At 39.9% G+C, this 72,089-nt stretch overlaps 1 protein-coding gene across 1 annotated transcript; it reads right to left on the bottom strand.

Annotated features, from left to right (window-relative positions):
• Positions 1-15,181: 15,181 nt before the first annotated feature.
• brinp3a.1 (bone morphogenetic protein/retinoic acid inducible neural-specific 3a, tandem duplicate 1) lies at positions 15,182-69,472 on the bottom strand (the record flags this gene model as incomplete). Its single annotated transcript, XM_083888537.1, has 8 exons — positions 69,288-69,472; positions 68,661-68,967; positions 51,541-51,731; positions 48,894-49,078; positions 32,173-32,278; positions 31,473-31,709; positions 24,266-24,488; positions 15,182-16,298 (listed from the first exon to the last, which is right to left on the bottom strand). Exons 2-8 carry the CDS (start codon positions 68,912-68,914, stop codon positions 15,182-15,184), a joined length of 2,313 nt encoding a protein of 770 aa, XP_083744663.1. The 5' UTR covers positions 68,915-68,967; positions 69,288-69,472.
• Positions 69,473-72,089: the final 2,617 nt, after the last annotated feature.

Genomic DNA, 72,089 nt, shown 5'->3' with positions numbered 1-72,089 from the left:
AAACGAATATACTGGTGGTTGCAGGATGCCAGCCAGTAAGTGTATGTATGTAGGTATATGAAAATACCAATTATTCTAAAAAAAAATTGGACTTGTGTTGCTTTTCTTGTCTCTGGGAATTTCTAGATTACAGAGTAAGATAATAAAAATGATAAAGAAATGTTAAACGTGTATTTGCTACTGTCCACATTATTATAATTAACATAAAAAAGTAAAGAGTTAATGTACAGAAATGAAAAAAAAGGAGGGGGAAGTACAGACAGAAGTACAGTTGGTGCAAAGGAAGTGGACCTGACAGCATGTTGACATTCCTGCTATTAGGAGAACATTCTCAGGTGCAGTGGCTGGCAGTCTCTAGTGTTTACAGAGGAGCATCATTAGCCTGGCGTCTCACAGCCTTAAAATGTCATATATCCACAGTAATGAACTGTGAGAGCGTTCACTATTCCCAAACTTCCCCACAGCAGCGCCCACATTAATCCAAATGCTCAAACTCTGCCACTCGAGTCCCTCCACTCATTAACAGTGGCAGATATCAAGATAGGAATAATGAGCAAGTGCCCGCAAGTCAGGACATATATTAAAGAAACAGAAAGAGCAGGAGAGAGAGGTAGATTCGGAGAGCGGGAGAGAGAGAAAGAGGAAGAGAGAAAATAAATCCTGTCATAAATGGGGGGAAATACCCCTGAGAAATGGCCTTGGCTTGGATGACAAACAGAATGCATTCATATTGTTTGGTGATAGTGACAGCATCTTCTTCTCATACACCAGACACAATCATGTACAGTTGCACCAATTGCACCATACATATAGCTTTTATAAGTGTTATTATTATAATAAAGAATGCTCATAACTATCAGCTGTAGACACTCTTTATGTACTGTGTACCTAAGTAATGTCAAAGAAACGCCCGATCAATAAAAGTTAAGTAGCATTGTCTTTAAAGGGGTTGAACTGAATGTTGAAATATATATATTTAGGTATCATAGTCCATTCTAAAGGTTTTTGTGAGCTTAATAAATAAATCACAAATGGCCTTAAACTGCCTGTGGAAAAGGGGACGTTCTACAAAAACAGGGGGGCTAATTTGACGATAAAATCCCAAACATCTACATGACACAAAGTTTCCTGTAGTGCAGTAAATTGACTTGCATTAACTATCTGGAAGCTAAGAAATGTTTGAAATGTTTTATCTCCACCAATGAGTTCATATTTTTGGTGCCATTTGTTTATTTCTCTATTAACAAGATTTTGAAAAAAGAAATTAAAAAAAAAACAATCAAACTGATAGTCTTGGAACTTGGTGAAGGACTGGGGGATGAGCCAATGAACAGTTTATTTAATTATGAGAATTTGATTTAGGTCTAAATCACTCCAGCATTTCCAAGTTCTTTCACAAGTATAATAGTCAATTCAGTTTCTGATTGTGCATGCATCCATTGGATGTACAGCAGAATTTGTGTTCATGTAACACGTGCCGTACAATAAACAATACACAAAAGGGTGATGTATTCTGTTTTGTGAGCTCAGTCCTGAGTTGGTTGGGTAATAGGTTCATACACTGAATACAAAAAAATGGATTGAGTCTGTTTGAAGGGAAGTCTGTGGGAAAAAGGGCCTGACCTTCACCTGAATTATCGTGTCATACATTTTCCTGAGGAGTCAGAGGTCTCAGTCAGTGATTTCATGTCTTCTTCAATAGCACATTTTGTGAATTACTTTCCCACTGAGACAGAAATGGACAACAAAGTAAGGCACATACAGTATGTGTGGACACCAGTGTGAGTGACAGCTGGTATGTGTCACCTCTGAACTTTAGGTTTGCACAAATGTCAACATGCCTCCAGCATAATTGCATGCAATTCTAGAGGTTTCAGAACGGGAGTTCAGATACTTACGGTTGACATCACATTTGTTTATTAAGCCAGAAGTAACCATATTTGGAACAGTGGGGTTGGGCAATGACTGTGCAGTGGACAGCTTGTCCAATTTTTTTTCCAGCTGACAATTAAACTGGGTCCATGCATCAATACATGGGGACTCTAAATTGGGCTAATTTACTTAGTGGACATCATTTTATATTGAAACAGACATAAAACTAGAGACTGAGTTTCCACCCGATGCTCATACCTGACAAGTTCCAGTGCCTCTGCACTAGCTTTGTATTATGTTAAGTCATGTTTGTAGGTTCTGTTTGCAGCAGACTGCACTCATATGTCATACTAATAATAATAACAATTCAACTTACACTAATGTTTGTGGAATATTTTGATTAAAAACCAGAGGTAGGTCAAAAAATGATGTTCTCCCCTCACTGACTATTCTTCTTTGTTGGAGATTCATTCAGATTCACTGGACAGCCAGTTCAACAATAATTTTATGTGAAAGCATTTCATTACTTTACACGAACGACTAATCAGCTCAGAATCTGTTGGAGTCATCGGCTGCTCAGACCGATTCTTATTACACACGCATCCATCAACGGACGACGTTATATCAATATGAAATCTTGCCAAAGCATTACTGTGCTGCGATTGTTTTCCATTTCAGAGCTTCAAAGTTTATTGCAAGTCATTACACTTCGACACCACTGCCCAGATAATATGTCATGCGGCTCCTCGTTTGATAAATATGGAAATCAAATGACTGCGATCCATCTTAATACAAGTCCACCTTGAGCAACAACAGACTGACACCTTTCAGATGATTTTTTTTTTTTAATCACGCGAGAAGCATAACTGTCTATGAGCCTCTGTTTAGCAGCGACTTTATGTTCTTTCTCATGGAGCAAGCAGTAAAACTCAGATGCAATACTGTGCTTCATATTCAAGATAACATAGTGTCGTAAAATTAACAGTATTGCTAGTGAATCGGGTGAATAACACAACATCAGGAATTTAACTGTATATTGAAAAGCAAGGAAGGACAAGCTTTTGGGAATAGGTTATGAGCGCCTTTTGAAGTTTCTTTTTTTCTCAATGTATCTTCCAACCAAGTGCAGCTGATCCAGGTGCCTCCCAGCTTAAAGACAGATATTTCTTTTTTAGCCAGTAACTGTGCAAATAGACAAACGTTTTGGCACCAAAGTGTCTTTACGAGAGTCAGAGCAAACGAAGACCTCAACCAATGGATGAACTGACTGTACAGGCATTAGCTATAAGCTGCACACAGACTGTCTGTGTTAACCTCTGAAGCACACTGATCTCAGGATTCACAGGTAACTTCAGTTTTTTTTTTTTTTTCTCTGAGTGTTTTTTTTTCCCCCTCTGAAGTCCTCACACTCTCCTTTATCCTCTTGACTTTTACATTTTATGGAGAGGATTTATAAAAAACCTTGGATACGTGCAGATTTTTCTTGCTTAACTGAAACTTTTCCAGCCGGAGCAGTTGTATCTTCTGTGCCTTCCTCTACAAGTCCTCTGTTGACATTGTCAGATATACGATTGTATCGATGTGGCTGTGATACCATATAGTACTTTCCACAAAAAAAAAAGCAAAATAAAGCACATTTTAAACAAATACTGATGGACGATGCTCTGCATTGTTTCCACGTTGGAAGTGCTTGAGCAGTTGAGCTATGTGTCTGCCGAGTTCTGACCAAAAGTTCTTCACTGCTTTTCACTTTGCATAAGAGCTTTTTACAGAAGAGGACAATGTGTGTGTTTGTGTCAGTGTTGCAGTGTCTGTGCAAGTAACAGGGAAAGGAAAGAAACATAGTTATGAGGGGCCGTGTAGACCATAATTCCTTTTTTCACCTCTCACATACCTCTTACATGTTTTTACCTCTAACATTACATGTGAGAGGTCAAACAATTGTATGTGAAAGGTAAAAGAGATTATGTGAGAGGTAAAACAATTGTATGTGAGAGGCAAAATTGTGAATGTGTGAGGTAAAAGTGTATGTGAGAGGTAAAATTGTGTATGTGAGAGGTAAAAGTGTATGTGAGAGGCAAACAAAGCAATTATGGCCTACACGGCCCCTCATACATAGTACTGAGTACACTCTCAACATGCTGCTGCTCAAACAAGATTTTAACCAGTAGCTGCAAATAAATTAAAGAGGTGGTATCGTATGTAATGCAACACCACATCCACTCGGAGCAGGTGCTCCCTTCCTCCCTCACACACGACACTCAAAGCAAATGATAATGATAAAATGAATGCGGGTTCACAAGGCAGCCTACATTAAAGTACCTTTTAAAGGCACTCAAACTGATTGTGAATGACAGCACATATTTATGCAGACAATTTTCACATCCAATCTAGACACCAATTAGTTTATCTCACAGCCATTCCTCACGCTGACATCTTGTTCCGCTCATCTCAATCTCCTGTGTCTCGTGTGGTTGTAGGAATTGCAAAGAATTGCAGCAATTTATAGCCAGGACAGCATGCATCACCGAGCTTGTTTTGATCACTGTACTGGATAATTGTGATTTGCAGTAGAATTGCATTGCAGAAAAATAGTCCCGTGTTAAAGTGCAATGTAGAGCTGGCACCGTTATTGGGCTTTAGATTTGCTGATTTATACTAACTGAAGCCGCGCTATGTTGCCTTGACACTGTGCAAGTCTCAATTTTTATAACGTCCTTTGAGGGCCATACTCAATTATTGAACAAACATATCATACTAACCTCTGTAATGCCATAGCTGGAGCTGGGTTTCTTTGATGTGGCAATTGATGTGAAATGGTAGTGATGCGGATGCTATATCCACAGCCGATTATTCAGATGGGTCTTTGCAAAGGCCAGTCGAGAAAGAAAAAAATCAAATACAAAAAAACACTTTACAGGAGGAGTTTGCCACAAATAGACACAATCTTTGAAGGGGGACCCTGGAATTATTGTCAATACTGCATGCTCTGGATTATGACAGAAACGTTGCACAGTTTACAATTTTCAACAGTTATACTCCCGACAACAAATGTCCTTGCACAAGGTAAGTTATATGTTACAAAGTCAAGGTGACAGTACACCATCAGCTTGCATGTGGAGCCTTCCTACTGGACATAGTGTATAGTCGCAGCCAATCCAACCTTGATCGCCACATCATCTGCTTTTGTTAAGTGTTCAATATGCAATTGCACAATTTAAGAAACCTGCCAATAATGTGTCGCAGACCCTGATCTCAATTCCAGTCAGTGAGAATGAACAATTTGGGCGGCAAGATCACAGGCAGCACTGCTGCAAGTTCACCCAAGCTCAATTTACTCACAATTATTCAGGATTAATTGGAATTCCTTTGTTGTTTTTTTGAACTCATAAGTGTTTTCATGATGGCTTCACATAGTTGGGGCACATCCTGGTTAAAGGACTGTGTGACCATCTGTCGGCAGTCGCTCAGAGGTTGAACTCGACTTGTTGAACGACTTTTAATACCCCAGATCAGACGGTTGCACATTATGTAGATTGCGATGCAAACCAATCCTATTTTGAATGTAATTTACTGGACACTTTGCTGGACATATTTAAAAACAACACTGCTAACCTGGATAAAAGAGGCCTACAATGCATTCTAGTGAAAGAGAATGAAACTAAGTTGTCACGATTGATCTAATCCACAAAAATCACAATCTTGAGTGCATGGCCCCGATGGAGAAACATCCAGAACATTTGGATCAGTTGATGGAAATCAAGCAGAGCAACCCTGTGGCTTTGAGCTCATGAGTTTTTGTTGTGGCTCCATAATGTTGTTGTGGTTTATCAAGCACATCAGATGGTTCCACATTAAAATAGATCTGATATGTCCGGTTACTTTTTTTACTTACTTCATGTCCTGAAACCTCACAAAATCCTAGAAGCAGCATTACAGACGCACACATCATGTAGCAGTCTTTTGTTGTTGTAGAGAGGGAACGTTTCCTCTGTGACAGTGTAAACTATGACACATTTATACTTTCTCCATTTCGAGCAGCTAAACATCAGCAACAAAATAAAGTTATTCTGTTTCAGTTTTTTTCTGACTCACTGATACTGCTTAGTATTAACTAATAACCTTGCGGGTCAGTAAAACTCTCAGAGGAGAATAGAAAATAGCAGACATTAGTTTGGCTGTATCCGACGAGCAGCATCTGCCATATTACTCACTCCATCTGACACGGATGGACTAAATAGATATATAGAATTTCCAAAATGTGATCAAAAAAAATAGCACTTATTACGGAACAGAAAATAATGGAGATATGGAGGGAGAGGTAGCGCGGGACCAGGAAATAAGAGTTTCAGTTGAAAATGAGTGACTGATTGCGTCCAACTGAGAGCAGAAATTGCTTCTACCATACGTACATGTTCTGGTTTGAGCAAGATAAAATGCCAAAAATACAAGAATTCAAAATACAAGCTCACTGCCATATTGAAATCCCCTCTCATGATTGTATGCCACCGCAGCTCTGTCAGCAAGTCAAAGTTGACCTGTAGTGTTGCGCCAATTGCTCCAGCAGTGGGCATTGCAGGAAAGGACCCATATTATTACTATCTGGCTATAGTGGCCAGGCCGCTGGTGGAGCTGCAAGTTGACTCCATGGAAGACACTTAAAATGAGCAACTGTATCAAAAATTGAGTTTGGCAAGCTCCATGCACGTCTGGGCAATTTTTCAAATAAGCATTTCTTAGTCCCAGAGGTAACCAAGGTGCTGCTGCTATCATAAGCAATTGGAATAGAAATGGCCACTTTCCCCCCCCCCCTCACATTCAAAAAAAAGGCTGGACAAGAGGGCATGCTGTGATGTTCAGGAACAAAAAGAGACATGTTTTATTTTCTGAGAAATGAGGCGAGCATATTTTTCACAGGTGGCTGCCTTTTTAAAGTCTTGCACGCACTTGTGTGTTGTCTAAAAATTGAAAAGAGATCAAAGATGAGAATAATAACAAGAGGTGCTGCAAGATGCGTCCAGCTGCCATTGACAGGGCTTTGAAAATCCATAGCCGAGGTATTTCAGGAAAAAAAAAAAAAATACTTATTTAATTTTCTGTTAATCCAAACCAGCTCTAATAACACAAGTATCAGTGCTGAGAGCTGACAGCGCCCATCACTGCGTGGCTTCACCATTGGCGTCAGCACAACTTTAAAAGGCAACAAACTGTAACTGCATTGATGTTTGTAGCCGTTTCCCAGGCTGAATTTAAAGTGGGGAGTTCTAATCTTTCTACTCCATTATCTTGAATATTTAATTCACTTCAGGCCTTTATTCAAATCTGATGATTTTTTTTGGGGAAAAAAAAGCTTTGAAAAGCCTGAGAACCAGTTTGTATGTCACGCCTGAGCAGAACTTGGCGGAGTTGATTGAGGGACACATTTGCATTTGGCCGACCAAATCACAATTTTTATAGACCCTTTTTGCAATTACATATTCTCTGTGTTAATGTTACTTTCAGATGGAATTAGCTCTTTATGTGCTCCGATGGTTGTAGTCCATTAATTTAGTTTTATTGCTGCTAAATTAGATTCACTTACCCCCTCTGGCAAGGAGGCATAATGTGCATAAAAATAACTTATAACCCTAAACATTTGTTCGCAAAATATCCAGCTCAAGTACACTGTAGGTAGGCAACAAGGAAGCCAATAACCTTCAAAGGTCCTTTATTTTTCAGACATTCATTTGGATATGAAGTGAATTACCTTCTTCCACCTTTTTGTTCAAGCTCATCTAGGAGTCACGGGCTTCTCAGACAAAATGTTTTCTCCAAGGATTTGGCATCGCGTTGGCGAGGATGATGATAATATTGTCACCTTCGCGACACACACCACATTCTTTACAGACGGTGGCTCTTTCACTTTTATGTTTTAGTGCCACTATTAAGCCATTACGAGTTTGCATGTGCTGTTCCTCCCTGCAGGAAAAGGAGGGCTCTGACTGTCTGGGTCACTTTGGGAATTGTGTCTTATTGCCGCTCGTGTTGTGAACTATGAAGTGCATTATCAAAGAGCCGCACAGATTGCTCCATAGGGGACCAAGGCTGGGCTGAGGAGAAACAAGCCAATGTTGAGCAATAAAAGGCAAAACCAGCACATGCTGAAAGGGGGGGGGGAGAAACATTTTGACTCACAAATCACAGAGTATCAGTCTCTTGGGAGGGGAGAAATGTTGCCAAAGGAGAGTTGAAATATGGAACTTAAATTGAGCTCCTGATTTAGTGGTATAAGATGCAGAAAATAGGAAAAAAGAGGAGATGATATAAATATCCTGTTATTAAAAATGGGGAGGGACACTTTTTACCCTTCAGATTTAGCCCCTGAATCGATAGTCTTTATCGACTATTGACTATTATCGATAGCGTATACAGATCACCTGATTTACACTATGTGACACAAGTTAAAATGGAATTATAGTATTTGACCTTCAAGTTCTCAAGGGGTTTTGTTTGATTACATTGGTATAAGGCTGATTGAATTGACTATTCATGAATGCATTTCTGTTTATCTTAGAATAAATTGTACACATAGTTGCCACAGTGCAGTTGTGGTTAAGCGTGTCACCCCACAGCATGTGTTTTTTTTTTATTATTATTATTTCAGTCCTAGTGCAGCTGGTGGATTTCTTCTTTGTGGAGTCTGAGTGGGTTTTATCAGAACACGCCAGCTTCCTCCCACAGTTGAAGCACATGCAGATTGGGGTTAGGTTAATTGGAGACTCGAAATTACTTATAGGTGTGAACGTGTGTGAATGATTGTTTGTTTCCATATCTTGGCTGCTTAATACAGGCAATCTCTCATTCAGTGTCATCCACTGGGATTGGCTCCAGCTCCCCAAGTGACCTTAAAAGGAAAAGTGGTAAACATAGAGATTTGTTGGCCTCGTGTTATTTGCTTCCGTTTCTGTGTGAGTTGTGGTTTCCCTCATTTCCAGGAGTTGTTTTCTCCAGATAATATAACATACCATGAATTTAAATATTAATCACATTTATCCAACATGTAACAAGTTGTGGGATCTGTTTGATCCCACAAGTTGAAAACAATAATATAAATGTACCTTTCTCTTTGTGTGCATCAGTGTGTTTAAATGGGCTGTTAATATCAATGTTCTTGTGTGGCAATATCTCGAAGCTTAGCTGCCATGAGCAGATAAGAAAACCTTGCTGTTGGATTAAATAAGTACAGATAATATTGTCACCTTTACACTTCCCATTATCATTACTCTGTTGTAACCTAAAGATTGGTTGATAGTAATGGAATGATAATCAATATAAGCTTGATACGCTAAGGCCCAGTCCACAGTGTAGGTGGGTACTTTGGAGGAGGTTTTCCTCTCCTTTGGTTTTAAAAACAATCCTGTCCACATGAAAACACAAAACCCTCCATTGTTCAGTTCTGTCAAAACTGTAACTGATAAGAGTTGTTGGCCAATCAGCACGGTGCAGACAAATGGCATTAGCTGTTCTGAGCAAACAAAAAAATAAAACATTAGCAAAAAAAAGGCTGGCGCCGTTGCATCACCCATCAAATTTAACCGGGATAACGTTTTACACAATTACGACAAACAGAGGAGGTGCTGGTTCACAGTGCGACTTTACAAGCCAAATAACCCATATTTCCTCTGTCTACACGTTTACACTGTGAACAGAGATTGTGAAAACTATCATCATTACAAGCGTTTATGAAAATATTGGTTTTCAGAGTTTACCTGCGTATAAAAGACGAAAAATACACAGAAAAAGGCTATGTTTGAATTGGTTTTCCTCTGGATTTGTTCATTTCTATCCTTCACGCTCTATCCTCTTTGTGTTCATTGGTCGAACCGTGATTCTAAGTGGTAACCTTCTTCGCTGTGAGGCAACAGTTCTATTGTATTGGTAGCATTGCCATTGCATTCATTAGCATTTGACGGATTTGTTCTCAAGCCTTTTTAATAACTCTATATGTCAATAGACATGGAAGGGAATCTCAGACTTTTCAATCTAACATGAGCAATTAAACGAAAATGTTAACATTGACCTTCTGTAGTTGTTTGAGTAGTGAGCTCTGAGGCATTCAATGAAGAAAAAAAGGATTGTGGGGGACAAAAAGTGGAGCACTGCTGCATCCCTCTGAACATTTCTGTAACTTGTCTCTAAATACTCTTTGTAAGTACTGCGGACGCTGACTATTGAATACCTCTGCATCTGCATCGTTGGCTGACAGCTTAAGTGGAACTGTCTCATTGAAAACCAGGAAGAAACACACAACAATATAATCAGCAGCAGATCCTGCCTTCCTTCCAGGCCACCTGGTTTGCTCCACCCTTTCCTCAGCTGCGACTCATTTACTCATCAACCCCTCTGTATATATACTGGTCAACAATCACTTTACCTCTCTTAGTTTGTCTTGTGGGTCTTAGCAGAGCTCTTGGGTGCCTTCTCTTTATTTACTTTGTAGTGTTCGCTGATATGTGCTTGTTAGCTGTTTCTTAAAATTGGGACTCTGCCTGCCCCACATATATGACCTGTTTATCTGAGAGCTGAATGTTGTAGTTTTGACCCTGTATGGGTTTGTTTTCATTAAATCTGTTTGGGTTCCTTTCTGCAAATGACAACAGGCTTGCAATATGAATGTTTTCAAAAAAAGATGCGGCATGAGCAAGCAATTTTTTTAAATGTTTGTGTTCAATATGTATGCAGGAGTCGTACCTCAATTGCAGGCACCGCTTTGTTTCGTGATTGTTTTGGTGGAGACCCTGAGGCAGCAACACACTCGAAATGTTCCGACAACACAATGTGTTGGTTGTAAACAGTTTGTCTCTGTGAATTGCCTCCTTTATGTGAACGACAGGAGCCAGCTGCTGCCAAGTAGATGACTATATAGTTTTTTTTGTTTTCCTTTTGTATTGGTTAATTAACATACATTAAAACATTATGCACAAATACCAGCTGCACTCTTTTATGTTTATACAAAAATGTTAATTAACATAGTTCAATATAATTAAGCATTCCATATTTTTTCTTTTTCACCAAACATATAAAACGGTACATTGGAGCTGAGTATATAAATAGACTGAATAATATGTATACGTATATCAACCATATCTTAAAATGGCTAAAATAATTAAAAAAAAGCCATGTTTCTAAAATGAAGAGCCAGTGTTCACACCACCCAAACATTTAAAGAAGAAAAAAATGTTTTGCAGATGTTTTTTGTGATGGAAATAAACATGTTTTGCACAATTCAGACCACAGGGATGCACTTTTCAGAGCAAATTTACCAAAAACATACCTAATTTTTGCATTTAATTAAAAAAAAATATTATCAACTTATCTTATGAACAGATTTGGACATTATGTTACCACCCTCTGCATTTGTTTTGTGCATTTTTAAATACAGTGGTCTGTAATCTCTAAAGTGTTTTACAGTACCCACTGATACTTAGGCCATACTTGATACGCATGATTGATGCTTTTACTAGTGGCAAAAAAATAATATTTGTTCTCAGTAAGTGTCTCCACAGATCTGAAGACCTGAGTGTAGTGAGGCATTAGCGTTGATCGCTGTGTAATGTGGAAATCCTTCATTTGAGAATTTCACAAGATGTTAGGATCGGGTTTAGTACGAGGTTTGAAATGGAATCATTGAATGCCGCTATATTTAACTGATTTGTGAAAGTCAAAGTCTGAGTATTTCTTTTTGTGCAAAGAGGGTGATATTTCTTGCAGGGACTTGATTCAACAAAACAATAATAAGCACTCGGAAGCACATATTTGTTCATTTAAATTAAAAGAGGTAACTATTTAAAGCCAGAAAGAAGTCTGATCTGTAAATTTCAAAGTCAAGATTGGAATCCTCGGTTTCAACAGTGTATCAACAACACCACGAGTCACAAATATTAGCCATCGATGAGCTCCTGTCTGAATGTCTGGTTACAGGTCAGCGACATGACTTTATCACCAAAGGAGCTAAAAGTCAGATTCATTTGTGTCCTCTCAATTTCATGGCACAAAAAAAAGATTTCCTTTATAATCAACAACTCAGCCGCAGAGCGAGCTGCTCTACTGTCCCGTGTTAATTCCGTCAGGCTTTCATGTCACCCCTTTATTTTCTCACCTTTTGTTTTAATGGATGGTTTATGATGGCTAACAGAGCATGAGGCATATTTTGGTGGAAATCCAAGCAGAAAGTGTTGTTTTAGCACCGACATAAAATGGAGTCACAGAGTTTAACATTCCACGCAGATGTTACTTTTGATTGTTGTGATGCATGAACCAAAATCACTATGCAGAGAAATAATGACAAAAGCAAAACACCAAACACTCCAGGGCATGACGGGGTGTATGCGCTGTTCCATTAAATGTTAGAGGGGGTAAATTTTCCCTGCTGGTGGTGTGTAATTACACTGTTGGTATGATACAGAGATCCAGCTCAGATATTAGAAAATAAAATGGAGATAAATTTAAGGCTTGTGAGATTTGGTTTAAGTTATTCTTTTCGACACTAACACTGCATGTGCTGTATGACAATGTGATATTAATATTACTGTGTTTGCCTTTCCAGACATGCACTGGTGCACATTATTAACATGACAACTGTGTGTTCAGTATTTAATCATGCAGATTTATGTATCGTTTGATGAAAAATAACACAAGTCAAACTACATTTTTTTTTTTTTTTTAGGACGGCATAGGTTAGAGAAAATTCTGTGCTACTTCAGCTGCTTTTAATTGTTCCTTTTCTATCTTGGAAAGAGCGTGAGCAATCTTTGAAATCCAACGTTTTTATTTCAGCTTGATCTGCCCTTTCATACCACCATTCTAAGGAGCAATTTGCATTTTTTCATCCTTGGCAGAGAGCATTATTGGTGTTGGAATATGTGATGGGGAATACTCTGGTCGACTTGAGCATCCATATCTGCATTTCCACATGATCTGCTTTCATCATGCACAATGGTTAAACATCAGAGAGGAGGAAGGAGAGAATGGGCTGTGTGTCGTGCAGGGCTGCATACTGCCAGTATGGCACAAATCACTCAGGGGAACTGGAAGTGTGATGCTTTTATTTCACGGCTTGGAGTAAGACATAAAGCCCTGCAAATTACAACAGCGGGAGAACCACCTGAGATAACAGGCTTTGATGCTGCGTCTTGCACCGCCTCCAGCAGCCATCCATTAGCAGTAATCCAAAAGGGATCCAAAGCCCTACTCTTGCTGTTGCTCCATGGCCCTATGTGTTGCTACGTATCTGAAGAATCAGTCAAACCTGATCACACACACACATACAGACGCTGAACATATATCAATAAGATTATTAACATGACATTTAAAAAATACTTGTGTTTGTCCAACTAAAACCACAGTTTTAAAATGCATGTCTGACTAGAAACTGGACTGAACGGAATTTCTCAAAGTCGGACAAACACACCCAGTTAATGCAGTTGAATTCATTCTGCATACAACTGCGTTTGGACCAGAGTCAGACTCCAGCTGGAATGGGCACTCAGACAGCGACAAAAACATGGCAAAATCCAGCTAGCTAAATTGGAACCCACCAAATCCTAACTTGCTGACAGGTGACATATCGCCATCTAGAATAGTGGAGAAGGAAAAGGAGATTCAGCAAAAGAATTCCGCTTAATCACTCTGATTCACCTCGCTTTCTGCTTTTTAAAATATGCTTTGGAATTATTCCCTTTTTATAAAAGGAAATAAACTATTTTATGTAAAAAAAAGATTAAAAAAACACCAACAACACACAGCTCTTGTGTGCGGATATAAAACTTTCTAGTTTGTTAAACAGACATTTTGTGTGTCCTTCACCTTCAGCAGTCTGCTCTCGGAGGAATAGTGCACCTATTTTACCAAATATTAACATAATTGCTACATAAATGATGTTCATTCGCAAAAGTGCTGCACAAAATTAGTAACGAGGAGGCTGCAGCTAAGTGCAGGGATTTAGTTTAAAGATATCTAACATCAAATTAACAAAGAGTCAATTTAAAATTTAAATTTGATCATTTAAAATGATGTATTTGAATACACTATGCAAACTGTCTGATTATGTGACCCTTTATAAATAAGACAGACATCGCTGACCTTGTGCTTTTTCCTATAGAAAGCTGTTATGTGGATTGGTTGTGTGGACATGTCGTAGATCATGAGGACTGAGCCATGAAAGTCGGCCAGCGTGCTCATTGTGACACTGAAGCTGATGCAGTGAAAGAGAAATCACTGAACATGACTTAAATTATTTAAACCTACACGTTGCCGACTGTGACGATGTCACACCACGATTCTTGCTGTAGAAGTGGATGGGAGTGTCTTGTTTTATTCTGTGTGGATATTTAATTGGAAAGGATTCCTCAGATCAGATGAGGTGGAACCAAAGAAGTTATGTCACGTACGTGCATGGAAATACACCATCTATAGACCACACATAAAAATTCATTTTATTTAGTGTATTAACAAACTGTATTATACATTTTATAGACAGTGTTCTTATAACTTTTGTTTCACAAACAACAGCATTATAAAAATAAAAGCACATGTAACATTGTTATGATAATGGTGTTTTTCTTTTTTTATTATTATTCTCAGTAAATCTGTAATATTACAGCATCTATTTACTCACTTTGTTTTATTCATTTCTTACAAAAATTGTACTTGAGTTTAAAAAGTAGTGAGATTTGTTGTGTGTTGTTGATGGAATAAGCTAAAAACACAAAAAAAGTGTCCATGTTCCCGGTTAAAAGGGGAGGGCCATGATATTAAACACAAGTATTTATTTTGCAACCAGAAAATAAATGTGACTATAAAAAAGAAGAAAGAAAAAATCATAATGATAGAAAAAAAGAACACATGCTGGTTTTGAAATGCTTGAGATGATCACATTGCTTGAGTAATACTTCATCTGCAAAAGCTTTTGTTTGCGTATGTGAGTGATTCATATTTGTGCAATATACAAACATCAGCACATCAGCAACATATCAGTGACAGTGGAGCTTAAAATGTATATTGGCAACTGTCAAAGTTATCATTTTCAACAGGAAGGGAGAAGGGGTGACCTACGAGGCAAGTTTGGTGAAATCCTCCTCAATTCTACGACGTTGTACAAATTTATACGAAAAGCTGACATGAGAATCTCCAATGCACACTTGAGAATCATGACAACAGCAAAAATGTCCCCCAGATGTCCCCTTGTACTGCTCCAAAATTGCTCTTTGCCGTCATCAGGCCCGTGTGATAACCGATCTGCCATCTGTGCACCTGGACGACTGCCCACTTATTAGCTACATAATTTGGTTGTTTCGTATTCCATTGAGTTGGGCTGCTTGGCAGTAAAAGTCTGCAGCGCTGCCTGGATCCTGGCAACGTCCGTGGTGGACAGTTTAAGTCGGTGCCGCAGCAGACAGGAGAAAAGGTCCAGAGGTTGAGCTCCGGGTGGGGAGAGCCTGTTGACCCGATCCCTGATCTCCAACAGCTGCAGCAGGGCAGAGTCCTGCGATCCCTGAGTATATGGGTAGTCCAGCTGTAAAATCAAGTCCTGGATCGCATCTGGGTCAAAGTGCATACTGTAGCCATACACCTGTATGCTGTTGATCTTCATGTAGCCTAGATTTCGCCCTGGCTCCAGGTACTCCAAGGGTTCGTAATATACAGTTCCGTTTCCCGTGGTGGACGGTCCCTTGATCCGGCTCCGCAGATAAAAGTGGACCGTCTCAAAAAAGGTTTTCCACTTGTTGCCCAAAGTCAAAGTCCAATTATAACAGTCATAGGGGATGTCTAATTTAGTCCTCTCCCAGTCTGGGTAGTTGTTCTGGTCAATTGGCATGATCCAACTCTCTGAGTGACTTCCCCCAAATGGATTGATGTAGACAGACAACATGGGGTCGAGAGTGGTGTTCTTAGTAAGGCAGATCTGTAGAGACATCCCCAGGAGCATGTGGACATGGTTTGACTTGTATTTATTACTTTTCAGCGTCAGCAGCATCCTCTTCCTCCATGAAGGGTCGAACCAGTTATTCAATCTGACATCATTGCTGACAAAGATCCCGTGGATGCTGATGCGGTTGTCGCGCTTCTGCAGAAGGTAGCGAAGCTCCAGGTCCTGCAGGTCTGTTTCAAAGCCGATGTAGTGGTCGGTGGAGTCGGGGACTTCGTTGCGGCACATGCCCTGACTCAGCATGTAGCCCTGGTTGCAGGTGGCACAGCGAGAGCGGTTCTCGTAGGAGCAGGACGCGCAGGAGGTACCCTCGCCCACCGAGCAGGGAATCACGCCCTGGCAGGGCGGGTGCTCATATGGGCAGGAGCAACTGCGGGTCTCCTCCAGGTAGGAGCCGATTTGGTTGTTCTCACTGCAGTACATGATGGAAAGGATGTAGTTCAGCCAGTAGCTGAAGGGTCTGCAACAGAGACAGAGCAGTAAGTTAAATATAAAAGGTATGTTGGGACTCATTAGGGATGCACTGAAAATTACGCAACAATCAAATCCCTTATATACTTGTACATGAAAATGTAAATGAAGTTTGTTACCAATGGACATAACTGGAGAAAGCAGTGAACCAGAAATAAAATGAATTGAATGAATGAATGTTTGTGTTTCCTTATACAGTATAAATTACAACATTACATTATGTCTGCTTTGTATTTAGCATCTTAGACACTCTTTTATGGTACAGTAATGGCATTGTACTGTCAAGTGCCAAAATGTAAGTACACATATTTTTTCCCCTTAAAAAAAAAAAGTGGTGACGGCATATTCCTTGGACTAATGACAACATATTTATGTACTTGAGAAAGAAAATAGCTAATGTTTCAGGAAGTAAGCAACACAAAAGTTAAACCCTCTCCTGAAAGAAGCCTTCACATTTGATTAATTGCCCACAGGTTGTATTAGTTTGCAAAGGGATAGGTTGGGGGCAAATGGCTGCCCTTATCCATATTCTGATCCAACAACATGGGCGAGGGATGTATAGGTTTTTTGTCCTCCACCGTTACTCATGCATACTAAGCAAGGCCAATGTTTGAGCAATCCATTCATATTCCTGCATATTTGAATTTAAATCCTTGTAGAACAGAGACAATGTCCACATGTTGGATTTCAGTCCACGGACCGCGTTTGCTCATTTTCTCCATTAAAAATGGAAATATCTCTCCTGTAAATGGCAAACTACACAAGGATGACTTTGTAGATATGATTCTCGGATGCTCATGACATGGAGCTTCGGCAAAAGTAAATATAAGTGACAAGCACAGTTCGGGCCGCCGCTAACCTCCAATAGCTCATTCTCGTTTTTATCCACTTGCCTCGAACCAATCATTTTAAAACCCTCTCTCATTTCATGCAATCAGCTGTAATTTCAGCATTGTGATCATTGTGCGACCAACCCTCCACCGCCTCAACCCTTCCCGATCATCTTAAGCCACATGCGTACCACGACATTTAACCACAAGCTGCGTCCAGATTACTCTTCCCAGAAGATAAGAAACAACAGTGTTGAAAAAAAAACTTAAGGCTGTCTTTCATCAGATCGACCAATATTGAACATGAAAGTAAGAGTGTGTTTCCTTTACAGTTGATAATGGAGTTGTGGCCAATAAGAAGCATACAGAAAATTAATGGAGGTGAAGGTTTCTAAAGGTCTCAGGTCTTTGGAGCATTTTTTTTTTAAATTGAAAATGGATCAGTGTGGATGTAGCCTTCATTAAATTAGGCTTTAATTGAATTAAAGCAGCGCATGAAAGCCATATAGACCATCTGCAGTCACGCTCCAATCACAGATATACTCTCGCACCAAGGCAGTCCATTTAAAGACTCCTCCTTTGCTCATTTCTTGACACACCAGTGTTGCCTCTCACCGTTGCTGCTGGCAAAGCTTTGATGCCACCACCCCAGCCTCCACCTTTTTTTTTTAAATTCAGGCTCTAAAGAAAATATGATTCAATGTTTTGCTTGGGCTCATTGTTGTACAGGGGTTTTCTGCATTGTGCACAATTGTCCAGAGAGCACTCTCGGGTTTAATTATGACAAATGTTCCTGACTGAATTGTCCAACCACAACATTGAGACATCCCTGCCTCACTACCAAAAGATATGCTGCATTTTAACCTTATATAGGGATTGCATACTTCCTGCCAAGGTCAAAGATTATATTGTGATTTAATTATTTAAATCCACTTTGATTAATGCTAGTAGCACTTTTTTTCCCCAATTAATAGTAGTTTTTTTTGTCTCGAAATCTCGAGCACGTACAAAAACACACGCAATCCCAAAACGTCTTCCTTGTCAAACACACATTGCACCAGCTTGCTGAAAGGCATACATAATTAAATGGAAAATCTCCAATACTTTTTTCAGTATGAAGCTGATAAAGAAAACATATATTCATGGCCTTTAAACATGGTGTAACATCATAAATATTTGCCACAGAGAAAATCCGATTTTGAAAACATTGGAGTCTGTGTTTCCAAATCACGATTCAACCCAGAACAATCGTTTGCAGTCGATGACGAGGACTCCACAATCAGCAATTGTGAAACATTTTTTTTCTTTATTCCAAGACACAAACTCTAATCATAAATCAATATTCCCCAACATTCCTCTTTGTTTAGACAGGAGCAGATGGACCTGATGACAAGAATATAATGTCATAAATCAGCCTTTCGCTTTCTTTGTTGCACATCTGTCACATTTCTGAATCCATTTTTTGTTTTTCTGGCAGAGCTAGAAATTGCGTTATTACGGCTGTGTGCTACTGCTAAATTAATTTAGGAGAAACAATGGAGCATGTGAAACTAATTTACATTCAAAAACACATTTTCAAAGTCCAATCAGTTGTTTGACTAAATAATAACTGGGCTGCATAACACGTGTGGCATTGGGAATTTCTTTAATCGTGAATATTAGATCAACGTCATTGAAAAGTCAAAGACAAGTTTCACTCCAAAAGCTTCACAAAGCGGCTTCAGAGGATCATCTGTGACACTTATTCCAGCATTTCAAAAAATAAGAGGCCGCCTCAGTGCATCCTCTGGAGACACGTATCCCACTTTCTACGCAGGAACAAACACTGTAGTTTGGCACACTTCTCATCATGTGACACACTAATGAATGTTAAATGCACGCCTTTGTACAAAACTTTATGTGAAACAATGATGACGAAGACGTGTAACTTCGTCAAACTTGATACCTGAATAAATAATATATGTTTGAGTAAGCCTGCAAGCAGTCTGGTATTGTCAGATCTAATAGAATTCAGTCATATTTAATTTTTTTTTGTTTTATTCAGCATTGTAAAGCATAAGGCTCTAAATTGACAGTTTCATCCCAATTGTACGTTATATTGATTCTTCAGACGACGATACAATATTTGCTGACATCACAAAATCTGCCATAATACAATTGAGGAACCTGGCATCTATGTGAAACAATATTATATGCCCATTTTACACAATTACATCCATAGCAACTGACAAAATGCAACTGAATAGAGTTTGACATTTGTATCTCTCGTTCCTTTCCTTTAACTCAATTTAAATAAGAGAAATCAATTCCTCAAAAAACAAGAACACATCGACAGTGTGGACGCATGAATCGCTGTTTATGGATTCACTTTTGCATTGACACTTTTTTTTATAATTTCAACACGGACAAACACATCTTCAAAAGGTAACTGAAACAACAACAGTCGGATGAGCTTAGCTCGTACAGTGGGGCTGAAGCTTAAGAATATTTTAATTAGCAACTAATGTTTTTCTCAATTATTTATTTAGATGTCCTCAAACTCAAAAGGACAGTGTCCTCACTTTTTCCTCACTAAAAAACAAAGGATATTTATAGTTTCCTGTCTCAGAGGAGCAAAGAAACAAGAATGCACTATGAAGAAGCCGATACATCAATATTTAGCAGTTCATTTAGAAAATGATTCATTACTTGGAAGACTAAGATCCTTGCGCAGGGAGCCTCGGGCCATTCCCCTCCAGACACCAGCGACATACAACTCTGTTGTCAAGTTCTTTCCGTACCTGGAAAGCTATTTTTCCGGCGGTTGCACTGTGCAGAAAGACATTTCTGCAACAGGATTCTCCCAACGCTGCACACGCAGCATTTGGGAGGCTCACCAAACGTGTCTTCCTAAACCACGACCTCAATCTCCATACCAAAACCATGGTGTTCTGAGCCATCGTTCTTTCCACCTTCCCTTCCGGCTCTGATGTGTGGGTTCTGTATAGATGTGAAAGCTTTCCAACAGCAGAAACTCTGTGCGATCCTGAGGATCAAATGGCAAGACCTCGTCTCCAATGAATGTGTCCTCCTGGGAGCAAATCTCCCAAGCATCGAGACCACGATGGTACGAAACCGTCTCCACTGGATAGGACGCATGAGAAGAATATCGACAACCAGACTCCCATGTCAGTTTATGCATCTGTCTCTTATTGAAAAATCATGACGTCGAGGCCACAAAACAGGAGGATACGTTCGAGTTAACACACATAATGAGAAGGAAAAAAAAGGGTGTGTATTCAAAACTGTGGCAGATTTCCTTTTCCCCGCCAGCAGTGCATTTTTATTCCCTTCAGTGTTTCCAGTTTAGCAGCAGCTGTTCAAATGCTCGGTAGTAACGAAAAAAAAAAAAAAACAAGAGCAGCAAAAGACGTCTTCTCAAATCACCAAATGGCAAAAAAAGAAAAAAAAGGATAAATGCATGAAGAAAATGTGTTGCTCTGAGAGTCATCAGTTAGAGTCAGCTGTGCGTATCTCATCTCCACAGTGAGAGAGAGAAAGGGGAAGCGGTCCCCACCATCATCAAGTGCATTTTGTCAGCAGGATATGCAAACTGTCATGGCGACACAGTGTGAAGTACAGGCCGGAATAAAGCCGGGTGTTCACGCTGCAATCTGCTCATAGTCTGTCAGCACGTCTCACACAAGTCACTGCCACACAACAACAACTTTCTCCTTCTGCCACGGATTCAATTTTCACTTACGGATAAAACTTTTTTTTCTATTTCCCCTCAGAAAATGCACTCCATTTTTTTTTTTTTACCCTTTAAAAGCGTTATTTATTTACTTTGGGAGCACATCAGTACAGCTCCATCACTACTCTGACACCTCTTGTATCCTCAGGCAGTGCAGCTAAAAACCTAAAAAAGTCCTTATCTCCAAAGTATGTGCTACAAAGTTACAAAAGAAACCCCAAAATGGATTTCTGAGTGTCAAGACATTTTTCCATTTGGCTTGTCCTCGTCTGACAAAGACTGTACGGATGCAGTAAATGAATAATGGACACAAAGATGCATCCAGATGAATATTCTCTTTTTTTAAAAAACTTAACAAATTCTCCCTGATCTAGGTCATTACATACAAACACATTATTGAAATGCATCTTGTAAGAGAGGAATTCACTGTTCTTTTTTAGTGGAGAAAGTGAGAAAACATGTTCATATCAATGAAAAAAAAAAAGTTACATAATGATATGAAAATGTTTCATGTGAATAGGAAGGAAATGGAATAAATTAGATTTCAGTCATGTTCTAAATACTCTTGCTTTGAACCCTGATAAATATGCGACCCACCAGACTCTCTCTCAGATCCATTAAGAGCACCAGGTTATTTCACAGCAGGATTTTAAAATATCCAGTTTAAGTATTTACTTTCATCACACTGGCTATATCTCATTACTGTGTTTACTGCTCTCCCTATATTATCCTCCATATCCCCCCCCCCCCCCCCCCAGGCATACTGTTTCAGTTTAAGTGCCCGGGAAACAGATTCAGTGCCTGCAGTGGCTGCATGTGTCGATGTGCCTTGTTTTACACTATAAAGACATTTTCCCATCTAGTTTTTTTTTTGTCAGTAACGTTCAATTAATTTGCATTTCTCCTGAGTGCTTTGAGGCAGCATCAGAATATTACAGTCAACTATCTATTTCATGTGATTTTTCTTTTTTCAACAGAGCAAAATACAGCTAAAGGTTACTGCTTGTGATTCCACAAAATCAATGCAGAGGATCGAACAAGACATTCCATTCAAACAGTAATTAAATCATCTTTTACATCATCATTTAATTGCTTATGAAAAAAAATGTCACATCTTTATAGAGAAGTCTTGTTTCCCTGTAAGGCTCTCTAATTTACCACCCGATTTAACTAGGTCTTTATTGTATATAATATACAGTATATACAGCACTTTTCACCAAAGTGCTGTATATAAAATAATAATTACAAGGGGTTATTTTTAAAGCCTTGTTACATTTTGCCAATTAATATTTGTCATCACACTCTTAATTGCCTGAGTTTAATAGAGCTGGTTTAATTGTTTTCATAGTTTTACTGTTGTACTTTATAGGGCTGGTTACTGAGCCAGTTTAAAAATAAAATATATTACGCTACACTATAACGCTACACCGTGCTGCACACTGGAAGTAATTTGTTTTATGTCGAGACAGACGGAGGCAACAACGGCGACGTTGCACGATTAAAGTGAGACGTCCACAAACAGGTGGAGTGAAAACAGAAGCAAAGGGTTTTTTAGAAGTGAATTCTACCGTTTGAAAGCATCCTCCGCAGGTCAGGTCTTGACAGAACTGCAGCTTTAAATAGTCCAACAGTCCAACGTCATCTCCTCGTGTATGGAAAGTCACCTTGGGAGATTTTAGCTAAACATTTCAGCCGATTATATTGGCCTTCATAATGACCATTACTGTCACCTTCCATCAAACTGCAGTGCACTAAAGCTGCTCTGAGGCATCGTGGTAAAAATAAGAGGTTGCCGCTTCTCTTTCGTCTTGTTATTTTTTTTTGTCGTTGTTCAACCTCAGCTGGATCAAAATCAAGTCGCTAATGTTTGCCCACAGAGCGACTTCTGGCTGTACTTGAACTTATCATACTGGCTAATGCTGCTTCTTAGCCCGCGATTCTCCGAGGAAAGTCATCTGGAGTCGGAAGACTCTGCACATGAAGGCCGTTACACTCCAGACTGGTTCCCTCGGTGGCGGAGCGAGATAAAAATGCTACCAGAGCGGTATACTTTATACCCAAGTATGAACTAAAGTATCAACTACTCTCATAACAGCTAGCACTTACTGTGTCCTTTAAGTGCTTTTACTCCATCTCCCACACTTTTTTTGTCTTATTACCAACACAAAGTAGATAATGTTTTGGCGGCATTTAGGAATTTGAGGGCAGCACAACTCAAAAATTAAAGATTTTGTTGAAATTTTCCTGAGCATGTAGCCTATGGCAAACAGTAGAAACTGGACGAAAGATGTTAACCCTGCACCACATTCGCGAGAGCTTGCACTCTCTAGTTGAACAGATGTAACGGTAAGGCCTTATGACGAGCTATCACACGCTACTGAAGCTTTACGGTTGTCTCTCAGTTCCAAGTAACTTTAGATAAAAGTCTCTGCCAAACTAGTGAATGTAAATTTAAATGTAGCTCGGCTAAATAAACTCTGTAATGTGTTTTTTTTTTCCCTCTCACTGTCTGTCAATAGACATTTCTGTAGATTTCACACCTGCTTTTCCTGCTATGATAAATTAAGTGCAACAGTTCATTCAATTAAATTTCCGTTTGCTTCCATAATAAATATTTGAAACGAATGTTGCATAACATGTCAAACTTAAACATATCCACTGTAGAACGAGCTAAAAAACATTCCTTAAAGCCGGGAAATCGTCATGGTTTTCAGGTTACCAATGCACTGTGTATGGTCTGATGAGATTTTTGTGGGTGACCGATGAAAGAATACTTTGCTGTTTCGATGGCCGGGCATGGTATTTCCGTATTTAATTAACAGGAAGTGAAGGCAGTGGGCATGTGGGTGGCGGGGAAGTGTCACTGTAGCTAAAAATCACACTCCACTACAGGATGAATCGTTCTTACCTGAAATAGTTTCTAAAATAGGCCTTGGCTGCATCAGCTTTGCAGAGATAATCACATTTCATACCAGAGTGTGAATACTATAAAATTGTAAAGACCAAAAAATAGAAGGGAGGAGGAATTTCTTTTTCTTTTGTCTATATATGGTTTCTTCACAGACTGGTTAAAATCTCCCAAACCTCGGCATATTCCTTGAAAACACTGCGAACTTTAATTTCACAGGCGGGTGGCTTTGATTTTCTGGATGCAAAGGAGGACTCGGACTGGGAGTACAGCCAAGTCATCAGGTGTGACGCTATAGCTCACGTCAGTGTGACCTCAGGTGAATAGCAAAAGCACTTGATACATATATTGTGTGTATTATTAGCATAATGCCAATTTCAGGGTGGATAACAAAGTCTTACACGCTGATGGTGCACGCACACATACGCACACTTCCGCACCCATGTCAACAGAAAGGTCAGCAGGAATATGTATCAGCTCCTCACCTCTCCCTTAGCATAATAATTTTGGGCTGAGTTCGACATCTCTTGCTGAGGGTGAAGAGCTTGTTGACGATGCGCCGCGCTTTGCTCAGGAGCTGCTGCGTGTTGAGCTCCAGCTGCTTGTAGCGCTGGTGCACGCCCGGCTCCGTCGTCCAGAAGTACTGGATGGCGGACGTGTTCAGAGCGTAGAAAGTGGGCAGCTTTCGAACAAAGCTCTGGAACTCATCTGTGAGGCAGACAGAGATGGAAGATGAGAAGTGGACAACGTAATTATTTTCCCACTACTACCATGAACAGATCCTACACATGAATCTGTGGGAAACAAGACATAAAAGAGATCCTTCTAATTCAACCAGTAATGTTTGAGCAGACTATGGTTGATCCTAGTCTGCTTTGATACTATGCTCCAAATGTATTGGTTCTCTTTATCACTTAAAATATATTTTATTCTAAGGTTTCATGGGGTGACAGCGATGTCTCTCTCTTGGCATGAAAAAGAGATCTTTGATGTCAGCGGGACTAAGGCAGTTCAATAAAGGTTATTAGCTCTTTATTTATTCAATTATAGTTTTATTCAGTTGAGTCCCATCGAGGCTGCTATTTTGCAATTTAAGTGACAGATTTAGTGATAATGTCCGTATTTTAGGTTTTAAGTTAAGTTTCAGCAGGCAGCTGTTTAGAGGTTATCCAAAATAAACCTCCAACACGCTCCTCACGTCTCACACAGCTCATCATGGATATTTGCCGTCTCCACCGGAAGGCCAAAAATATTAGCTGTTGCCCCCAGAGGCTAATTAGTCATCCAACAATAACAGACAGCCTCCAAGATTGAGGTCAATCTACTATCTTTGTTCCCTCCTTACAAATATATTTATCAGAGGAGATGCTGTTTGATGCAGAGACATAGATAAACGGTTGCTGTACGCCTTTTTTTGTTGTTGTCATTAAAGAACCGCAAAGGAGCTTTTCCAAGGTTAATACTGCAGGTCTGTCTGTGAGGAAACAGGGCGGACAAGGAGCAAATAGGATAATATCTGTCCTGTGTCCTCAGAGCTGCTGTCTGCTGCACACACGAGGCACAGTAAACAGATTACACTTCCAAGACCTTCAATAACAATGCCATCATCATCATAATCATGATTGGTAGAATGGGAAATCGATGCATGTGCGCCGCTGATGAGAAAATGGCCGCGCGACTGTTTGCAATTAGTGAATGTTATCGTGATAACACAGCATCTGATTAGAAAAGCAATTATGTGTCAATGGTTTCCCAGGTGATTATGCAATGTGTATTACACATTCCTGTTAAATTAATAAGTTGATTAAACAGCTTGTAATAAAATATATTAGAGGCTATTTGGAGGTCTTTTCCATGACCTACATTTTTTACATTCAGCCGTGGAGACATGGTGCAGCTTCTGTGTTTGCCCATGTTAAATAAAGAGCATTGCCTTTTTGACATAATCATTCCATATAAATCAGACAAGGAGTTAAAATGTGTTTGATCTTGTGAAAAAAAAATAAAACATATATGTACTGTAGCCTGTGATTTTTTATCATTCCCCCTCAAGTCCAGCATCTTTCCTGACTTAATATATGCACAGGCTTGTTGGTTCCTTCACGAGGAAACAACAAGCTTGTGTCAAGTCGTTTTACACAAGTCAAACTGGGAGAAAAAAATAGCATATTTTTAGCAACATGATACGCGTGGGATTATCTCCAAAATAAAGTGCAGTGCACAGGCGAGTCAATGAAGGAACAGTGCAGCAGCCAGGCTTACTGATGTATTTTTAACCGTTCTTTAGACGGCAATGAATCTTGGCAGCACCGTGGATTAAGAAACAAACAGACGATGACTATGGATATGATCAGTTTACTTTAGTTTAGTATGGGATTTATTTATAGTCACTGTCACTATTTGAGTTTTTACTTTGTTGACTAAAGTGGCACACATAGATTCCTTTGTTTTAATTGATAGAATGAAAAAAAATAAAGGATTTTTAATCGTACAAGAAAATAAGTAGCTATTCCAGACCCATTGGTTTTCTAAGAAGAAGCACTGGATCTGACCAAATGTTAGTGTGTATGTGGAATTACCGGGTTATAAGTAGATCGTAAAACACTTTTATACCAAAGTCAAATCCTGCTGCAACTTTGATAGGTCGAGGCTTGCGTATCTTCAAATGTCTACACCCTGATCTACTGTAAATCATTGTTTTTTTTTTAATGTGATTAAGCTAAAAGAGTTTCACTAATCAAGCTCAGTTATGCTTAGTAAATGATGGGCAATAATTGCTTTAAACCTCCCTTCTTCTGCCCTATTTAGCCAGAGCTCCACTGTAAAAACAGAAGACAAAACAACAACTTAACTTCCTTTTTCTCAAAGGTACAAACTGCGAGTTGGTGCCGAACTAGACCATTATTTTATCACCAGGAAACGATATCTCATCCCTGGACACCCACTCTCTACCCACCATTATTATCTTGTCAGCGGCTGAATCCAGGAGGGTATAACAGCATTTCCCATTTTTATGATTTTAAAAATAGAAAGCCTGGTCAGATTTGGAGGAGCACGAGCACAGACACTGTGGAAGCATTATTAGAAAATGAGATTTGAGGGGGTCTGAGCATTATTTGGATAAAATGCTGAATCGTGACTGTCATGATCAAATCGTTGGATTAATTTCCACGTTCTAATTATTCTACAAAACTCCAATATATGTCATCTTGAATCATTGCCTAATCCACAAATGAATGCATACACTCACAGACCACTGTATTATTTCAGCTGCTGAAGTTAAAACCGAGCATCAAAATGGAGAAGAAAGGAAAAATGACATGGTTGTTGGTACCGTATTTCAGAGAATGCCGATCTACAGGGATTTTCACACAACCATCTCTTGGGTGTACAGAGAATGGTTTGAAAAAGATCTAGTGAGTGACACCTCTGTTGGTGAAAACATCTTGGGATTTGAGGAGAATGGCCTGACTGATTTGAAATGACAGAAAAGCAACAGTTACGAATCACTCAAAAAAAAAAAAAAGGGTATGCAGAAACTGAGTGCACAACATATCAAACTTTAAAGCAGGTGCTTACTACAGTAGCAGAAGAAATTTGGACTTACAGTACATCACTGAAAATAAACTGTGTATTAAGCCAGCTCCACACTAGAGGATAAGTGACCAGATTTTGGTTCCCGATCAGGCCCTTTCCACAGTATTGGGTAACCTTTGGGTTATAGGCTGATTTGAACAGATTATCTGGCCAAATTGGCATCCCAACACTCCCCAGCCTGGTGGACGGTAGAGAAAGTGGACAAACTTGTGGACGTATGGGAACAGTTCATTGTGTCTGTCCACGTTTTAAAATCAAGTCAGATTTGAAAATCCTCCAGTGTGGTTGAAGTTATTAAAGTCTATCAAGAATGAAGTTACTGACCCAACAGCAGAATTGGCGTTATTTCTAAACTCAAAGTTAATCCTGTCCAGAGTCATTAAACCCAATTAAACAATCACAGTCATGATTACTCATCTCCCCCACTGTCTGTGTTAAGGTGTTCTCTATTAAATCAAATACACAAGTGGATCTCCGGGGGTCTCCGGAGAACTTACTTTCCCACCCATTATTTAATTCAACACTGCAGTTTGCACCTCTCATGGCATCTTGCTGCTTAAGTTATTGCCAGCTGTGCGCTAATCAAGTTGTCCTTAGTACTGAAGCATGTAGCAGGTATAATAACAATCTCCACTGGCAAATAGCACAAAGAACAGCTTATGGTGGGGCTGGACATGGCTGAAACAGCTTGACGCTCTCTGAGCCTGAGGATTCCTTAATGACAGCAGGACAGGCGCTGAGTGGAGAGAAGTACTAAAATGTGCTGGTGGTCAATATGTGCCTCAAAGTGTGTTTAATAAGCATGAGTGGGGTTTGAATTGTATCATCTATGGATTAGAGGTGGGCAATATATTTCATCTCAAATAAGCTTGTGATTGTTCATTTAAAGATATGCAAATTGACACAAGGTATCCGCGGGGTCTTAAAAAGTCTTAAATCCAATAATTTGAATTTAAGGCCTTAAAATGTCTAAAAGTCTTAAATACAATTTTGAAAGGTCTTAAAAATCTATTATCGTGACTTTTATTTAAAACGTGCATAAACTTCAGTCTCGCTTTGAAATGTTTCGATTTTTGAGGATGCCGATAACATAACTACAACACGGAACTAAAGTCGAGCATTGCTAGCTAGTGTGATGTGCACGCGCCGCTTAGCATAGCAGCGGAGAAAACTTAACCAAAGCCCACAGCTAAGCCGAACTGCTTGCATAAGTTCAAGGATTTGTGGCTCCAATTTTCCTTTATGTCTTGTATACTTTTTTGGCAGTATGGATGTGAAATGGGTCTTAAATTGTATTCATTATGGTCTTAAAAAAGTCTTAAAAAGTCTTAAATTTGTCTTGTTGAAACCTGCAGAGACCCTGTGACATTACTAGGTATTTAAATGCTACACAGGTTAAGGGTGTGGTTCTGCTAATATGGTGAAAACATGGAGACACTAGCCCCTGCAAGTTTTTTTTTTCTTGTTTAAATTCCTCTACACAATTTACCTTTTTAATCATATTTCAGTGTTTCTAGACTAGAGTTCAATTATAAGTCTTTAGATTTTTTAATTGAATGCTAAAATGTAATGTCTATTGATATGATCTGTAAGCAACAATTAAGGACCTAAACCATTATAACAGAATTTTAAAGGATACTGACAATCTATTGTTATCATCAGAATGTTACATATTGCTTTTTTTGCCCAAAGCAATCACCACTATGGGATTTGTTTATCAATCCCAGTTTTTAGTGATTCCACTAAAAACGGGTCAAACATTTGATATAAGTGTGGGGGGAAAAAAAAGCCCAACAGAGCAGATGTTTGTGACGATTGGTCAGTCACAGTACAACATGTACCTGGCTTTTCTGGTAACACACATTACATTATTACAGGCCAATTCTGTCCCTTTAAGAAGGCTTGTAAGTAGTTAGATGTGGAATTATGGTATTCAATTCTACTTACTTCCAATTCTCCATTCCAATTCTTATGTTTATCAGAGGAAAATCATATCAAAAAACTATGCAAACTTCAAAAAACCTTCTTCTAATTCTTTGCTCGTGTTTCCACTGTGAGCACAATGCCTCGCTGATGGCTGTTTACCTGTTTCTCCCACATTACCCCCGCTGACATCAATTTAGGTCAGCTAATAAAAAATGGCTCAACAGAAGCTGCGGCAGAGCGGTGATAAAGTGTTTTAATGGCAGCTAACATCGCAGGCAGCTACCAGACGACAGCAGCCACAGTTTTGTCTGTCCTCTTGTGTTGGAGAAAATACCATCATCTGACTGGATCTCAACCGCTGACCCAGTCACATTAGAGTAAATACCGGTCTTTCATTTTCTGGACACTGAGATTGTGCACGGTGCAATTCCTCTGTATAGACGGGCTCAAATAGCAGGAAGAGGCAGCTGTCTGCAAGCAAAAGAAGAGGACCGGTGGCCCTGACAATGCACACTGATAGATGACAGATGTTAAGTGAGACTTTGCTATGGCATTTCTACAGAGTCAGCTATGCTTTTACTATCTCCGGCTGCTTTTAGGCCACAGAGGGAAAATGCTTCAAATCAATGCACACGGCTGCTTTATGGCAATATTGGATTTACGGGTCTTTTCCATCAGTGCCACTGGCTTTTAAGTGCTGTAATTTGTCAGACCTTTAATTTAGCAAATTGTTCGACAAAACATTGAGTGTTTGGACATTCTCTCAAGTGAATTTGCAGAGATTTTATGGTATCACGGCGTAACCACGACGTTGTAAAATGACACGACAGGTTTCTTCCAGCCATATTGTTTCACCCTTAAGCTGTTTTTAGAAATGAACTCTGGAAAATGTCCAGAGAGTTAAGCAAATTGTCTGAGTGCGGCCCCCGTTGGTATTAACATTCATCGTCGGTGATGTATTCGCGTGTAGATCTTGCTAAGTACTGGTCTGAACTGCTTCCAATCTATCCTGAATGCATACTAATATCCCGTAACAAAAACCACAGTCAGAGGTGGTTTGAGGACATTACTAAATGAGCATGAATACAATCCGTCTTCTACAGCTTCACCGTCTTTCACTTTTTTTTAGTAATCAGCACTCAAATATTGATTTATTAGTATCTTCTTTCATTTTACAGCAGTGCAAGTATTACTGTGACTCTTTCCTGTGTCTCTCTCACACACACACACAAACACATTGACAATCAACACATCTATTTGTTGAAACCATATTGTTCTTCCAAACATACATCACGTCAATGTGTATTTGCATACAGGGCGGGTTAGGGTTGTGGGGGGGGGGGGGGGGAAGCCAGATCCAATTTCACGTGGTCACAGGAGACTCACCAGGATGTCGGATGTAAACTCAACATGGGATTGAACGGACATTAAGGGTTACAGACTTTGATTTTCTGTACGGTTCGGTTCCTGAAATAAATAGCCTAATAATTATTATTTACTCATTACGGACCAATTTGCAAACATTAGTCAATGTCTCCACTAATAAACCTAATGCTCTTCCTGCTGTTTTCACCCATGCGATGGCGGCGTTGCTTGCAAATCAATCAAATTGCTTCTAATTTTAATGTTGTTTTCCCTCTTGAACCGAGTAGGTGCCGTTTTTGAATGTAAAATAAAGACAAACAGTGATCTATTCTCTATTTTTTAAATGGCCTATGGACAGACACAGCAGAAAATAGGGCTACGGTGTAATTCTAACACTGAGTTTGATTAGTTGCTGCAAAGGGAGACACCATATCATTATGGGGTTGAAAGAATGTGCACTTAATGAGATGCCTTAACATTTTGTTCTCTATTTAAGAAGTTACTTCACCACCAACCTTCACACTGGGACTTTTAGGAAGATCCATCAAAACTATGTAATTTCAGTTAATAGGAAATAGATGCTCTTCTCTCTTGTTTGTGTTCAATTTTGCTTCACAGCTGCTCCTCTGTGTAATGACGAATTCCCATTACATGGATTGGAGGTAATTGTCCCTTGTTTTTACGGCCTCTCCGTCCTTTTTTTATTCTTTGCTCATCGACTTTTCTAAAAAACAGGGTTCAATTTGTTGCCCGATTGCAGTCGTCAAATTTGTGCAAAAGTGAAAAAAATAAATAAATACTGACCTGACTCCTCAAAGTCTTGGTTGGCCAAATTCCAGGAATCTCGTATTTGCAGTAAACTGGTTTCCATAGCCCTCAGATTCACCTCGGGGCAATTACACTGTGGGTAGTCCACGGCACACTGGCACCAGCAGTCATTGTCCCGGCACACAAACTGGCCCTCCTCATTACAGCCGATATAGCTTAGAGCTGCCTGCACGAACCTGGCCCTCAGATACTCTGGCAGCACGGCCTGCAGACCTGAGGCAAGGACATGGACATGGAAATGCAGCATAAATGAGTGAAGGGGAAACTGTAAGCACTTTGAGTTTCTACAGAAAATGTGTTTAGATGTGCTGCTGCATGCTGGATCTGTAAATTGCTGAAGGGCGACACTCATTCGCTCTGCTTCTTTTTTTTTTTTTGCCTCGCTTGACATATGCTTGGTGTCACATGCAGTATGCTGAGATTCACTTAAAGTTTTTACAGCGCACAAGTTCTGCTGCTTTTTGTTCTGAGTGATTACTGCCGCAAATTCACTTCAGAACTCTGCGAGCATGCATGCAGCAAAAGAAAAAAAACAAAAAAAAGGGGGGGGGGGCGAAAGAGTGATTGAAGCTAAATTCGTTCTGACACTCTAATGTTGCAGTTATAAGCTTGCCAGAGAACAGACAGTGTGACAATTTCATCAGAAATTGGGGGAGTTCAATTATGGATGGCCAACCTTGCAAATGAATCTTGTTTTCAGGGCTCTGAACCAAAACAGAGCTGACAGAGTCGAGGTTGTCATAGTTACTGCATCCGAGAGGGCCCGTCCTTGTTTCGGTCACCTTAAGGGAGAAAAACAGAAGCACATAACAATAATCCACACTGAGAAGGAACACCACTAATGTCATTAAATATACAAAAAAGTGCAGATAAATGAAAAAAAAATAAAGTGGGGGAAAAAAAGAGCAAACATCACACAGAATAAGATTAACAACATCCTTCCTGTTTTGCGATGTGCTCTCCTGAGAAACAAAAATATATTACGCATTATTTAGACTTCTCTGTTGTGCAAATCATATTTAGGATAATGACTCTGTGAGCCAGTGGCTTGGAAATTGAGTTGCGATAAGGATCCCCGGAGTAAAGCATAACGAGTAAGTTGTGGTGTCATCTGTCAAATCCATCTCCACATTGTGTTTACCCATTACAATGCCCACTGACACACACAACATGCAAAAATCCGTTGCGACGCCAGCGTACGCGCGTCTTATTCAGTTATAAACGCACCTAAGGATTTGTGTAATTGCGTGATGCAAAATTGTACACGAGGTATGCAATATTCTAACAGAACTACACAGGCGGAAATTTGATTAGAGGACTGGCAACAAAATCAACCTGAAATTGTGGGCCTTTTTCTTCTTTTTAATAAAGCGTGGAAGAGTGTTTCTATTTTACTCAAACTGTTTCTCCTTAACTCAATCTTTCATTTTAATTCCATGCATACATTTGCCCTGTCTAAACCCTGTGCCTACACTTCACACACAATGGTACTCTGAACTCCTCTGCCTCTACTAGCACTGATGAGTGACATCGCTTGAGGCAATTTCAGATTTTTCACAGCCCCCCGTCCCCCCAGAGCTCCAAAGGTCTTTATACCACAAAAGGCTTTACACTTCTTTTCTTAGAGATGCAGTAATAATCCCCCCGTAAACCTGTAAAAATGGAGCTCCCCATAACTAAACCAAACACTTGCTTTGATCAATATTCACTTCTCATGGTTCTTTCGATTTAATGTCTCACCACCTTGCAACACATTTAAACTGCTTTTTTATTGATACGGTGTTTCTGAAACTACAGAGCAATGCAATCTATTACTTATGCTCTCTTGTTTTTTTTACTATGCTAGATGCTCTATTAAACTCCACATACATGTGCGAACATCAGCATCAGTGTCATACCCCACCCTCGAGTGGTCCAGTGGGGGGGCGCAGCACACCATCACTGACCTAAATCATCCTCAGAAAACAGCAATGAATGGTGACAGATCTTAATTTTAATGAGTTTGTTAAAAACAATTCTTACAGTAGCCTCTTTCGTAAATAGTCTCTGTACATACTCTACATGGTGCCTTGCTAGTCTTGATGACCATTTATAAAGCTGGATTTTCCATCACTGTGCTCTGAAAATGGACGAAACGGAGCTATACCACTGGAAATCGTGGAGACAGTATAGAGTCAGTAAGCAAAACTACAACGGGGGATTTAAAACTTGTCACTAGAGCTCGTTGGAGTATCCCTAGAGCCAGAAAAGTAGCTATCCCCAAGCATGTCGTGGTATCGTCATCTTTCGCTCTCATTGGCAACACCATGAGTAATGTTAGGCAATAATGGGATGACTCGCATTAAGGCTGAATCCCAAATCCACCCCTAATGGAGGGGTGTCTCAATTCTTAGGGGAACATTCTTACCTCTAGCACCCTCAACTCTGTATTGAGGGCCAAGGGGAACAACGACAAAGGGGTAGGGGAAGGGGTGGAATTGGGATTCAGCCATAGTGGTCTTACATTCCACCAATGCCTGATCCGATCGAGTACAATAAAATAACCTCTTCAATGGTCACATCAATGCTTTGTTGATGCCTGAAACTTGGTGCTGCCCTCTTGAGGAAGTACGCAGGCCAGTGATGGAGATAACGTTTGAGTATGAGTTTGAATGAACCTTAAAAGTGCTTTACACTACACTGTGCTTTTCTGTCAGACCCAGTCTTACGCTACTATATTAGCCGCCAGGACCACTTTAGGTTTAAGGGGGTGAAGCGACACATCACAGCGGCGAGAATCAAACCTCCAACCTTCCATTGACTTTGACAATACAGTGAGGGGCTTCACATAATACTGGAACGTGTGATGGGAATGTTGTCGATCGTTGTTGACATTCCATGAGTGTAATACACTCCGATGCGACGGGTGTTTGAAATGAATGTTGAATTCTTCCAAGTGTCTTATTTGTTTACGCCGCTTGCATTGTCACGCCAATGGACACTTGACGTGCTTTACTCACTGAAAAAATTGTTTTCCTCCGTGGACAATAAAGTTCCCATTCTATACTAAATGGATTTGGTTGGTTTGAAGGTGTTATAGACAAAGTCGGGGGACTTTCAGACTAAAATCGCAGGAGCAGCAGGCCTCACACTAGAAGCCTCTCTCTCTTCCAATGCTGCCACAGGAGCTTTTAAGCTCACGTGCCAGGTGCATCCCTTTGAGGATTGAACATGTCACACCCTGTGAAGCTACCTGCTCAGTCCTCTGTGTGCTGTAGACAACTGAGAAAAATGGACAAGGAGAATACAAGTGTCGCCATGAACAGCCAAAACGTAAGGGATGTGTTTTTAATCCAGTTGCACACAGCACAAAGTGCAAACATGCATGTGTGCTGCACACAAACAGCCAAACAAATGTTTTTTTTGTCCTTCACCTGGGGTGAAATTGAAAACACAATTATAGCGGGACAGCGGCATCCATATGTGAGATTTTTTTTCCCCCCAATCAAGCCACCTTTTTTCCCGCTCTCCTGTAGTTTTTCAAATGTTGGACAATTTAATGACGGAGAATGAGCACAGCGAAAGGCAGTTTTCACTCTCAGCGATGTCTGTGTGGGAGGGGTAACGTTTCCGTGAGAAAATAATTGACACTCCAACAAGTCAGAGACTGAGGGTTGGAGGAGTGCAGCTTGAGGAGAGAACACATTTGGTTTGCTTGAGTTTTTCTTGTCCCGGGAGAACTCTTGTACAAATCTAGGAAATGGTTCACTGACATCTATTGAGGTGCCAAACAAATTGGCAGAATGTGTTGGTGCAGCTCAAAGAGAGGGTCATTTTCAAGGCTGTGTGAAGAAGATTTGGCCTCCGTTTTTTTCATCCTCATGCCACGTGTCATTATGGAATTCCTGTGTATCAGACAATCTGCCACAGAACAGCTATGTGTACATAATTAGCAGTGAGACGTGACTGACGGATGACGGCTCTGTTTCACAGACGGCATTGGAGACGCGATCTGCTCAGTCATGAGCGTCCAATTTGAGTCTAATTCGTTGTAAATGACTGAGGACTGTAGTTGTCAAAAATATTTGACATTAATCAATACTGAACATTGATACCAACAGTGACCTCTTATGTAGTGTTATAATACCATGTTATTTAACAGGATAACACAATTATCTGAGCCTAAAAGTGTTGGGTATCTCTTAAAATTCCAAAATTGAAGCCGAGAGAAACAAGAAAAACAGTGGCAATCTGCAATATCAACTCAAGTTGATCTTTTTGTTTTATTCTAATTTTATACTACTCTATTAAGTAGAGAAATGGTATCAAGTACTTAATCAGGGTTTCAACAAGTCAAATTTAAGACTTTTTTAAGACCATAATGAATACAATTTCAAATTTCAAATCCGTACTGGCAAAAAAAGTACAAACGACATGAGGGAAAATTGGAGCCACAAATCGTTGAACTGGCAATTTGGCTTAGCTGCAGGCTTTCATTAAGTTTTCTCCGCTGCTATAGTAAGCTATGCTATGCTAGCTGCTACACTAGCTAGTGGTGCTCAATAAATTCTCACTGGGCAGCACAGGTGGCCTAAGTGAGACTGAAGTTTATGCATGTTTTAAATAAAACTAACGTTAATAGATTTTTAAGACCTTTCAAAATTGTATTTAAAGGGACAATGTGTAGTATTTATGGGTTTATATCACCCAAAATCCACTTTTTTATACATATTATGTGCTCCTGCATTGTCTAGTCGCTGTATAATAGTTTTTGTTTCATTTTCGTAGTGTTTCAAAAAGTCATGTAAAATAACATGGTCACGGGCCGCGGTTGCATTGCCACTGTTAGCAGCGAGATGCCATGTTTCTACCGGAGCCTGTAAGGACAAACGCGAGAGAACAAATCAAGCGTCGCTTTACTTGTAGCGGAAGTCCCGCCTCCACTCTCTCCGCTTCGTTTGCTACGGCCGCGGTAGCTCGCCCTCTCCCTCGCCTCACGAACCTCATCTGCTGACACGGAGAAAGACGACGAGGACGACATTTGACCAGCGCTCAGGGAAGGGAGGGGGTGAGCAGAGCAGCAGTTCTTTGTTGTAAATTTCAGCCTCTCCTCTAGATGGCACTATAAACTACTTACTTCACCTTTAAGACCTTTTATGAGATTTTAGGAGAATTTAAGACATTTTAAGGCCTTAAATTCAAATTATTGGATTTAAGACTTTTTTAGACTTTTTAAGACCCCACGGACACTCTGTTATTATTATCCTGGGTATGAGCACCATGTTTGAAATCCCAGTATCGCGACATACTAATCAGGAAAAGGCTACCGTTGCCCGTTGCCTCGTGGCAAAATGAGGGAAAAACCAAGTTCGACTGAACGCCTTTTGTGGTTTGCGTACTCGCTTCATGTCTGCGTAGGTTTTCTCCGGAGAGCCCTGGCTTCCTCCCACAGTCCACAGACATGTGAAGTACCTGGAGGTGTGGAAAAAAAATGGTGTAAACGGTTGTTTGTCTCTGCACACTTGCTCTGTGATAGACTGGCAATCTGTTCGGGTTGTACTCAAAGTATGACACAAGGACAGCTTGGCCCATGTAAGAGCGGGAGAGGAAAAATCGGTTTTCCCTTCCTTTATTTCCTCAGCTCACATTTGGGAATATTTGAGAAAAAATATTTGTGTCAAAAAGTTGCAGAGAGGCTGGTGCTAATATAAATAAATTACAACATGGCTTAATGACAGCAAGTCTGACAGACTGTGGAGGACAAGATAATATTTCTTGTACAGCATCTGTTGCTTGATTGGACTTATTTATGGGGGGAAATTAAGTGAACGCATCCTCTCCTTGTTTTTCAATCACGACTCCAACTGTGTGCCGGAGAGACGTGGCTTCGGTGGGACAACTGAAGCTTTTGAAGCTGCTCAGGCAGATGATAAACAGCTTCACTCCACCGCAATGTGTGTGTGTGTGTGTGTGTGTGTGCTTCTATTACCAGTTGGGGCGATCTATTAAAAGACACACCCTGTTTTTTTTTTCTGCTGGCGTGCCTCCACAAGCACTTTCTGTATTTACATTTATTCTAAATGAAAATCTGATTCAATGTGTGGGTTGACTGAATACAATAACACAGAGTAAAGCGCAAAAGTCAGCATTTTTTTTATGGTGACTGCATACATTTTCTGAAGCTATATCGGGGCTATGGAGCAACTCTACTGCCGAGATTGGTGAATTAAATTAACTGGAGGAAAAAGGGGTTTCAATACACATCAATTCATTTTTCTTTTGTTTACGTTGAATATGTTGATCATCTTGCTAAACCTAGCTGTAGAGTCTTTTTTAAAACACACAAACAATTCTGGATAGAGAAAGAAATAACAAAGAAAAGTGGATATTTTCACTCCCTGTTCACTTGAATGACCCGGTGGTGAAATTGTGATTTTGAAACGTTAATGTGCTTTGGAAAAGTAATTTGGTTTGTGCTTCAAACTGAGACGTTCCACGGCAGTGTTTTGCGAATGCCTCCTTTATTATATTGAGCCAATGATGCTCAAGTGAATATACAAAACTATGCACATGAAGCAGCATGATGAAAAATGTCAGTGTACTTGAAGCTGGTTTGAAGAGTCAAAAAAGGAAAAAAAAATTAATGTAGTCAGTTAATTAGATTTTTAATAACTGTAAGTTGTTATGTGATTGAACTAAATTGGTAACTCATAAATTAGTGAATGCTTTTCTTAAACATTTTCTTATTTTACTTCAAAGGCATCATATCAGTTTATTCTCAGATTTTAGGGAGGAAAAAGTTGAATTGTAACATCTCTAACTCATTATTGAGTTTCTATGGCTGATTTCATGCAAACAGAGATTATCTTCATTCAACATTTTTAGAAACTTCCAGGATCTATAATATTTGACTGATTATAAAAAAAACAAAAACTTCAGTTTCTCTGAGTTCCAGATTTTAATAATCCCCCAGATGGTGGTTTATTAAAAATCTGTGACACAGAGTCTGTGCTGCAGCACCAGCGATTGCATAAATATGAGCTGTTCACGAAGAAAATTCATGCCCTGTGTGGATATTTGACTCTCTCCGGATCGGAAAAGTCCGCTAAATTTAGCAGATCAGAGACGACTGCGTCATGATAAGGACGTAGTGACATTACAGCAGATATATGTCTGACAAATAAGAGGGACTTTGAAAAGCCTGATATAGAGCACACATATATATATATATACAGGCTGCACTGGCAAAGATAAAGTGCCATCCTGAAAGGACATCCATCTCCTCCTTCTCTGTTAGTCTCAAATTATTGCCAAACACCATGACGGTGTCTCCTTTTAATATTTTTCCCAAAGGTTCAATAAAAGTAAGCACATCCCTTTGCTAGATTAATGACAGAAACAGTGGTTTCCAGCCCCCGGAGGAAGAGGAAGAGTTTTGCCGCTGTGGGCTGAAATATTCGTTCTTTTTGACGTGTACTTTTTTTTGACGACTCCAAGGTCAGTGCGGAAACAAAGCACAAAGAGTAAAAGCTGGGAGCCTTGTTATGTGCTATGCACTTCATTTTGGTCTCCAACCCCCCAAAAAAATACTCGGTAACCGCAGAGCCTGTGTTTGTCATCCGGAAAAAAAAAAGACTTGGTGGACTGTGAGGGGCAAAGAGAGTGAATTACTGACTTCCATTCTCTTCTAATATTGATGCGTTAACACAATTAATTAAAATCTGAGGAGCCTCCACAGGGAGCTGCAGATTAATCCCTAACATGGACAGATGTCTAACTTAAAGGGGAAAAAAATGGACCAAATGCAAATCCAAAGATGACTTTTCTATGCATAGCAATGAGACCATCTGCAAAAAAAAAAAAAAAGAAGAACCCAATGGAGCAGAGCATGTGTGCACAGTCAGACTGCACTATTAGAAATCGACCCCAAAAAGAAAAGTCCTTTGCGTTCCCCTTTTTGATTTCATTACTCTCAGCACCTCATGGGGCTTTTTCTTTCTTTTCTTCACTAAAAGCGAGGAAAACACACTTAAAATGCAAAATGTAAATGACAACGGATCAGTCGGTGGGGGAATTATTAATGTGCCATAATTGAGTACAAGATAATTGTGCTGACTGTGTTGGAATAACTAACAGCTGCATTTAATGGAACATTTAATTGCACTTAAAGGCTTTTTTCTAGAATAAGCAGTTTTTGGTGCTTACACATGCTGTGGATGTGACTTGTTTATCTTATCGTTATGAATTTCACTTTGCCCTACAGGCACAGATTCTGGTGTCTCCGTACTGTCTAATTGCTCCCTTAGAATGTGTTAATCCTCAAAGTATTCCTTGTGCAACTTGTGCAATCTTTTTTAACTAAAGACTGACTGATATTACTGCAGTTACGCATAGTTATTAAACGGTAAATAAAAAACAAAATGACCACACGGAGTCTTTAATACGTCAGTTTTATAAATGGCCTTTTGGTGCAAGAGCATGTTTAACAGTTTGTTGAATTACAGTGTAGTTGCAATCACTTCATTTTGTAAGGACGGTGGTATCTCGGCATGAAAAAGAAACACGTAATCAAATAAACGAGGATTCATTAAAAGAAATAATTTGTGTTAGCTTATTAAAAGTTAACAACTTTTATAATTTGCAGAGAAATCTCACAGACCAAAGCCGAGTGTATTAGGTTTTTTTGTTTTTTTGTTTTGCCCTTAAACACAGACACACACACACACATATATTCAACACGTTGACCCATCTGCAAGATAAAAATCACTGACGGAAAAACGAAAAATTAGTTTTTCCAACCTCACCGCATGGTACGCACCCTGTAGCCTCCTTAATTAGAGCGAGATTAAATAAGTTGTATTTAATCATTTATTCATTCATTTATTTACATATGTATTTATTGTGTTCATTTATTTGGGGAAATTGCAAAGAAACATCTGCCAGCTCAGGTTCACTGGCTGCATCGACAGGAGCGGCGCTTGTCAGGTGCCGCCAGCAAACCAACCGGAAACAAACAACGAACAAACAAACAAAAAAAAAAAAAAACAGCTTTATGCATACACAAATGATTCTGACTAAAAAGGGCATAAAGTAACAGATTTTACCAAAGGAAACTACTGTGGTAAAGAACTGCTGCCATCATCTCGAGAGAGAGAAAGAACGCAGTTGTTGTATATTTTCTCTCTCCTTTCCTTTTCAGTTATGCAAATATTGCGTTTGACGCAATAACCACCACGGCCCTGTGATGTATACTCGTGAGCTACAAAGCAAACAATGCTCATCTATATTTATGAGATCCCTATACATATACATACACTGTATACCGCAGCTTATCTGCTATTTTATTGTAATTTAAAAAAAAAAAATACATAATTTCTTCGTACAAGCATGTGGAACTCTAACTCTACTGCTCACACTGCAGCGTTTGTACTGGTTTGATTAAGATGTGGTCACTGCCACTGCCATATACATCAATGATATCATTACCATCGAGCCATTCACTGAGCCCTTGTGCCCCCATACGGATGCATCTCCTTTGCCACCATTCATTTAACGTCCTTCTTCCACTATAGTCTGTGTATTCAAGCTGCAAGCAAATACTCCCCAGTGAGCCCTGAAGGCATCTTTTTTTTTTTCCACATCATACACTTTGTCCGTGGAAATAGCGCTGCCTGCTGCCAGACATGTTGTTCATGGGAGAAGAAAAAAACAAAACAAAACACTGCTGCTTGGAAAAGTTCCACTGTGTGACAACAACACACAGCAGCGCCCGCGTGCACGCACATTCACGGTGGCTTAGGACGTGTCGTTTTTTAACTTTTACAGCCGCGGAGAGCCTGAGCCATCATAACTGGCTGCACAGCTGCCTCTGTTTTACAGCTGTTTGGTCTAGAGTTGTCACGGGAGACTATTACGTACATGCGCGCACACTCGGATGCACTTAATTTGATAAATCACAACATGAAATGTGCTGAAATGTTACAGTCATACAATAAACTCAAACTTTGGACTTAGCAGGGAGTCTCATAATATACTGTAAATACACATCTAGGCTTCTTCAAGAGCTACATTTATGAATAATAAATTGAATAAAAGGACCATGATAAAAGGAAATTATGCTGCAAATAGACTGTTAAAACACCCGCGCTATCTAAAATCAGATTATGCCTTCCACCGTGTACTGATTGATGATAGCCTGTGTGTTCTCGGTGTGTGGCCTCAGCAGGGCAACGTGGCGCTTCGCATGTTACTACCGTCGTCATCGTACCACCACTGCAGATGGTTGTGAGGCGCATCCATTATTTAAAAAAGAACGTAAGGTCTTTAATGGTATTAGAAGCCTGGGAAGGCGGGGGGAGTGTTTTACTGATGAAGATTCATCACTGCTGTGAATCCCTCATATGAATAATTCCACCAAAACGGCATAAAATGTCACTTAGTGAGCTGGTGTTGTCAGATATTTGAGCAACAATGGACTTTAAATGGGTGCACTTTCGACTGCCTGGGCAAGAAGCAGAAGAAGAAGAAGAAGAAGAAAAAACCAGGACGGCATTAATGTTTCATGAAAATCATCGCTCATTTCAAAATCGCCTTATTTGCCACACCTTCAAGAATAGTCGTCGGCTTAATCACCGCCGTGCAGCGTGTGTGCAAATCCACATTTGCATCAGGGATGCATTTCCGCCTGTTTATTCAGTCTTTGAGGATTTCAGTGCGTGTTTTAAGACCACTTTGTTGCACTGGCTTACACTCTAATGTCAAGCGGGGAGGGATAAGCTCATAAAGTATAAGCAAGAAAAAAAAGAGGGGAGAAATAGCATCAGAATGAGATTATTGTGTGCCCTGAAAGAAAACAAAAAAAAAAAGATGCCACTCAAAGCCACAGGGGAACCGAGGGACCCTTTGGAAGAAGAAAGTGGAATTTAATACTTTATATACTGTTATACAGTATTTACTCTGTTCCTTTATAGGATAATAAGCTGTATTATTCGCAGAGAGTATACCAGCCACTTGAAAGTGGACCAAGTGAGGAAATGCGATTCCATAGAGTGTCGATGCTCTTCCGGGCTTCGCTTCTTTTAACCAGCTGCAGATTAAAGATAAAAAAAAAAAAAAAGACGTAGCTGCGGGAGGTGAACTTTCTTTCAAACGGCAACATCGGCAGTCTGCGGCTGCACGAATAATCGTGAGATAATCAAACTGCAATTATGTGCAATATCCAAATCAAAAGACACAGATTATTTGAATAAGATATATATACACTACCAGTCAAAGGTTTTGGCTCACTTAGAAACTTCCTTATTATAGAAGGAAAAAAACTTTTTTCAATGAATTTAACATTAAATGAATCAGAAATACACTCACTACACATTGCTAACGTGGTAAACGACTACTCTAGCTGCAAACGTTTGGTTTTTAGTGGAATATATGCATGTTCTAATGGTACATTGTGTTTGCTAATCTCGTTAAAAAGCTATTGGATGATTAGAAAAGCCTTGAAAACCCTTGTGCAATTATGTCAGCACAGCTGAAAACAGTTTTGCTGGTCCTTTGACGAAAGCAAAGTTTGAAGGGCAAAATTATTATTCAGAATAAAAATCATTATTTCTAATCTTGTCAATGTCGTGACTATATTTTCTATTAATTTTGCAACTCTTTTGATGAATAAAAGTGTGACTTTTAACGGAAAATACAAAAAAAATGTGTATAGGTGACCCCAAACTTTTGACCGGTAGTGTATGTACATCATCTTTTGTCTGTGAAATACTGCAGTGCAGCAAAAACCTTCTCTTCAGACGAGGAAAATATGTTCTGTTTGATGACAGATAATTTTTGTCAAAATCAGCAAAATCAAGATTTGGATTTTGTCCAATTGTACCAATTTCCAATCACAGCGCAATCATAACACGTGTCAAATACTCCGGTTGGATAGCAGCGTCATTGATTCATGCCTGCGTATCTACCAAACAACCAGGCTTCTTTGATTACAGCATATCAAGCAATAGAACGTGTGTGTAGCTTATGTAAAAGCGCTGAAAAACAGAGAATCGTCATCATTTCATTCTGAATGATGATGAAGAGTCTAAGGCTTGACTGCCTGTAACCCACAGCAGCCATTATCTGAGCTTAATTTTGTTTTTTTCTGCTTTCCCAGTAAATCAAGTGCGATGCTGCGTGACTGACTGACTGAACACTCAGGGCTCAAACAGGCAAAGTGGGTCAAACATTCCTGATTACTTCTCCTCCCTGTCAATGATATTCTCCTCCCCGAACTTTAGCTTAATGAATCTTCAATGTGGCAGAGCCTTGGCTGCAAATCAAAAGGTAAGTACACATATTTGACGCAGCGTTCTCGGTCTGCTGTGCCTTCTGTGCCCCCGCGGTCCTGGGGCTAAGAAAAGGGCTGCTTGAGAACGTCCGTCCTGTCCCTCATCTCCGCCGCTCAGCCCCCCCATCGACGTAGCAGAAGGTGTTTGAAAAACGACCTCGCAAAAGCAAATTACTGAAATGAAAGAGCTGATTCATCGTGCTCTGTAACAGAGGATCTGTCCCCCCCCCCCCCACCCTCCCCACACACACTATCTCGTTTTTTTCCCCGTCTTTGATTATTTTCCACTGCTAATGTGCGCAGACCTACAGGTCTCCAGGCCAGACGTTTTAAATGTGTTATCTCTTTAAAGCAGGGAACCAGACTTTGTTTTGGCATCCATCTTCATCCTTGTAAGAAAAACCTGTTCAAAATTAAAGGCTGCTGATGCTGAGAATATTTGACATCAGTCTCCTGAAAAATGCCTCACAAACAAATGTACCCCAGAGGACTTTCACTCTATTCATCTCAATCAGCGGGGTTTTTTTTTAAGCAGGACCTTGGTTCAGTGGCGGCTGCCAAATCAGCTCTATGTCCTCTTGCCAATTCACTTTAGAGAATGTGGAGTTTTTATCTCCGATGGGCTATATAGTGACGCATCAATAAGTGCAAGTCCATGAAAAATGGGCCACGATTCAGAAAAAGGCAAGCGATTCAGTGTTTTTAAGCCGCAGCTTCAGAGCCTTAATGATGGACATAGAGAGCAATGTGTTTACTTCTTACTGGAGATCTTCTTGGCTTCTTGTTAGTAACACTAGCTTGTGAATTTAAAGCTACTTACAATAGTTGTCAATTCATTTTGTGTATGCATTACGAAACCAGAAAGTCCCTTGAGATCAAGAATGTCTTTGTTAAAGGTGAAGTAAGTAGTTTATAGTGCCATCTAGAGGAGAGGCTAAAATGTACAACAAAGAACTGCTCCTCTGCTCACCCCCTCCCTTTCCTGAGCGATACGGTATCCGCAGCTGGTCAAATGTCGTCCTCGTCGTCTTTCTCCGTGTCAGCAGATGAGGTTCGTGAGGCGAGGGAGAGGGCGAGCTACCGCGGCCGTAGCAGACGAAGCGGAGAGAGTGGAGGCGGGACTTCCGCTACAAGTAAAGAGATGCTTGATTTGTTCTCTCGCGTTTGTCCTTACAGGCTCCGGTAGAAACATGGGGTCTCGCTGCTAACAGTGGCTATGCAACCGCGGCCCGTGACCATGTTATTTAACATGACTTTTTGAAACACTACGAAAATGAAACAAAAACTATTATACAGCGACTAGACAATGCAGGAGCACATAATATGTATAAAAAAGTGGATTTTGGGTTATATAAACCCATAAATACTACACATTGTCCCTTTAAGGGAGAAAGGGCCAAGATACAGAAATGATATGTGAGAACAAAATAACAACAATACCAAGTCTAGAGTATGAGGAACAATTGCCCCTTTCAGTTACACAGTATAGTGTGGAAACCAAATAATGTGTCATTTTGTAAAAAAAAGCATTTATCTTGTGTTTGTGTCTTTTTTAAAACCAAGACTGGATGAGATGAAGCAAATCCATTAGATTTTTTTGCATTTTGCAGTTGTGTTTTGTATTGGGTGACAAGAGAAAAGGTTCTCATAATAATGTTATAAGGTTAAAATATATATATATTTTTTTGTCATTGTCATTGTGTCGTTAAATAGTGATCAAGGCTAGCTTTACACGACAACGATCTGTACACAAACTGCAAAAGTGGCGTTGCGTTACCACTTTTTATTTTGCGTTTGGACGAGCGTCTTTGGGTGGCACTCTGCATGCACACGGTGACGCAAAAGTGTGTCAAATTTGATGTAGTATGCATGCCAGGTGGCTAGGTGGCACTGTGAAGCACTGTCATACAACAACACAAGGGTTAGCGCGCGCATGCGCTGAAATGTCCTTCTACTTCTCTCTAGTAGCGCTGAGTCGCCCACAGTCAAAAACCACAACATTAACTCGGCGTAATTGCTAAAATGACTCCTGGATAGGTATCAGAGCAGCTAAGGCGACTTGAATGTCGGACTGATGGATCTAATCCAACATGTTTGTTGTTGTTTGTCTGTACTGCACATGGATCTGACGTCAACGCGTACAGGAGGGATAGCCAGCGTGAGCAGCTCAGAGAACACTTTTGCGTTTTTCAACCCTTTAGATGGTAACGCGGCGGCGGAGCGTTTTTAAGATTTCCACTCTCGAGGATGGGTTCATTTCTTTGCGTTTTTAAGCCCCAAAAACGCAGTCGCCGTCTAAACGAAAGGCGAATTTGATAAAATATTTTGTCGGTTTCACCCTGGAGCGTTGTCGTGTAAACGTCATTTTAGGTTTAGTTCAGTATTTACTGTTTTTAAAGAGCACTTCCACATGAGATACCATCAAGTGATGGTGCCTATTTAGGTGAAAAGTCAGCAGAGGTCCAGCCTGCTGGCAATTATTGGAAGAAGACGAAAGCAGAGGTCTCTGACTTGCTGCCCGTGGGTTCATGATTTTCATTTTTGAAGTCCTATCTTTCCTGTTTTTGAGCTACGTAGTTTTTTTTTTTTTCAGCAGAAAGGGTAATGATGCTGCTATAATATGGATTGGAATCACATCACATCACATAATAATGGCTTTGTGTTTTTGCCAAATTGATATTTTAATTCCGTGACCTTTCTTCAGTCATACGATGACACCTGAGCCAGCTCCATTTTCTATTGAAGACCATTAAATCTGCAAATGCCACTAAATGGATCTCTTGAATTGAGATTTTTCTCTTCCATTTCGACTCATCTATTTTACGCTCAATTGATTTCAGGTCATTTTCACATTATCGCATTTTGCCTCACAAAGTCTAACCATTGTCTCGTGCCAAAGCACACGTTTGCCAAATGTCAATGCAGCAAAGTGACTCTACCACAGATGTAAACATAGGTAATATGAGATCAATACTGCAAAGAACTGCTGGTCGTGAGGCGTTAATGTGATGCATCCAGTCCCATTGGCACAGATACAGCATCGTATGACAAACGGGAAGCAGGACAGTGTCCCAGATGGGTGTTTTCAATTTTACCTACACTCTGTCACATTAATCTGTTGTTTACCACAAACAAATATACACACACACAGCAAAGCCAGGTATAAGGAGCCTGATTCCCCACAAAGCAAAGAGAATTAAGTCTGAGCCACGAAGGGCAAACTGTAGCCGCATTCAATTCATTCCACGTGATAACTAGTGACAGAGTGATGAATGAACACACCCTGAAGGTATTAGGCGGCAAAAGATGCAGGAGTGATATTTACATCATAAGCATATTTTGATATGCATAGACTGTGGCCTCCTAATAACAAGCCTGCACGCACACACACACACACATGAACGAGTCGGGAGGGAAGTCAACAATACCGCTCGCTTCATCTCCTCTCATGGCTGACCTCCCCTTCACTCTGTGACTGTGCAAAATGCGACGCGTCTTCTCCGGTATCACATGAAAGCATCGTGAGGTTAATACTATAATTGAAGGTTGGGATGTAAAAGGTATGTTTGTCATCAAGCAGCTAAATAAAAAATGAAAAACAAGCAATTCAATAGGTCTTTTTTCTTTGTTTATACAGTACAGTGTGTTGGCTGCTCAGTGTTGATTTATTATTTTCCCTGTAGAGCACTGGTTCTCAAACTTTTTCTGAGTACCACCTGAGAAAAATATTGAGCTCTTGAAGTTACACCATTATCGCAGACATTGAAATCCAGTGGTGTAAATAGGCCGAGAAAACTCAGCCACAGACTTTACACAGGAGGCAGATTTATTCCCCATAAGATAATTTGCGCTCTCTCATCATCCTCCTCCTCCTCACATACATCACACACTGGTATAGTGAAATGTGATTATGATAGGGTGACATATTAATATATTAATTTATTTTTTACTTTCTTGTTCTTTGTAATGTACGTCAAGCTCCAAATTTTGCCATCAAGTGCCGTCTGTCCCTGTGAAAAAATACTGATTTGTCAAGTCACCAGAGTCTGAAAGTCTGTCCACTATGGATGGTTTAATTATTTTAAATCAAAAAGTTCAGAAAGGCCTTGAGGATAGAGGGTTGCCTTACGGGGCTGCTGCGGTTCAGTGGTCGAGCAGCAGGTCGGAGGTTTGATCCCCAGTTCCGCTAGTACAGTTTTTTTTTTTAACCTTTTTTGAGCCAAGGTACAATTTTTTTCTTTGAAAAAATCACGAGGCACACCACCAAACAAAAATGTTTAAAAAATTATACTCTGTAACCTATATTATATAAGTTCTTTCATTCATTCTTATCAAAGTGTCTTGAATATTTATATCCATATTATTTGTTTTCAAAAACGTTTTTAAACCAATTAGGTGAAATTGGATCATTTCCCACGGCACACCTGACCATCTCTCACGGCACACTAGTGTGCCACGGCACACTGGTTGAAAAACACTGCACTAGTCTACATGCTGATGTATCTCTGGGAAAGACTGTAAAAAGGCGGACGTCGTATTTCGGTTTCAGTGAAGCTAATGAGTGAGGTACAAAAAGCATAATTCACACTTGATTTATAAAGCCAGTAAACATGTTGCCCGTCACAGTTGACTTTCGTGACAACGCAACATTTTATGACCCATTCAATTTAACTCACTTGTAGACTGCACACAGATATATAGGCCTATATCAGCAACTATTTAACATGTTTTTAACTTTCGTATTTAACTGACAGCTCACTTTATTTGGAGGAAATAAACCGTTGCCTAATTAAAATAAACCTAAACCTGCTGATTGTATGGTTTCTATCCGAATGCTCTGAACTGGCCATGATTTCATTAATTCTATAGTGCGTGAGCTAATCTATACCACTTGGCCTTGTTTTGAAAAATAAGATAATTATGTTCATCCACCGAAACAAAATCTAATTTGAACAATGTCTTAATGGAAATTCTGTAGCCATTCGTGAAAAATAAAATCCAACGAAGGAGCAATTTAAGGCTTCCAACAAATGAGAATGTGTTATTTTTTTCCTCTCTAGTACGGGTGACAAAGAAAGTCAGGCTTTTACCTTAATGGCAGTGGATGCGATCTGGATGTGGTGCAGCTTGTGCAGAGTGCTCTCCCTGTCGATAAAGTAGGAGGCAGCCAGCTGGTGCAGAGCTTCCAGGGTCACAGCTGTGCCATTGGATTCACTTCCGTCAGTCGTCCGGCTCAACTTTCGCTTGTCCACGAAGATCATTAATGATTCTTCTCCTGTGAACACGAGCAGAAACACATACGCATATCAACATTCGACCCTCAGCAACGTACAAAATGTGCTCTCAGTTGGCATTGGAATAAATGTCAACCTAGAACACCTGCTTGTGTATACAGTCACATACGCTGGGCAGTGAAAACCCAGACTTCTGCTGCTGAGAATCTTCTCAAAAGTCTGGACTGTTTTATCCCACGCTCAAACATTATTGATAATAAATCTGCAGCTCTAGTGCACAAATGGAGATGCTGTCTGTCAATACAGGCCCAGCCAAAGCTCTGAGAGGACAGTGCATTGACAGAGACGGGATCAATAGAGACATCTTTTCTAACAGCATTAGGGTTTTATCGCCGGCGCAGATTTTAATTAGGAGAGAATATGGCACTAACATACAGCGCATTGGCACTTGGGACAGAATAACGCTCAACACTTTGCCTCCAACTTTTTAACAACTCGTCTATTTTTTGAATCATGAAAGCTTTAAAGACCATGAAATGAACCATAAAAGTATGGCGTCATTTTATGTGCGCTAACAGTCGTTCCTAAATTTCAGTCCCTGACCTTTAGAATAATGGCACCTGGAGACTTGGGTCCCCTTTTGTCCCAAATGACATAAAACACAGCACATTTTGTTGTTGTTGTTGTTGTTGTTGTTATTCCTGCTGTAAATTGACCTGTAAAGTGACCATTTTTAATTGGTAATTTTGGACCAACAAATGTTTTGGTCCAAAATTTGACAAAAACGTCATACTATACTATGTCGTCCAAAATCGGAAAATTATTATTATTATTTTTTTTTTTGCCCAAAATGTTAGTCATTTTGTCATTGTGTCAAAATCATTTCAGGAGTCAAAGAAAAGCAACAGAAGGTCTATTTCTGAAACAATTAATGACATTTTAAATCACTTTATTTGCTGGAAATGACCTCTGGATCTCCTCCATCCTAACCTTTATATTGGGAACCACTGTGATAATAGCTAATACAAAGTGCAATAGAAGGTGGAGCCTGCACACTGGAGTGAGTGTGTGGGCTTTAACCACTGTGCAATTAGACATGACATCGCAGGTGTTGTGCTGCGAAGCCAAGCTAAAGATAAGCATCCGCTTGTTTAGATTTAAAGGTGCAGTTTGTTTTTTTGGCAACAACCCATCAGTACGTTTATAAAAGTCTACAATCACTTTAAAATAAATTGTGTTTTGGTTTTCACAGCCTTTAAATCATCACGTTTGGGCCCAAACTCTAACACACTGAACTTTTATTTGTCAAATTGACATCCCCCTCATCTACATGTCAGCAACAGAGCAAATAAATATATTTCCCCGAGCTGATTATTAATTCTCATAGAAAAGACTTATACAGCAGCTTGCTGTTGTTGTTTTTTTTGATACAGAAATAATGAATAAGGATCGGATTAATCATTATATTCTGTGTGGGACGGGATAATTAAAATGCCACATAGAACCACCAGCTCTGTTGTTTATAATGGCCTCGGATGCTTACAAAGCTAATTGTCACAAGCTACAAAGCAAATAGGTTATATCGGGACATGCTTAAGCTGTGGGGTCTCGTCACATAATGCGCAGGATTGTCGTTGTAATCTATTTTAAATACTGTTGGTATTCATCATCATTGCCTCATGAGTTTATGCAACAACAAAAAAAGATGAAAAGAGCCAGCAAAGGAGCTCGGAGGAGATGGAGCAGCCGATAGCCATGGGAGATTTGCAGTGAATATTGTTATAACGACAATAACATCAACAACAATAATAATAATAATACTAATAGAATAATAAAAGGATCCAGTGACATTTATGAAAAACATTTTCACACAGATTTGTCAGCTCAAACAAGCAATAATTATGCTATTTTCACAGATGAGCTGAGATTTAGTCAAACATCACATCTTTGGAGGAGAACACTTTGTTATTCATGTTGGTATTCACATAAAAATATATATTTAGATCATGAACATATTGTCTATATTATGTAACTCATGTTTTATATAATTGTATTTATTACTTACTCTGTTGGTCATTTCATAGCAATTTTCCACACTTGAAAATCTCGATCACACATACACTGTGTGGCAGTGTATGAGGAAGGCAGATTTTATACTCTGCAGTTCTTAGCTCATAGTTTAAGAAAGTACTTTGACAGAGAAACAGCACTGGTGAAATATAAAAACAGATATTTTTTTTTTTTTAAACTGAATTTGATCCCAACTTATTAGGACAGCAGGTATAAATGTCTGAATGTGGCCTTTATTTTCCAGTTGTGGGATCAATAAAAGCTATCTTAGGTTGCTGTATTTTTGATTTTATATAAATACCAGTGGATTCGCAGCTTTTTCATCCTTTTTTTTGAACACTGGGTCACCTGAAGCCCTGAAACCACACCCTTTCACACTTGTTCTGTCCCTCGTGTGTTTTAGGTAGGTAGGTCAGTAAAAAACTTGTTTTACCTCCCAGTGTTGCAGAGAGCAGGAAGTGAGTTCCATATTTCCTGATAATGTTGTCAGTGATGGCTCCGAGACTGGGCCTCCTTCCCAGCTGCCTAATGGTCTGGAGGAACTCGGGATCCAGTGGCAAGGAAAAGCCATTGTTCTCCTGTCTCTCCAGGGCCAGGCTGTTCACCTTCCAGCGGCCAAATTCCCTGCAATGTCACGCAAACACAGTGTAAGCAAAAGACACGCAACACATTCAAGCACAAACAAAGCACAATGAGCTCCCGTCGTTGGCGAACATGTTCTGGGAATAATCTGGGAACTATTTACAGACATTTCTATTTGTGACAACAAGTTGTTTTCCTCTAAAGGAGGGACATATTGCACAGGTTTCAGGACGCAGCTTGCCCCCCCGGGAAGAGGCTCACATTCAGATCCCTTCCTTGCCGAGCGTAAAATATGATGTCCACATGACCTCTAAGTGAATTTTCTGAGGCACTCTTTTTAAAAGATGAATGGCCTCACGCTGTTTTCTACCTCCAGCTCGGAGAACTGGCTCACACCATTGCGAAAAGTATTGTGTTTGTCCACCAATTTTAAATAATAGCACAATCTTCTTCCATCTTGTGGGGCTTTTTTTTTTTAAGGAGATGCAATGCACTGGGCTATCATCATGGTGGGTTTTGCTGCTTTCAGGGTCTATTTTGTGGGATAAGATGGTTCATTTGAAGCTGTTTGATAGTCATCCTGGCCTTGGAGCATGCCGACCGCCTTTATCTAACAAGTGCAGACTGAGTGTTGCAGCATGATGCACAGATTAGCTCGATTCAAATGCAGCTGGTAATAATTGTGCTTCTATTCCAACCTAGCAGGGGAGAAATTGAGGACCGTTCAACCACAGTTGGGTATGAGGTTGACTATTATCTATCAGGAAAAAGGGGTATGAATAAAAAGTTGGTTGCTAAATTGGTAGATTTTTTTGTTTTTAAGACAATTTACTGTATGTTGCTCTCTCCATTTAATTAGTCCTAATAAATCACTCTTATTTGTGTGTCCTGAATTCAAAGGTTAAACTGAGGCTGTTTGTGGCCGTGCAACACTGGACACCGTGTCCCTATTGTTAAAACCGTGATACCAAAAGAAATGTACAATAAACAGGATGGTGTTTCTGGTCTGTGTTGCCATTTTGTAAAACATAAGACACTTTAGAAATGACAATTTCAGCAAGTATTTTATCCCCCAAGAACACATTTTCACAATCCAGTCCGTCAGTATTTTTTTTATTTATTTGATTGCATGTTACGGAAAAGTCCATCTGTTTTAGCTCTGGTTTGGTCCCAACCACCCAAAAGAGTCTTTGGCACATTTTGTTTCCCCTTCACTGTTGCAAAGTGTTTATTAGCTAGGTAATAATATTATAATAATATGGGCAAACTCTCTCTATAAAGTGCCTTAGCATCGTGCTTATAAATAGAGCAAATTGAATTGAATTCGTGTGCTTGCCATTTTGGCACCGGGCAGGTGACAAACAATGGGTTTATCCGCACTGGATGTCTGCTCACTGTCAGAAACGGGGATAAAGAGAGTGCCTAGATTTAATCATACAATAAAAAGCCCCACTGAGGTGCAGCTAGGTTACAGTTCTCTGTGCATAGATTAACTACTGAAGGTGAAGGAGGCTTCCATTCATTTGTATTTTTTATTATTTTATTTAATAGGCTGTTCCGCCATTTGTCGGAAAGGGACACCGACAGGATATTTTATCTAAAAGATCAAATGCCTTTTAACTGCATTTTCACAAGATTATTTCAAACGTGGAGTAACGCAATAAAATATATATATATATACATAAAATACAAGACATACAAGTACACCCTCTGTGAATACATGATGCACAAGAGTGCGGCTTCTCCACTGTTTGACATGATAACGCTGACAACCAGTGCACGCCTGACCTACCAGCCATCTTCTGTGATTTATGGAGTGTCTCTCGTACTTTTTTTCCAGATTTAAAGTTCAATCCTTTTTCAAGAGTTACAGTTTTCTCAAATAAAGAAAAAAAAGACATAAAGAACTGTCTTTACAAGGTGGCAAAATAGAAACTGACAAATGTTCAGACCCCAAGCACCCTGCAGCTGCCCCAGCAAACTCCCTCGTGCAAAGACACATAGCCCGCGCACATGAATCCACAGCACCCCCGAAGCCAGAACAATCCAAACAAAGCTGCCCTTGCTGCGACAACTTTCGTTGCCCGGGAAATATCGCAGAGCCCCTCGCGGGTGCCGGCCTGCTGCCAATCAATTCTCCACCAATAACAATGCCCCCCCCCTCCCCCGAGAAAAATATGCCACAGAAAGTAGCTCATTAAGGCCTATTTCATGTTGGTATTCCTATATAACGAGCTGCTATTAGTGTTTATCTCCGTCCGTTGGGAACAGCTGAAGGAAGGAGCGGCTAAGGGAGCAAGAGAAAGAGAGAGAGAGAGCTTAACTGTGATGGACACACTGCCTTGCTGTGCTGCTCGCTTGATGGACGTTTATGAATGGAGCCACAACTAAGCTGGGGAATACAGCACAGGCGTATGCAGATGTGCAGTCTAAGACTTCAGTTCAGACTCAAAGACACATTGAATAATTTTGTGTTTCACAGTGAAGCGTGAGTTTATTTCACCCTCAACACTTCTCAGTGCAGCGAGATACTGGCTGCACTGTCCTACACACACACACACACAGAGAGAGAGCGAGAGAGACACACACACAGAGGGCAGGTTTATTTCACCCATAACAGTGTGAAGTCGGAGACTCGCTGCACATCTACCTGTCAGCCACCCTGCGAGCGAGCCAAAGTGCCGGAGGTGAGCGGCTGCAGGAGCTACACGGACAGCCATCAGAGCGAGGTAGAGTTGTAGCACGCAACCTGTCCATCATGGCGTGGGTGTCTCAGATCCATCACAGCATACAGGCAGCCCGAGGGCGCCACTCGGTGCCCGACATAACAAATCAGGGAGTCAGCCCAGCGAATAAGCTGCTGATGCAGTTGAAACACGCCACTGAGCAAAGCAATGCAGATTTAGTTCAATCAGTTCACTATGTCGCTGAGCAGGTTAGTGGAGTGTCGTCGTTTTCTTCTTCTTCTGCTGCTGCTTATCTTGTGAGATATATTAATTTTGGTATGAGTATGGTGAGAAAATTAAATGTCCTCACATTGACAATAAATGTAATTTATTGGCAGCAGTCTGGAGAAGCAAAACTGCCTTTTCACCCCCAAAAGACTCATATTTGTGAATTTATATTAAAAAAAAAAGTCTCATAAAAAAGTGCTTTTCATTTTCTCTCAAATCCTCAGTATTTCTTTGTTTCCTCACACCAATCATCCATGACATTAAACTAGGTAATTTGTTTTATTGTGAAGGCAGAATGTGGGTTTCATTCTGAGCTGTTTGTATTCGATTATTTGTTGCAAGGTCAACTCAAAAACACAGATCATCCGCAACACAACAGCCAGTTTTCTTTTCACTGTTGTTTTACTTTACTTTAAGTAGCGTTGTGTGCGATGTCAACTCTGGCCCACTTACACCATTGTTTAGATCAACCTCAATGTCATTATTCTTTTTTGGAAAAATACTTTGGGGACTGCAGACCTTCTAAATAAAGGCTGTCCACAGAGTGAGAGCCTGACCCCACTTTAACAAAAGGCCCACTTTGTGACCCTGTTAAAGGTCCAGTGGGTAAAATTTAGGGGGCATTATTATTATTATTATTGTTATTATAGTAAAACAAACAAACTTAATTCTTTATAACTATACAGTCACCTCATTGGATGGATTGCTGTTTTTGCTTAGATTTAACCTTTTATATTTATATAAGGACATGTGTCATCATTTTGAATCAGAATGTTTTTTGTTTTTTTTTCAATTGTCCACCATGGTCATACGAAGCACATTTTTGAGTTTAACTTCAATGTTAACCAAGTTTTAAATTACTTACTTTGGGTAGAAACTCCTCAAAAATGGCACATAATTGTCAATTGTCAATTGATTGTTCATGAACTGCACACATTGAAAGCAAATCATGTAATTTAATAAATAACACTGAAACTGACGCCTTTTTTTTTTTTTTTTTAAATAAGCCATTTGAATTGATTTGTACTAGATTCATAAAATAAAGGTTATCTTATTCTTCGTCTCTTATTCTTGCTGCTGCAACTTTCACACATCATAAGACATGATGTGTGAATGTCACAGGGAACGAACAGAGGGAAAGAAAAAGAAAAAAATGAAAGACTTGACTTTGTGGGCGCTCGAAACATTTGCATTCATATGCCATTTCTGTCAAGGGGTAATGGTTTTCCACTAAATACAGTTTTCTTCCATTGCTCTGTTCTCGCTGTTTTAACCCACACATGATAATGTCTCTGCGGCAGTTTGGTCCAGACCATTGCGCCGCACATCCAAACTGTGGATTAAGACTGTGATGTATAAACCAAATGCATAAATATTGATATGCACGAGAAAGTGAGGGATGTCACACTTTATATTGGTTTATTTCCCTGTATTTTAAACTAAATCAGTGGTTTATGACCTAATGCACAATCCACAATCGATCTACATGCAAAACTTTTCTCTATAGCAATATTTAAATGCCAATTGTATCACATTCACTGCATATATTATTTTCTCCAAAGTGCTTTATTTTGTGTATGAATTCACATAAAAATGTGCATGAAAACTAATCTTCCTCCATCCTATTTCATGCTTCAGATAAGCCTTCCCTTTACCTTAAGGGTGAGTGTGTGAATATGCAAATAAGAAAACAAACAAACAAAAAAGGTTAATTATGGTTTGCTATGATTATGGGAGTCAATTTTGTCACGAGAACAATGTTTTTTTTGTTTGTTTTGTTTTTGTTTGACTTGACTGAAAAATATAAGCAGCATTATAGGTGTTTCATGATTTTATGTGAAAGTATATTATTTATTGTATGCGTAGAACTGGCCACAACATATTAAGCTCCAGGTTATTTCAATTTAAAAAAAAACTCTGGGAGGTTTATATTCAATTACATAAAATAAACAGGACCGACAAAAGGAAAATGATAATGACATTGCATGGGAGAAAAATGATAAAATGTAATTAGATATTTAATAAAGGGAAAATGAACTGCATTTACCTTACAGTGATGGACAAACATTTGCACATCATTAATAATAATAATGCCTGAGCGAGAACAAATTGTTGTGTTTTGTAGCTGGGTTACCCCAGATACTGAAATAACCCGCTGCGCAAAACAGTTGGTTGATGTGGACTCAAAGTTATTTCAAGGATCTCCCCAAAGAGAATTGTGCAAAATGGGAGAAAAGTCCTTCATGCTTCATTCAGTAAGTTACACCAAATTCCATTTATTTGGACGACCTATACAAGCAAACCACAACCAGGTCCCAGTGCTGCAGTTTTAGTTCTTTACAGTTTGTCCTTTTTTTGGGGGTTTAATCTGAAGTGACATTGATCCTTCTTAAAAACGTATTGGACCATTAGAAAAAGGAGAAATTATTTTTTGGGGGGAATTGGGAATTACAGTGCTCACAAAGAGGCTTTTCATTTGAGAGACATCAAAAGGAATTCTGTGCATACCAATTGCATTGCAGGCATATTTTTTTTTTTTTTGGTTCCTCCTCCTTCAAAGGCCTCCTTCATATATGTGAACACATCAATTCTGTAAATGAAGCTATACGAGCGAAGGCTTAACAAAAGGAGGGCTGGAGTCAAATCGGAGTTTGAGACAACTGCGGTGGAGAAAACACACGAATACACGCCGCTAACAGCTATAGTTGTGAAAGATTCACGAAGATGCACCCGACAGTTTCTCAACATCAAACAGACGTCGCATGATTCATTTGTGAAAATCCTATTTAACCTGCTGAGAGGTGCTATAAACAAGGCCACGCACTGTTCTGTGCTCATTTCTACATCTAATTTTACCTTTGATACTTGTGAGTGTTCCTCAGGTAAATTTCAAATGCTTAATTACCACGCAAGCGTGTAGTCGCTGACACTCTGACACTTCAGGAGAGCAGATTGGCACAATGTAATGCAGAGAAGCTGCTTTGTTAACTTCATATATAGACTTTTTAAACCACAATAATGTGACTGCCAATGTGTTTTCTTCTTTCTCCTGCATTAGAATCCTCAATAAACTCTCAGTGTTATTGGTCCAAAATAATGTTCATCACATACAAGAAACTGGCCTTAAGTCTAACTATACAGGACCAGAATTGAGTCACCATTATTCAAGAGTCATCCCAGTTGCCTAGCAACCTCACAGTGACAGCGAGAATACTTAAAATGCCCTGCTCCTGACCAAGAAATAGTCCCCCTGCTCGCAAATGCACAGTAAGATCTTAACCTGTTCACACTGTTGTTTTGGTAGGAATTGAATCAACATTCAAAAATATAAATGGAAATTGAGTTTACTTACTCTTCTCACCCTAGACCTTTGCAATAAAGTGAATAAACATTTTTGTTGTTTCTCAGAATAATATCCAACACACATGTGACACTCACTAAGTGAAATATAGGGAATTGTGCTGTTAGTCAGATGCTCTCGTTTGGATCAGGTTTGGTCAGAAAAAAAGTTTCCTGACCTGCACTCAAGCATCTAGAGATCGGGAAATATTTGAGTTATGTTTTCCACAAATTGTTTGCCTGTCAGACAGATGTAAGTCTAAGCTGATAAAAGTTTTAATAAGTTAAAAAAAAGTAATCACATACACTGAATTACCTGATTGGCATCAGTTCTTTCACTTCATGCTTCACCATTAGCGGCACATTCATCATCTGCTCAGCTACCTAAGTGGTGTCATCCATTCACATTTGTGCAGGTGCACGGTGTCGCATAAAACCTGACATTTTACACTAATTACTGTGCTGATACACACATGCTGATACAATCATCCTCCCCGTGTTATACTTCTGAATATAAATTCAGGCCGTCACTTCAAATATGGAACATCCCCAGTAGTCTTGTGTTCCGTTTTTCCTGTTTTATTTTGAAATAATTACCATCGCCTCTCGTTTCAGAGTCTGCTTCCTGTAAAGTTTCCCTCCGCTGTGAATACCTGCCGCCCCCGATGTGTTTCACCTGTTTATCATTTTCCCTCCAGCTGTCCTTACCCTTATCTCAAGATTAGTTATGAGTAGCCTTTTGACCTCTTTTGTATTTTGTATCTTGTGTTGCCTTGAGCCTTTCTAAACCTGTTTGTCCAGCCTTCCCTTAGATAGTCTTTGAATCCAAAGTAAGACTGTACCTTTGTTTGTTTTGATGTGAAAACACAAGCTAAACCATCCTGAGCAGGGATGCATTACTGAACGAGCCTTTCTGCTGTGAAGCCAAAGCCTCCATGCTACTATACCCGATATTTTCACTATAATGTTATTCATCCTGGTATTTTAATGGGGCCCTAAAAACAAATTACACTGGTTATGATACGTCATATATTTAAAAATGGCCCTCAATTATATACCACCTTTATGTTATTCACACTTGATGGTGCTGCTCAGCCAAATAACACTAGCTAATATCCCTAGCTAGCATGTCCATGATAAGGGTTATTAGTTGTTTCCATGGTGGTCCCATCCGTGTTGGTGTACATGGGTTGTTTCCTATCTGGGGCCTGCATTTGCCCACGTAAAGCCCATGCCCACTTAGTACTTAGTTAGCACCCAGGTAGCCACGAAAGGGTGCTAAGCGGACATAGGTTTGCGACACCAAAGCGTGTGAAAAGCAACATACATAAGTATTTTTGCCGTAGATGGTGAACTTACAAATTAATCTGCAGAGACGCGCGTTAACTTCGCCGTTAGCTCCACACGATGAGCAGTGCGATGAGCGATTGACCACAAGTAACTAAAAGTCAGGGTAATAATACATTGTCAAGTTTGTGTGAGTGTGTATGCAGAGATCTATATATATATACTATTATTGTCTCTTTAGTGTGTTGAGAGGAATCATCCTTCTTGTTCACTCCTTGAGAGCGCTCTTAAAGTGCTCTCTAAAGGTATCATGAATGGACTCTCACATCTCTGACTGAATTTAATACCGCCTTGACTGAAACTGAACATTTTCAAATCAAAATCCTTTTTGCTACTTTACGACATTTCAAATGAACCCTTTTATATAGAATTGTGGCGATTAACTTCCTTTACTCTTTTTTTGTTGTTGCCGTCTTGACAGAGACTTTCACCATTTATCCTTAATTCAGCCTCATTTAAACTCGGACCCATTTTTTTTGTGAAGCTGTAAAATACGAAAATCACCAATAACAGTTTGGGAAGGGAAAGCTTTGTTTTACAAAGTAATTGCATTATTGATTTCTGGATTCCATTAATATTATTGCTCCACTGGTAATAGTAGAAAACAAAAGGGGAAGAAAGAGAGAGCATATAATTTGCAAGGGGTTTTGCTGACATCATGACTGCTGATCTCCTTCGTACTGCAATTTGTCATAACACTGTCGACGAGACACTTTCCTTCCCACGCAAAACAAGCAACTGAATCACATTGTGTACACGCTTGGGCATGCACAGGCTTGAAATTCACACAATGCACACACTCACTCAAGCTCACAATTAAACAACAAGCAAATGGAACAGAAGGCAGGAGAGAATTCACCTGCTACTCCGAATCCTGCTCTTCACAACACAGGTGCTATATATGTTGCACCTGCATTGGCTAATCTAAAACTGCAGCTGCACTCGATGCCTATCACCACATACAGTATGAATCATACAATCCATCCACATTCAAACACACAAACAATAAGAGCCAGGTGAGGAAAATAACAATATCATTGACTTATTGGCTTAAGTGTTCAGTATCTTTAGTATTTCCCCTCACCTGGCTCTTATTTTTAAAAGATTACGCAACAATAATAAGACATTGGACACGAGTGAATGTGAAACACATCATTGCCTGATCTAAGTTGTTGACTAATTAAAATTACAGTGGTGTTTAACTGTCGCCAGGCAACCCAGTCGCCAGGATGCATATTTCTGCAAACAACAAATATGTGTTTCTGTACCCACAATGTAATTTATTTAACATGAAAAGCTGCTTGTTTGGCTTCGGCTTACCAGAACTATATGTCCTGGTTATAGATGCTACAAGGCTAGGGCCTCATTGATCACCATGCGGTTAGGTTTATGCAGATAAGGATGTGATAAATGCAGATGGTCGCATATTATTTCTCCTCACAACGCTGCAACATCTTGTCCAAAGAAAAACGTGTCACAGTCCGTAATAGCCTTAAAACACACAAGGATGTCCTCAGCGTAAAAAAGACACACCGTGTCACAGCATTGCAACACTTCTCGTTGTCCTCAAACACATCACAACAGGTGCAATGTTAATCGAGTCTTGCGCTGCAGTTTGCTTCTGGGCATCTCGCTCGCTACTCCTCCCATGTCAACACCGACTATTACACTTGCAGGTGTTAAATTCGCTGAAGAAAAATGACATGATGCATGTAAAACTGCATTGTTTTTCTGGCACTATTTGGTCTTAGTTTTGATGGTCATTTTAAATTTTAGGTAAATTATTTAACTTTTTTTTGGCCTTCTTTGACCATCCAAAACAGAATATGTGTGCTGCATCCAGAATCTCTCTTCCATAAATGCTTCTTCCATGGACTTCTGACCCTGATACCTCCCCATTCACACACTTGTCAGAAGCCATAAGCTTTGTGTTGGATGAAGTCCTCGTCACTGCCTCATGCTGGTGGTGATCAGGAGGAGGAGGCCGCTGTTCCGCTTTCTGTCCCCGAGACACATTCAACCTCTGACTGGAGGACGCGAGGAAGACTCCACCGCAGTTCTCTCAGGCGTTCATGCATGATGTTAGCCTCGATCTCATCCTGCGCTCACTATGCTCTATCTTGGTCTGCTCTGCCAACAGAATATTTACCATAATAATTCCCACACGCACAAAAAAAAATATTGATTGTAAACAGACAAGACAATCGCGACAAGGATGAACGGCCCCAACAAGCGACTAAACTGCACACACTGTACCGCAAGGTCAGATTTCATTTGGTTACGTGTTGTTTGTCAGGAAAGCGGAGAAGCAGAGGAGACGTGAGTGTGTTTGGAATTTAAAGAAATCGCCTCAGGAATTTACTCCATCTAAGTGTATCGTTTTCACTGTGATTATACCAAAACATGTTTTATATACCCTTTAAAAAAAGCAGATTAAACAGACACATTTAGTTGCATCTGAACATTTCAAGAAATGGCACAATATCGTCGAAAGTCCCCATAGTGTCACCTTCATATCTTATTTGTGATGAGTGGTTACTTACTTATGTTACTGTTGCCTTTCTATCATTTCAAGCCAGTCTGGCCATTTTCCTCTGACCTCTAGCATCAACAAGGCATTTTTTTTTTTTTTTTGCCTTGTTGAGAACTGCAGTGCACTGGATATTTTCTTTTCTCTTTTTTTTTCCAGACCATTCTCTTTAAACCCGATAGATCGTGCATGAAAATCCCAGTAGCAGCAGTTTGTGAAATACTCAGACCTGCTGACCATCTGGCACCAACAACCGAGCCACATTCAAAGTCACCATAATCACCTTTGCTGCCATTGGCTATTTCTATATTTGTGTGAATGAGCAGCTGAACAGGTGGACACTAAAAAAGCAAAGTGGCCAGTACAGTAGGTATATTTTTAGGCCAAATAAATACATGCCTTACCACGACTTGTATCTATAAATATTAATAATGAACTGTAGTATTTAAAACTGGGAATTATAGTAAGCTCTGTATATTACTATATTATTGGTTCTGTAATCTCTTCAAACATGGAGTATGAGCAGGCTTCGGTTTGCCAATCCATGTGGACTTTGAATTATCTTTGTTCACATGCAAATAGCTGATGAATGAGAAGTAGCTCAAAACTTACTAGTTTACAGAAAAAAATCCTTGTGCCTTCTCTCAACTGCGTATCTTATCTCACATTGCTAGATGGCCTGCACACAAAGTGTAGCAAAGGAAGAAACAGAAAGACACTCAGAAATATTGCCTGTTGCCCACAGAGGCTTATTTGTAGTCAGAAAAAGTGATGATGGGCTCGGAGATTGCCCATTACGGTGTTTCCCAAACGACTCACTGTATATGGGGACCCACTTTTTTTTAAAGATGACAAACCATCGTGACCCAAATCACAAAATAAGTCATGAAAAGACCAAATCTGTGCATAATATCATGTCCCTGGCTCATTTCTGTAACACCTAATCATATTTTAATCTGTCAAACTTGCCTTTTTCCTAGAGATGAATGTTGGATAAATGAATAAATTAAACTTAATTGCATGCATGTGTAAAGTTAAAAAAATATTAGTTAAAATTATCTGGGGAACGAAAAATAAGGAGAACTTGGACAGGATCTGGTTTTGTTCCATGCATATTCATTGTAGTGTTTGTCAATGTTCTTCAATTCAATCAATGTTTCTTTTGCATTATGCAAAAAGAAACAAAGCATATACGCGACTCCCATCTCTGGGCATTTAGTGTTATTTCCTGTATGTCTTGGAAAGCCTATTAATGGCAGTGGAGGCTATTGGTAAATCAAAGTGCACCATGCTTATTAGCTCTCAGGTGTCAAATTTGATATCAAATGACGAGGTATTTTCCAATAAGCAACTGAATCAGAGCAATAAGTGTTTGATGCCCAGTCCTACGAGGTCCTGTGACTATTATTCTTCCCCTCTTATTAGCAATAGTGAAAGTAGAGCTCCCCCCCCCGAAGAAATCCTGATTGGGCGAGACCATATTTCACGTCTCGTTCCATCCCACCACAAACAATTAGGCCAATCTTTCCTACAAGTCCTCCAAACTGAACAACAAAATGAGTAGTTCATCAATTTGTTTTATCGATCTGCCCTCCTCACCAGGACAGCACTGTTTTGTCTGTTTTGTCAAGAGCCATTACAACTTGATTAATATGGAAGTTAAAGGCACAAACACTTGGTTAAAGTTAGGGACAGGTGAAGAAAACAAGGTTGACTGTCGGGATCTCGACCGCCATCTTAATGGGTGGATGATGGTGCTTTAACAATGTCATGTCTTGACTGGAGATGTTGTTTATTTAGGCAAAACCAATTAGTTTCTTCTCCCCCTTTGAACTAATACGATAAGCAAGTAGTCATTGAGATTCATGGAGCCGTCTTCAACAATAACTTCCAATCCTGCAAATCTTTAGAGCTATATTTACTCGATTGCTGTCTTTTTCTTCTGCCTTTAGAAGCACATTAATATTCTTTGTACGTTACAGCGACTTGACTGATATGCAATCATATTAGCAGAAAAGGCAACATTCTAAAGGCAGCATAAAGCATAAAGGCATGTATTTATCCTCTTGAATGAGTCAGTCAAAATGTCTGCTGATGCCTAATCATGGAGGTTTTTTCAATGCAAAATTGTTGGAAAACAAACAAACAAAGAGTGAGTATAGGGGTAGTTGCTATAGATGCTATTATACACCTAAAGTATTCTAAGGTGTGTTCTCTCAGAGTATTGTATTTTCTTGCCCTGCATTGTGGCGCATCCCTTGATGTTTTTCCTCTTCATTCTTCATGCCGCTGTATACCTCATTCACTGCATCCTATATTATAATCTCTTTTAAACTGTGTTTGTGTCATCAAAAGCATTTCAAAAACACACATGGCGTAGCCATAAACACGAGACAGATGAAGCACAAAAGGCTCCGGCTTCTTTCAAATCAAAATGGCATGATTACACGGTGCAGGTATTGTAGTGTCGTGCCTCTGCACCCCATCATCTCCACAAACATGTTTGTGTATAATTGAAACACTAATCACTCCATAATTACGAGCGACGACTCCTTCTATCAAATGAAGTCAATGTAACAGGGCCGGTCGGCCGACAGGAGCGAAGAGGGGAGAAGACATGGGAGATGAGGCGTGATGCAAAAGTTATGGTCCATGAAGAAGAATAAAGGAGGAGCTGACATTTTGAGTAATATGCTGCCGTCTGTGGATATGGCTGGTGCTACACAAAAGGAGACATGGAGCGAGAGCTTCCATCGTTCGCAGAAATGGCTTTGAAACACAACCAGCCTCTAAATTATTAAATTAATCTCTCTCCCCCCCCCCACACGCACACACACAGTGTAACACTCAATTCCAACTCTGATGTGCTGATAACTAGGGCTGTAACGATACACAAACTCACGATTCGATTTATATCACGATTTTTGACCCACGGTTCGATACATTCCACGATTTTTTTTAAATTTAAAAAAACATATTTATTTACTTAATGTAACATTTAATAACACATTTTTTGGAACAGATTTGAACATAAATGAATAAATAACCAAATATTTCTCTCTTTTCTGTAACAAAATAATACTGTTGAAAAATACAAAGTAAATGATCAATCATACTGGGATTTGTCCCCAAAGCATGCTGGGAAGTGTGGTTCTTCATGAGAAGCAGTTTTGTTCTGGTTGAAGTAGCTTGTTTTGATAGATAGCAAAGGTAAGACAACATTTCCGCTTGTATTTCTTGAATCTTGTTCGTAGACTGATAAAATTGGTACTGTTGGAATCTGTGAATTCTCCGCTGTTTACATAATCACTCTGACGCTCCGGGGGCCGCTTTTAAACATGTGCGCTGTTACGTTTTTTTTCACCTCCCGCGGGTTTGATCCATCTGCGTTTTAACTGTGTTTGGTGAACATAAGAACGGTTTATATGAGCTTTTAGCTGATTTTCTGACCTTTCTGTGAGTATGCAGCATGTCTGTGTTTATTAAAGTTAGACGTGGTTCTATGACGCTTTTGTCGCTGCGTCTGACGCTGTCCCCGATAACTGGGGACATCAGTAAAGAAGAGATTAACGCGATTAAAAAACATAGCGCGTTAATGATGACTGTAATGAATCAATCACAATTAACACGATAATTTGACACCCCTAATTAAAATAAGTTTGGTAGCACTAACAGCTCATATCATGTGGCTGACTGGAAAAATAACTGGGAGTTTCGCGATTCTGTTTTCTCACGCCACGAGACAGGTTCGTGGCTCTGAGTATCGCGATTTCGATACGCATATCGCTACAGCCCTACTGATAAGAGCAACCAAGAAAAAATGAAGAAACATCCTAATTTGATTTCAAGCTATCAGTGCGAAGAAGAACAGCACTTAATAAAGAAATGCTAATTACTTATACAAAGGTGTGACGGTCGGACGAGGAAATTCAAACTGTTTGTCCTCTTTGCTTAAAACCTTTCATTCTGTGTTTCTGGAACCCATTAAATTCCATTTTTGAATTTGCCTAGACCTTGACAGCAGAAAAGCACTTTTTTTTGGCAAGATGCTTTGCAGTATGAAAATCTTTCCCTCTCTCTTTGTTTTACATTTTACATAACTTCACCTTCCACTGCTGCAAAGGAAGGCTCTGTGGTTGGGCAAAGCAAAGACGAGACGAGAAATTGAACACTTCTACCCTGAATATTCACTCTCTTTTTCTCTCTACGCACACAAAACACAAATACATACTTATTTTTACAAATAATTCCATTAAATAAACGTCTATGGGGTGTTTTGGTGCAAAGTCCAGCCAGCAGAGGGAGATACAACTCTCATGCCCCTTCTTCTCCGGGAGCCCCGACTCCGCGTTCATGCCCCCTAATGGGAAAGGCCAGCTGAGCTCTGGAGAATATTTATGAGTGAGGGAGAGCAATTGTTTTGAGATCATTCGACAGGGGAGTACGCGAGGGAGGGATGGTGAGTGGGAGGATAGAGAAAAGAGTAAAACTGTGAGATGGATGTGGAAATACAGCAGAGACAGAGGTGAGATTTTTAATGTTCATATTTAACCCTCTTTTAACCTGGTGGTTAATTAAAACTAATTTCTTTCTCTGCGGATGCTTGCGCGTGTTGGTGGTACGGCATTCTCTATACGTGTGAGGACCAAGTTCCTCCACGGTGCACAATGCAGGGCTTTGTCCTTTGGATCTAAGGACCACAACACAATACAGTGATGATTTCAAGGAAGTAATAATGAGACTGTAACTGATGCTAAAAGAGGTCTGCGAGAAAGCACAGCACTGGTGCTTGCTTGACAATGCAAATGATGTTTCAGAAAGTAACTGCAGTTTGAAGGCAGCTGTGATTTCTTCAGTTCTCATTTAACTAGCATCCTTGACAGCTCAGCCATGGACAGCAGTTGTTTACCAAGCCAATTCCACTTTTTAATATGTAGATATTTTACCTCTTCACCTGAGCTTCTACTATGAATGTTTTGTATGGTATAATTAGCCAACTTACTTTCACTATTCAGGGGAAATTGAAAAGGTCACTGTACCTCAAGGGGGAAGCAGGATACAACATCAAGCTTGCGTATAGCCCAATATTTGCTGATAGGGGTCAACGTTAGTCTGCACTGTAGGTTACTGAATGCTAAAGAGGCTTGGAGCTGTAGCGTTGGAAAATAAAGTGGTCAAACAAAACTATTTAAAACTGGGTTAATGTAGCCATCCACTACATGTGCATTCATAGGGCAGAATAAAATTTAAAATAGCCAAAAAAAGGAGAGGGGAGGGAAAAAAACAAGGTATGGAGACATCCTGAGAGATGAAAAGACAAGGCCAACTGAGAGCAAGGGAAGGAGGAAGTGATGGATGAGGGTATGCCAATAGCGCAACATTCTCTATCTTTGCCTGGCATTGTCACCCTGTCAGCAGCTAAATGCCAGTGTCAGTCAAACCTCTGTTCAGCTGGCATCAGCTCCTGCACTGCACAGCTGTGGATGCTCCCGACAGCAGCGGAAAATCAAAACACTTACCTGGCAAATGGCCAACATATAACCCCCCCCACCCCATTGTAAGACAGCATCTCACAGAGCATAATGCACACTCAGACATATGGTCTCATAATGGGTGCTTGGATCATTCTGAAAGTGCAGAATTCTGAAATGATTTTGTTTTGTTGTGTGCGTGCGTATGCAGACAATTTGTACATAACAGATGATAAAAGCACTAAGAGATTGAGATATTGCCCTCGCACTTTCATAATCTGTATGTGTGTGTGATGCTGTCTGACTATATTGTGAACCTCCACCGTCAAGAATTTTATCAGTCATTGCAAATGCATCAGCGGCATTTAAAAAAAAAAAAAACACGCTCCCACTCCCACACACACACACACACACACACACACACACACACACAGACCGCTAACAAACCAAGCATCTCATTTACTGTCCAGGTTTGCACTACTGCTCACACGTCTGCATGAATCATTGCATTTACTTCAGAAAAAAATTAAGAAAAATAAATACTTTTAGGTCCAAAAACACTTCTTCAAAGCAAAATTTGGTTGTTGTTTTAAACCATTTTATAACATAAATCTGACAAACAGTTTCTGCTGAGAATTCATGGAAGTGTGTTTGCTGAAATGCTGCTTTTATTTCCCCCCTTTCGTGTACAAAAAAAAGAACGAAAAAAAAAACCTGGAAAAAAAACATGTCATTGTCGCGAGCTTTTTAAAAAAAATACCCTGCTGCGTCTAAGCAAAGAAAAAAAAAAAACACTATACATCATACCACACACTTCTGAAACCATTCTTGTTTCCCACTGTCACACATCAACTGGCTCAGTCAGATATCTGTTACTTCCCGCTGCTTTGCTCAAACCCTCCTGCGGTATACCTTCACTTTGAGTTTCCACTGATATTCAGCAATCCGTGGATTTGTATCACATTCAGACCATATGTCTCGGCTGCCCACAAAAAAAAAAAAAAAAAAAAAGGAGAGGAAGCAGGCGGTTGCACCCCAAGGAAGCTTGCATCTGTGCAGATTGCATGCAGAGCTTTCATTTGTATGCAAAACTCCACTGAGTAATCTTCTCAGTGCTCATCCCACAGTATGTATCTCTAACAGTCTAGTATATGATCTCTTGCCTTTACTCGATCAAAACATACTGGGGCTTGTTTTCCTTAAATCAGAGCACCACAAAAATCAGAGCGTCAATTCCATCAGGCTTTCATGAATCACACATCTATCTCAGGTTTCATATTTCAACATTTCTCGTCACGCATGCGAGACCCTGCTCTCCGCCGTCTCTCACCTGTATATCTTGTACTTGGTGTTGAACCCGAGCTGGTAGCGCTCTGTGAAATCAACAAACTCCTGTGAGCGCTGAAAAGGACCCTTGTCCGACAGGAGCCAGCCGAGGGGCCCAGTAGAGCCACTGAAGCCGGCCCCAGTGCGGTCGGCCGCCCCCACTGACACCCAGCTCTGGAGCAGGCTTAGTGTTAACCACTTCCATAGAAACATGAGAGCCGTCAGTCTAACAATGATGGAGATGCACGGGCCACTCATGCTGCTTCCCCCGGCCCCGGTGACTCCTCATTCTCCTGCACTCCGGATGAGTCCTGCTGAGAGGTGGGAAGGAGTGGAAGAAGAGGGAGAAGAGTTGGAGCAGACGGGAAACACTGGAGAATATTGAGGCTGTAATTTTGCTTAGGCTGTGAGTGGTGCTGGGTCAGAAAGCATGGCAATGGGGCACTAGTCAACTATCTACAGTGAATGTATTAGCAGATTAAACACACATGCATTATTTATTCACTATTATTTAGGATGGTGTACCAAACTGTTTGTAGTATAATCATTTTCTTCTCTATCATTTTATTATTATTATTATTATTATATATATATATATATTTTTTTTTTCAATTAAGCTGTTGATTTTTACCGTATTCTCTAAGTATTGTGATCCGTGAATGTTGGGGACAGGTCTCTGCAAGATTTCCAGACAGCACCGTGAAGTTGGATGCGGCTCGGCGCACAGATGGGACGGCATTGGGAAAAAGGACTTTTCTCGTTAAGGACTTTGACCCAAACAGAATTAGTGGCATCGGAGCTCGAGAAAAAACAGAATTTGACATCCAACCTCCTCAGAGCGAACTCTTCTCCTTTTCTTTCTCACTGTGGCATTATTTCCAGCCCACGATGACGCACAGTGTTGTACTGTAAGTCCAATCCAACGGAATGAGTGGCAGCCGACTCGATATTTCTGGAGCGCACGTCAAAAAACCTCCATGTAGACTAACGATTGAAATGCATCGTTGGACCTTGGAATTACGCGGTGAACGCACACGGACCGAATGAAAACCTCACATACGGGGGGAGCATCTCCAGCTGCCGTCCTCTCACTCACAGATCTGCTCTTGATTCGAGAGACGCGCTCGGAGCGCATGCAGGGCGCACTGGACTCCCGGCGCACGGAACGTGTGAATGGCATTCGCGGCGCTCGCTCTCTCACTCTCTCTCTCTCTCTCTCTCCCTCCCGCTTGCACAGTGGAGCAGCAATTTAATTTATTCCAGCAGCGAGCGCACTCCCGGTTGGCTGGGACAAGGAAGTGAGAGTAGGAGGTGTTCAGATGGAGGAGGAGGAGGAGGAGGAGAAGGGGAAACGGGCTGGATGTGGCGATTGGCATAATTATGCGCCTCAGTCAGATTCCTTTATTTTAACTCGTATATATACGTCACATAGGATGAGATTTAATAAGAGAAAGGAGGGAATAGGTGGAAACAATTCATAGACACTTTTGTTTATTGACCCTTTTAAGTTATTTTCCATTGCCTCGTTAAAATTGCTATAGGAATCCAAAATGAATACTGGAAGTTTGAGTTAAAGAAATAGGCATTAAACTGGTAATTATTAAACTAATACTGTAACCAGTTGTCTGTTTTGATCATTTTTAATTGATTTAGTGAACGAAACTTGCTGTATATCATTTACAAAAGTAATATCAACTAATGTACCTCACTAACTTAATGATTGAAGTGATATTAAAGGAGTGCTATGGAGCTAATTACACTTCCTGAGTAAGTTGCCCAGCACTGATTGTAACACAAGAGTAATTCTATTAAATGTTAATTGTTAAAAGTGTACGTATAAAGATAATAAATGTAAATGAATCCAACAAAAACTGCTTTAATTATCTTAAAAATAACTTTAATGGTGGTTGTAGAGATGATGATGATGATGATGATGATGCTTCGAAATCCCCACCCCATCTCCTTTGTCTTCCTTCTCAATTTCCTTTCTTCCTGCAGAATAATCATCACTTTCACTGTCAGCAAACGTAATTAGATCAGTTCTTCTATCCCCCCCCCCCCCCCCTCTCTATATCACACCTTGTGTCCATCGGACACCGAGCGGATGGATCAGAGAGGCAACGGCATGCAGCGAGGGATATGTGTGCAGCCTTTCAGCTGCTTTTCTGTAGATGTTCAAAGGCAGGGGTTTTATACAGGAGTTTGGATTAGAGGACTGAACACCATTGAATCGCGAGATTCACTCGCTCCCAAACTCAAAGAGGAGCTGAAATCCCATGGTACGGCGAATTGCAGAATCTGGAGTGAAATAATAAGTTGATTTGTCACAGTTTCATCATCATGTCTTCATGGGAATGGGTGCCTTTTGCTTCTGACCCTTGTGCCTTGGAGCTGTGACGGCTATGGCTTGATGGACAGCTACCTAATAGGAACAGACATTCTTTGGTCCGTATATGGCTTTCCCCCCCCCCACCTGCCTATTCTTAAGCTGTGCTGTAGTTGACAATTTTAAGTTTGTCTGCAAGCACATGTTTGAATCCTTGAATTAAATATGATTTTATTTTTTTTATTTTTTTTTAACGGTGTGTCTTGGCTCATTACTTCCATGGATTCCTGTTGCATTTAAGTCAGCTTTTTGAACCCTGCTCTCTGTTTCCGAGCCCCCAAACTCAGAGTGTGAGCAGAGCCCCCGCAGCTTATATTTTCTGCTTCAAATAAATCATTCATCATTTTCGTGCATGCTCTCGCTGTGCAAAAATAAAACAGATATGTTGACGTTTGTATGTGCGCACAACAAATGTGCTTGTTAATTTATTTTTCAGGAGAAATGAAATGAGCCATTATTCCCATTTCATGTAACATACATGTTCCTTCCAGTGCTTGATGTCTATGAGCATCCATATGTGAACAAAAACACAAAAATGTAATAGAATGTCACTGAATGGGGCTCATTATGGCTCAAACGCGTACAGATATTGTGAGCATGACAATACTTGAGCAATGACCTATCACAGGCATTGATCCACATCTTCCTGGAGGCCTTGGTCGCCAAAAAGAGCACAAGGACATCCATAGCAACTGCATGTATTCACCCAGATGTCCTTTTTCATGTGGAGGTTTACAATTTGGTAATTGAAAGATTACAAGCACTTTGCAGGGATGGCAACATAATTGCATTTCAACTGACTTCCATGAAGCATTGTTCGTTTAGTAGTACAAAAACAAAACTGCTGCATTCATTCTTAGGGTTATTTTTGGCTTCCACTTTATCGTTGCTTAGTCATGTACAATGCACACAAATCGGTCTTAGTTGACCATTATATTAGTTTTATTGTAATTCTCGAATGACCATACAGTGTTATTTCTCAATCGCATAATGGAAGACATTTGGCAAAAAAAGTAATTCCGTTTTTAAATTGAACTGAACCCCTGA

This window comes from Microchirus variegatus (assembly GCF_963457635.1).
Source record: "Microchirus variegatus genome assembly, chromosome: 4".
NCBI classification, from domain to species: Eukaryota; Metazoa; Chordata; class Actinopteri; order Pleuronectiformes; family Soleidae; genus Microchirus; species Microchirus variegatus.
This window is presented reverse-complemented; position numbering and strand designations above follow the sequence as displayed.